This window comes from Mesoplodon bidens (genome assembly GCF_964165515.1).
Source record: "Mesoplodon bidens genome assembly, chromosome: 19".
NCBI classification, from domain to species: Eukaryota; Metazoa; Chordata; class Mammalia; order Artiodactyla; family Ziphiidae; genus Mesoplodon; species Mesoplodon bidens.
The window spans coordinates 51936620-52008708 of NC_138179.1; the positions used below are offsets into that span (position 1 = coordinate 51936620).

A 72089-nucleotide genomic window follows, 5' to 3' on the forward strand; every position below is an offset into this window, starting at 1 on the left:
CTGGAAGATGGCAAAGCCAGTGAGGACCGTGGTTAAAAGTGGAACTGCAGCAAAATGGCACAGATGAGGGATACCCAGCTCTTGACCTGACCAAGCCTGTTTAGAGCCAGATTCACAGAGCTTTTAAAATACAGACTCGTTCAGACTAAATCAAGTCCCCCTTTAATTTGGATGAAGCCATCGCAAGGCACCGTGTTGGGGCTTTATAGACATGGTCACACAGGGTCCCACAAAAACCCTGCAAAGAGGGAGCGGCTGTTACTATTTTCAGCTGGTAGCTGAATCAAGGTTGAACCCCAGTTTCTTTGAAGTAGATCCAAAGCCCGTACTTTGAAGGGGCAAAAAATTAAACATGAGAAGGTTTAGAGTGGTTGTTCTAAAAGTGTGGTCCTCCATCCAGTAGTACCAGCATCCCCTGGGAACATGTTGGAAATGCAAATTCTTGGGCCCCACCCCAGACTTTCTTAATAAGCAGTCTGTTTCATTGAGGCTTCCAGGTGATTCCATGAACACTCAAGTTTAAGAATCACCGTGTAAGGGGGGTTTATTTGTGAAGTAAGATCCCGACTGGCCAGACCCACTGCAGAAGGGATGGGCCTTACTCTCCTGATCTCAAGGGTGAGGAACTCTTGATCCCATTGAGATAGCGTTGAACATGTTAAATGATGGTAATTGCTGAGCCGGTGACACCATCAGTCTAGAAAAGGCCAATCAAACTCACCCACCCAAAGCTCCCCCCCAGGCTCCACTGGCAAGTCCTTCTGGCAGCTGCCCAGCTTGGAACCTGCAGTCAATAGCCACATGAACCAGAAGTTCCATATTTAGGCAGCCATGGATGAGAACAGCATGTCTTCAGAAACCAGCATTAGAGCTAACCAAGCAGTAAGTTCCCCATCACTGGAGGCATTCAAGGAGGGCCTTTATAACCACCCGGTGGGGACGTTGAGAAGGTCGCTCAGGCAGCTGATGGAGCTGGATAAGGTGGCTGTAGGGGTCTTCTAGCCTCCAAATTTGATGACTCCCTTCTTTCTAGGTCTTATTAATCAGTGAAGCTATAAGTGGAGCTAACACACTGACTCCACAGCTCGTTCTTGTCTGCCTTCTCTACTCCGTGAACTCTCTGAATCAGAGTAGCTTGCTGAGAAATTTACAGAGTCCAGCTGATGGTTGTTGAGTCCAGCCCGTCCTGATGCGGGAGCGACAACAGTCCCAAGTCCCAGGGGTGGAGAGAGCCTAAGCCAGGCCTTGGTTGCTGTACCTCCAACTGCTCTCAAGCCCAGAATCCCACCTGTTGGCCACCGTCTGTGTAGACAGAACTGATTTGCTTGATGAAGAGCCATCAAGACTTCCATCGTAGGAAGCTCTGGAAGGTCAGAGGCTGTCTACCCTTTCCTCCCTTCCCTTCCACTGCGCTTCTGCTCTTTTTCCCAAGCGTAAAGGTGTCTGGGTACAGGTGATGCATCCCTAAGGTACTTACCCAAGAGTAGGTCTCAATAAGAAAGAGCAATCTTGATCAGTGTTAATTTAGCACCTGGCCCAAACACCTTCCCCTCTTCCTTTGTACTTAAACAGCTCCTTTCATCCAACAAGTTCAAAGCTGTCTAACAAAATAAAGCCACTTATCCTTGCACCACCATGTTCTTCCCATGTAAGGAGAGGGAGAGAAGGTGAGTCATTCGGTGATGGAGGGATTCTTCTGGTGACATGAAGTGAGTCAGTGGGGCCCCAAGATGATTGACCTGTGTTTCTTAAGTTCATATCCAATGCCCTGACTGTCATCTATAATTAAAATATTAGCTTTGATGAGACATTGTTTGTGTGTGTGTGCGTGTATGTGTGAAGTGGTTTGGGTTCCGGGGAAGAAATGCTGGGTAAAGGGGATGATTATGCTTGGGGAGGTGTGAAGAGCTTCCCTAGAAACCAAACAATCCATCATCACCATCATCACTACCATCACCGCCACCACAATTATCCTTTTCATCATCACCACCATCATCGTCAACATCACCACCATCAGCATCATGTAGCTTCATCATCATTGTCATGGACGCTCACACTCATTGAGCTCTTACTATGAGCCAGGCACTGATCTAAGTTAGGGATAAGTTTATATACATATACTCATTTAATCTTTACAGCAATCCGATGAAGCCAATGTTATTGTTATCTCCATTTTGCAGATGAGGAATCAAGGCTCAGAAAAGTGAAGTAACGTGCCCCGTTCACACAGCTACTAGCTGGGGAAGCCAGGGTTCAGATCCAGGTAGTCTGCCTCTAGCACCTGTTCTTTCAACCATTGTGCTTTACAGAGGCCAAGTCTCAGACTGTGTCAGTAGCATGAGAGAACCCTAATCACCCCAACCTTTTGATTCTTTTTCCTTGCATGAAATAAGAGAGTGTTTATGCTAGAGAGTTCTTTCATGTCTGAGAACTTATGCCATAAAGGGTGGTGCAAAGGATGAATGTTCTATGGTATCTGAAAATAGCACGAGGACCCTGGCAATTAAAAAAAAATCTCAATAATATTATATTTTATTTATTTATTTTTAACACCTTTATTGGAGTATAATTGCTTTACAATGTTGTCTTAGTTTCTGCTGTATAACAAAGCGAATCAGCTATAAGCATACGTATATCCCCATATCCCCTCCCTCTTGAGCCTCCTTCCCACCCTCCTTATCCCACCCCTCTAGGTGGTCACAAAGCACTGAGCTGATCTCCCTGTGCTATGTGGCTGCTTCCCACTAGCTATCTATTTTACGTTTGGTAGTGTATATATGTCAATGGGGCCTGGCAATTTTAATGGTGGGGAATCACCAAAGAAGGCCAGTCCACCCTCTGTCATTACTATGACCACTTTGTCCATTGAGGAAGAGAAGAAGAGAAATAGTCAGAACCCCTTATGTGTGTTCATCATTTCACCATTTACAAAGCCCTTTCATACGTGTTATCCAGTTTGAGCCCCTCACTCCCAAACCCTGAGAGAGACAGAACAGACTTCACAATCCCCATTTTGCAGCGGAAAAAGTTCAAGCTTAGGGAGGTGAAATGAACACCGCCCCCCCCACCCCGCCCAGTCTCACAGCTGGTCTCACTCAAGCCCAGGTCTTCTCATTCCAGCCTGTTGTCCTTTACTTGCACCAAACTGCTAAGGACTTTGCTGGATAAAACTTCCCATTCAGACCCGCTCTCCAAGGCTGGCGTGAGGTCGTTGAGACGGATTTTGCAGGGCCCGGGAATCTCCCCGAGGATAATCTTTCTGGTGTTTCCTCCCACCCTGCGATGTCCTCCCCACCCAACCACATTGCAGGCTGAGCTTCTGGCCTTTGGTTATCTCCTGGCCTTCCTCAGCGGAGGCACCCCCTTTAGGCTAGTTTTGGTACCCAAATCTCCCTTATCTCCCTGACCCCTTCTCCCACCCCTGGTTTTCGGACATCCTAAACATGTGCCTTGGTCATTCACATTGGCTCCAAGGCCCTCCACCAAGATCCCTCTACCCCCATTAGCTCTCTCTGATCCTGAGGGTGGAGGACTGTGTCACCTCACCAGCAGGGTCACGTGTCACCTCCATTTCTCTCCACTAGTCTCATTCCCTTTTCTAGAAAGAGGAAACTCTTTCACTTGCTTGACTTAGCATTACCTCTTTTCTTTCTGCTGCCCCACACCCCAACCCTGGAAGCCTCCTTCACCTGCTTTGAAACGCATCTTAACGACCACAGATCCTATGGGGATGCTGCAGGGTCACCACCCTGTGGACTCCAAAGTAGCAAGAACCAGTATCAAAAGAGCTCATTACCAGGTTTGGTTGAAGAAAAGATTCTTAGAGGGATTAGGATTCTAATGAGATCAGTTGTTTGAATCCTACCTCTGAGTCACCTAGAGAGTGGAATCATGAATAAATCTCCTTTGGGGGACAGGGAGATAATCTGAAATGGCCTCATCCCTCACCTCCTGGCTGAGAATCATGAACTGGGTTGAAATGGCCTGACTGGAGTTTGGGGCAGGGATGGGTGTGGGAAAAGTGGGAGGGGGGAAGGAAGGAATTATTTTTCTTCAGAGGGGAGGTGAAGGGCTCAGTTATATTACTTTGCGTTAGAGTTGGTCCACAAGGCTCTCTGCTCAGCAAGACTGAGAGCATGTCATCTTCCTCTTCCCTACCAGCATCCCCCTCTCTCCCATTCCCCATCCCCCATCCTGCTGTCCTGGAACTATGCCAGGTGCTTGGTAGAAATTCAACAAATGGTTGCTGCCCTTAATGTCATATGTACAGTTTTCTAATTACATTAAATACAAACATATTTCCAAACGTCCATCTCACACTTTTAAATATCTCACTTCCTTATCTTCTTGTTATTTCTCATATATTTTGGAGACCCATTTTAGCCTGAGTTGTTCATAAACATATAATCTACTAAGGAAGAAGCTGTGATTCTTCTGTTTCAATTTTGTCCCATGCCCAGCATCGAGGAGTTGCTCATTAGATGTATTTTGAAAAAACTGAACTAAATAAAAAAGTGGATTTGATAGTCCCTTGTCTGCTCAGTTTCTCTCTGACTCAAATTTGCAAATTTCAACTAAGGAATCAAGAGAGTACATGAAGTCTACTCTTAATATGTGTGAGGCCATGGAGACCTTATAACCCCATGGTCCCATCTTCCCCACTAATTCAAGAAGCAAATTGACTCAAGCCTATTGATAGTTTGAAAACATTGCAAGAAAGAAGCTAGATTTACAGGGGATGGTAGCATTATGTTTACTTACCAGCCATTTCATCTGCTGTCTTGCTCCTGAATTCTTGGGCCATTCACCTTCTGCAGGGAAAAAAGGAATCTCCAGGAGAAGCCGGCAGGTGACATGTGTAACCTGTTCTTTGCTGCGTCTTCTCTGTGGTTGCCGATTGGCTGTGACCTGAAGCCATGCTGGCCAGACTACCCCTGTTCCTTTCTTCCTTTCTCCTCCCCACAGTCTTATCATTCAGGAGCAGGTAGCAGTGCCCCTTTTTGACATTTTGCAGCCTCGGTGTAGACAGCAGTGCATTTCTCAGCCACGAACAAATCTCAGACTGGATTGTGGAGGTAATGCTCTGGTCTGGACATCTTGGAACAAGGTCATTTCTGCCTGAGGCCTCAGAAGCTGTGGTCCCTTGTCTGTAGATCTTTTCTGAGTCTTCATTTACATCTTGCAGGACAATCAGCAGGGTGAACCACTCTTCTGTGCATCTATTCAGGTTGTCTTGACTACTTCTCAGCTTTCCACCCTGCAGGTTCCCTCACTCGAAGATGGGCTAGCTTTGTCTGATCAGCATGGCCTGGCGTGGTTCTGAGGATTCCTTCCAGGTTTCTTCCTTGCCTCTTCTTTGTATTCTTATCTCTCTTATTAAACACACCTCTCCCTGTTTCCATCTCTCCCCATTTCTCTGCTCTCTCTGCATTGTATGCAAAGTCCCTTTTTGCTTTTTTGTCGATCCAATCCTTGAATCTTCTCATACTTAGAACCTAAACATTCTCCTTTGCTTAAAGCCTCCATGTTGCTACACTGGCCAATCAGTAGATAAGACCGAAGAGCTTGGAGGACACTGCTGGTATTTAGTCTGTGCTCCCTGGGTGGGGAGGAAGGCAGGACTGCGGAAACAGCGACTTGCTGGAAAGCCAGTGCTTTGGAGCAGGCCGACAAGAGTTGGGAAGTAGGAGGCCTGTGCTGTTCCCTAGGAGCGAATGTCCATCAGTCTGATTCACAGGGTTTTCCATTTGTCCCAAGCCCGGATGAGTGAGACAGGAGCTCCTAGCCTCGCGTCCTTTTTCCCGGAAGTCTCAGTGATGCCTGCCCACCTATTTCTCCCCCTTTAATTGCCTTGGAGGAAAACAAAGAGATTTTGATTTTATTATAAGTCTGGAGCTTTTGGTCTGAATGGCGTTATAATAAGCAGCAATAATGGTGTTGGAGAGGGTGGATGAGGGACCTTTCATCCAAGACTTAAACAGAGCACCACGTGAATACTATCATGAAACTTGATGGGGAGAAGGACTCCAATAAGTTGTCAATAAAACTGCCTATGGCAGGCAGCCAAAGCCACAGTGGAGTTTGGGGTGCGGCTCCCCAGGGTACAGGTGGTACCTGGTGGTGCCTATAATTATGCAACTTCTGTATGTTCAGAACTTTGGTCACCCCTTCCTCAGACCTTCTGGTGCCTTCCTTCACTTCCCAAATCAACCCTAAATGACTCCAAGCTTGCCTTGCAAAATCCCCTGCCTTAAGCCATGTCTCCTCATTTTCTCTCCAGGGTGCCCAGGTCCTTGGATTCAATGACATGACCCCCACCCCGCCCCACCCCTTGGTATTTTTCAACCTTTGGTTCTTAAACCAGATTGCATGTCACACAGTAAGGCTGATGGTGGGAGCCTAGGAGAGGATACGGGGCATCTTCCTGGTGTGTCGATTATACTGGGAGGATTGGGCAAAACGTTATAAAGTCTAACTGGGAATTTTAAAACATTTAATGTTAAAGCCAACACGATGTTTTCATGCTTGAGGAGGCTCCTTTGGGCTATATCCTGACTTTTCCAGTTACTGCTCACTTTGTTCTAATGCTGTGGATACCTCATTGGAAAAGTTTGGCAAGCACTGCCTTATTCCGTTCTCACACCTGCCTCCAGATACTTTCCTTAGATAGTTTCAATGCATTTGTCTGGATCTCTCAGCTTGCATTTTTTCACCCTTCTTTCTAAATGATCTCTTCTTTCAGAATCTTCCTTGTTCTCAAACTAATTATCAAAGCCTCTATCTTTAAAATTCCTCTACAGTCCTTTTTAAACATTTTTATTTATTTATTTTTTTGCGGTACGCGGGCCTCTCATCGCTGTGGCCTCTCCCGTTGAGGAGCACAGGCTCCGGACGCGCAGGCTCAGCAGCCATGGCTCACGGGCCCAGCCGCTCCGCGGCATGTGGGATCCTCCCGGACCGGAGCACGAACCCGTGTCCCCTGCATCGGCAGGCGGGCTCTCAACCACTGCACCACCAGGGAAGCCCTTTATTTATTTTTAAAATTAGTTTTTATTGGAGTATAGTTGATATACAATGTTGTGTTAGTTTCTGCTCTACATCAAAGTGACTCATACATATTCATACACATATATGTTATACATACACATATATCCACTCTTTTTTTTACATTCTTTTCCATTACAGTCCTTGTAAGTGATAGGCAGGTAACATTACACAAACAGCTGTCCATCCTTCTTGGCCATGGCCCAAATCAACCTTGATCCAGCTCAAGTCTTCAAGGCTTGGGGTGCTAACTCATTGGAGGATTCTTCTCTCAAAGCAGATGGAAAGGGAGTCTCCTGCTGCCTCTTAGTGCAACTTGTTCCTTGATTCAATCTTAGTCCCTCCCTGGAAATGCCAGGTGTGTCAGGAGATGAGTCTGATTATGGTTTTACCAGGTCACGAGACACAAAACAATGTCATTAGATGGACTAACTCCCAATTAACAAGGGCAGATACTTGGGCTAGACCGTGTGGCCTCTTTGAAGGTCTACTGCAGGACTCTGAATTTCAGGCGTGCCTAGCCTGAAGAGGAGTCCTGACTTAACAAGAAGCCAAGTAAAAACATTTATGGGACAAGGGACTCTTCTGAAGAAGGCCAATAACAGGCTGAAGGGAAGGGCATTTGAAAAGCAGTGAAGAAGTAAAAAGAAAAAAGACATTACATACTGTGTCCACACCCTCTGGGGTTGGGGTATAAATGCTCCCCAGACGCAGGAGACTCCAAAGCTCCTTGGAGAACTTGGACTCTGTCTTCAGCCGGTCACCTCACTCCTTCCATCACCATGCCTTACAGCTGCTCCCTGACCAGCCTGAGCTGCAGCTCCAGCTGCTTCTCTCGGCCCTGTGTGCCCCTCAGCTGCCACAGCTCCACCCTGCCTGGGTCCTGCAACATCCCCGCCAACGTGGGCAACAGTGGCTGCTTCTACGAGGGCTCCTTCGACAGCAACGAGAAGGAGACCATGCAGTTCCTGAATGGCCGGCTGGCCAGCTACCTGGAGAAGGTGCGCCAGCTGGAGCGGGACAACGCAGAGCTGGAGAGCCGCATCCGGGAGCGGAGCCAGCAGCAAGACCTCCTTGTGTGCCCCGACCACCAGTCCTACTTCCAGACCATCGAGGAGCTCCAGCAGAAGGTGAGGGGCCTTGTTGTCATCTCTAAGCAGGGGACGTTTGCTAGGATTCTCAATCTGTGGGAGAGAACTGTGTTTCTTGCATCTATGCCATCGTGATTCTTTCTTCCTCCTTTTACCTTCAAAATGGCTTTTTAAGCAAGTTTAAAGAAGTCGATGGTTTCATCTTTATTTTCAATGCTCACTTAGCAACCTCTCATTCCCCAGATCCTTTGCAGCAAGGCAGAGAACACTAGGCTGGTGGTGCAGATTGACAATGCCAAGCTGGCCGCAGATGGCTTCAAGACCAAGTGAGTTGTTCAGAATGTACACGGGTCTGCTCCTTTTGTTCAACCTCTAGTGAAAGAAAAGGGATTTCCATAGCTTACCAAACAGCGGTTCAATCCATCAGTTGTGAGGGATTCTGCAGAGGATTGGGGGGAACCAAGAAAGCAGTCACAAAAGTGGATGAGGACTCACATCAATTTTTGAATCAATATTGGGTCTTGACTGAGCCTCCAGAACCTTCTCTCACTTGGGTCTACTCATTGCCGAAAGAGGGAAGGAGAGGTGAATGGGTTTATCCAAGATCATTCTTGTCAGTCTTCAAGGTCTACCAGTTACTGCTCTGACGCTGTCCTTGTGCAGGTATGAGATGGAGCTGGGCTTGCGGCAGCTGGTGGAGTCGGACATAAATGGCCAGCGTAGGATCCTGGATGAGCTAACCCTGTGCAAGTCCGACCTGGAGGTCCAGGTGGAGTCCTTGAAGGAGGAGCTGATCTGCCTCAAGAGGAACCATGAGGAGGTGAGACCGGAAATGAGAAATGAAGCAACCTGACTCAGCTTTAGGCTGAGGGTGGCTTTAGTGATTTGGGGTGGCAGAATCAGGAATAAGAATCTTTTAAATTTCCTTCAAGAACACCAAAACTTCAGGATAAAAGAAAACATTGAAAGATGAAACCTATCCATGTTCCCAGATAAGCTGTCTTTCACTCAGAACTTGTGCCTCGCTTGAGTTTCCCAGGGCACCTCCATGGGCTTGTGATTGGTTACTGAGTTGTAGGAGGAGTCCCAGCATTGCTCTGATCATGCCGTGCAAAGCCATTTCTCTTTCCCCTCAAAGCCAAAATATCAATCCTGGTGAACTGGAGTCTCCATTTTTTCAAAGTCTTGATGACGAATGATCTGGGGTTCCTTCTCTCTCCTGGGAGGGATCATGACAAGATCTTACTTGATGGCAAAAATGCTGTGATATACAATCTGAAATTATACAGCCAATTCTTTTTCTTATGAGGTCATCTGCAGCCAGTCTGCAAACTGGGAAAGTTGGGCATTCATCCATCCTTGAGTGGCCCCCAAGCAAATCCTTGGGAATTTTGTTTTGAATCCAAGTGCCATGACACAGTCATGGTGGGAAGGAGCTGAACACATGGAACGCAGACCACCTTGCCTTCTGTTGTCATAGCCGCTCCACTAAAAATGTCTTTTCCGAGGAAATAGACAAACAGGACTTTGACAAGCAGTGCCATTTCTTTGGGTCCACTTTTTATTGAGGATAGTCACTCTTGCATTTTCTACAACCACAGGAAGCCAACTCCCTGAGGAGACAGCTTGGAGACCGCCTCAGCGTGGAGGTGGATGCCGTCCCCACCGTGGACCTGAACAATGTGCTCAACGAGACCAGGTCTCAGTACGAGGCCCTGATAGAGTGCAACCGCAGGGACGTGCAGGAATGGTTCACCAGGCAGGTGGGCCTCTCAGCACGTGGCCGCTCAGGCCCCTCAGCCCCTCAGGGCCCTTCAGACAGGGTCTGATTCTGCCTTCTCCCCTTTGGTGTTTCAGACTGAGGAGCTGAACGGGCAGGTGGTGTCCAGCTTGGAGCAGCTGCAGTCCTACCAGGCGGAGATCACTGAGCTGAGACGCACGTTCCATGCCCTGGAGGTGGAGCTGCAGGCCCAGCACAACCTGGTGGGTATTGTTCAAATTCCTGGTGAGAAGGGGAGGTCGGGGAGTCAGAGGCACCGGGCTGGCCTTTGGGCCATCCTTTCCTTAACTCCTGGAGCTTATGACTTCTTTGGATGCTGTGGAGAAAAGCCCTTTCAGGAGCAGCTCTGTGACCTTCCTTACCTTCCCCACGACAGAGAGACTCTCTGGAGAACACCCTGATGGAGACGGAGGGCCGCTACAGTACCCAGCTGGGCCAGGTGCAGTGCCTGATCGGCAACGTGGAGTCCCAGCTGGAGGAGATCAGGAGGGACCTGGAGCGGCAGAACCAGGAGTACAAGGTGCTGCTGGATGTCCGGGCCCGGCTGGAGTGTGAGATCAACACGTACCGGGGGCTGCTGGAGAGCGAGGACTGCAAGTGAGTACTCAGCTGCCGGTGTTTGGCGAAGCTATGCACATATAGGTGTACTTCTCAGTTGGACTCCAGGCAAAGATTGAATACCTTGGAGAGGAAATTATGCCTTCACACCAGACATGCTCAGACAGAACTCAGAAAACAATGTGGCTATCATTAAAACATAAAGTGGCAGGAATTGTGTGATGTACAAACTGAAGTTGCACAGTCAACTCTTCGCATTCTACTCTGATGACACTGATTTGTGATCAGTGATATTTCTTACATCTTAACAGTACCGTAATGTGTAGAAGTTACATTTCCACATGTTACCTTATCTGCCCTGTTACCATCAGGCAGGCAGGATCAGTATTCTCCTCATTCTATAGGTGAAGGGACTGGGGCCTGGAGAAGGTAAGCGACTTATCTAAGGTCACCAGCTAGGAATGGACGTTGCTGGGAGCTGAGACTGGAGTTTCTGAGCCTCCATCCAGCACTTTTGACATGATATGACTGGGACACCATTAGCGTTGATAGTGAGCTTTGCAGCAGGTGAGGCTGTGACCTTCTCTGTTACAGGTCAGGCCACGTCCCAGAGAGCAGTCCACTCTTGGGGTGTCTCTGGTGTCTATGACAAGCCGCCCTCAATTCGCTTTTTTCTATATCATTTTTTTCTCCAGGCTGCCCTGCACCACGACCAATGCATGTGGCAAGACCATCACGCCCTGCGTCTCCAGTGCCTGCACCCCCTCCGCTGTTGCTACCCGCTTCTCGCCCTGTGTCCCCCGCCCCAACTGCGGGCCCTGCAACTCCTACATGTGCTAGAGTCCAGTGGTTGCCAGAGGAGCAAGGAGACAGGGCCCAGGGTTCCAGAGCTTTGACCTGGCCCTGGTTCACTCCACCAAATGGGGAAGAAAACACAACTGCATGGCTGGAGCTGCCCCAGGGAGGTGGTCAAGAAACTCACCCAACCTACTCCAGATAATTCCCTGCCTACCCTTTCCTTCGTTGGAGACCGTTTCTTCTTAGCTAGCCCAGAGAACCTTCCCACGTCCCAGCAGCCTTCCCTTGTAACCTCCTAATAAACTTGATTTCCTTGGCAAAGCAGATGCCTTTCTCACTGGTATTCATTTGTCTCACCATGACCACCACTTGAGCACTTTATAAAAGGGCCACTTGAAAGCAGAGCCCTATAATAGCCTCACTCTTGGATATGAGAGCCTGGCAGGCAGATGGCTGGCCTGGCATCCTGACCCCACAGGTAAAGCAGGGTGGCAGGAGAGAGGGTAGGGCAGTTGCTGGGTTGCTCCATCTCCCTTTGGCCATTCCTGGATTTTCTTCCTCACCCCTCTTGACCAGGACATCTCCTAGAGCCGATTTTATCCGAATCTAAAGTGAGGAGGCATGAGCTGGGGGCTGGAAAGAGGCTCTGGAAAGCTCATCTTTTCTCAGCAGGAAGTTTTATGTCCAGCACTGTATTATCTGGGTTACTGGTCGTTCAGGCAGCCTCAGGACCACGCAGCAAAGGGACCATCTGACTTGCGTACTGTGTCCAGGACTTCCTCCTTCCTTCTGCTCTCCTTCCTGGGGATCGTTATCAGCCTGGGCTACAGCTGCTCACTTCCCCTCCCCGGATCTGGGGCTCAGAGAACCCACCAACTCTTCCTTTAATACTTCCGCCTTCCTCTATTCAATCCAACCAGTGTCTGTTGGATACCTGCTCTGTGCAGACCCTCGATGGTGGGGAGGGGAGAGGCACATAATGAAAGACACAGTCCTGGCTGCAAGTTACTTATAATTTCTTAAAAGGGATAAAACTAGTCCCCAAGTAGGGCTATTATAAGCCTAGTCCCTGGCACTGTGAACACTCAGGCTGGTGCTGCAGGAAATCTCAGAGTACTGAAAGTGATATCAGTGCTCATCAAGAATGGGTATCTTTCTTTAACTCTAATGAAGAGTTTCCAGAAAGGAACACAGTCTTGCCAACACCCTGATTTTTAAAAAGTTGAGTAAAGTATATATAACATAAATTTACCATTTTATCCATTTTTAGTGTACAATTCCATAGCATGAAGTATATTCACATTGTGGTGCCACCATCGCCTCTACCCATCTCTAGAACTTTTTCATCATCTCAAACGGAAACTCTGGACTCATTAAACAATAACTCCCCAACCCCCCCTGCCCTGAGCCCCTGGTGGCCTCTATTCTATTTTCTGTCTACATGAATTTGACTATTCTTGGTACCTTGTATAAAGAAATGGAATTGTATATTATTTGTCCTTTAGGGTCTGGCTTTTTTCACTGTATAATGTTTTCCAGGTTAATCCATGTTGTAGCATGTATCAGAATTTAGTTCTTTTAAAGATTTAATAATATTCCATTGTAGGTATATATAATGCATTGTTTGTTCACTCATCATTGATGGATATTTTGGGTTGTTTCCACCTTTTGGTTATTGTGACATGCTGCTATCAACATTGGTGTACATACATCTTCTGGTCAAATCCCTGCTTTCAATTTTTGTGTGTGTGTGTGTGTGTGTGTGTGTGTGTGTGTGTGTTTATGTACCTAGATGTGGAATTACTGAATCATATGGTAATTCTATGTTTAATTTTTTGAGTAACCTCTATACTGTTTTCCACTGTGGCTGAACCATTTAACATTCCCACAAGCAATGTACAAGGATTGCAATCTCTCCCCAATACTCATTTTCTGTGTTTTTTCTTTTTTTAAGTTCTAGGAGTTCTTTATAAATTCTGGATATTAATCCCTTATTAGATATATGATTTGAAAATATTCTCCCATTCTGTGGGTTGCCTTTTCACTCTTTTCCTTCTCTTGAGATTAAAGTTTTTAATTTTTGTAAAGTTCATTTTACCTATTTTTCCTTTTGTTATCTGTGCTTTTGGTGTCATCACCAAGAAATCAGTGCCAAATCCAATGTCACGAAGATTTTCCCCTATATTTTCTTCTAAGAGTTTTATCATTTTAGCTCTGGTGTTTAGGTCTATAATCCATTTTGCAAAAAACGTCACTGAGATTTTTATAGAGATTGCATTGAATCTGTAGATTGCTTTGAGCAATATTGTTATCATAACAACATTAAATCTTCCAATCCATAAACATGGGATGTCTTTCCATTCACATATGTCTTCCTTAGTTTCTTTTGGCAATGTTTTGCAGTTTTTCAGTGTACAAGTCTTTTGCCTCCTTGGTTATGTTTATTCCTAAGTTTTTTATTCCTTTTGATGCTGTTGGAAATATAATTTTCCTTCTAATTTCTTTTTCAGATTGCTCATTGCTTGTGCATAGAAATGCAACTCCATACCTTGATTTTAACCCAGTGAGAGTAAATCCTTGATCTTAGACCTGTCAGACTTCTGACTTATAGACTTCTGACTTATAGAACTTTACAATAATACATTTTTGTTTTACGCCACTAAATTTGAGGTCATTTGTGACAGCAGGAATGGGAAACTAATATAGCTCACATCTACTGAACTCAACTATGGGTTAAGCAAAATACTAGGAGCTTATCTTAATTAATCTTCCTAACAATGCTGCAAATTAAATCCATTTTACAAATGAGTAAACTGAGCCTTAGAAACATGCTTGAAATCATAGTTGGTTATTAGCAGTTATGGGATTTGAACCATGTTCTCCCTATAGTTATACATAAGATATCACTATAAAGTATGGAGAATAATTTAAAAAATTGGAGCAGAATGATACAATGACATGCTTCAAAGTTGTCTTCTACACACAGATTCCAGCTAATTTTTGGCAAATCTCTTTAGGACTTGGTTTTCCAGTCAATTATGAGTTGCAGTCATATAGAAGTGTTTTCTTGTTTGTTTGTTTGTTTAACATCTTTATTGGAGTATAATTGCTTTACAATGGTGTGTTAGCTTCTGCTTTATAACAAAGTGAATCAGCTATACATATACATATGTGCCCATATCTCCTCCCTCTTGCATCTCCCTCCCTCCCACCCTCCCCATCCCACCCCTCCAGGCAGTCACAAAGCACCGAGCCGATCTTTGTGTATTAATTTTGTATTCTGCAGCTTTACTGAATTCATTTATTCTAAATTTTTTTGTGGCAACTATAGGGTTTTCTATATATAGTATCATGTCATATGCAAACCATGACAGTTTTCTTTCTTTCTTTCCAATTTGGATTTGTTTTCTTTTCTTTTTGTCTTGTCTGATTGCTGTGACTAAGACTTCCAATAATATGTTGAATCCAAGTGGCAAGAGTAGGCATCCTTGTCTTGTTTCTGATTTTAGAGGAAATGTTTTCAGCTTTTCACCATTGAGTATGAGGTTAACTGTGGGTTTGTCATATATGGACTTTATTCTGTTGAGATATTTTCCCTCTATGCCCACTTTGTTGAGAGTTTGTATCATAAATAGATGTTGAATTTTGTCAAAAGTTATTTCTGCATCTGTGGAGGTGATATATGATTTTTATTCTTCCTTTTGTTAATGTGGTGTAACACATTGATTGATTTGCGGATACTGAAACATCCCTGCATCCCTGGGATAAATCCCACTTAATTATGGTGCATGTTCCTTTTAATGTATTGTTAAATTAGGTCTGCTAATATTTTGTTGAGGATTTTTGTTGAGGAGTTTTGCACCTTTGATCATCAAGGTTACTGGCCTGTGATTAAATTTTTTTGTAGTGTCTTTGTCTGATTTTGTTGTCAGGGTAATTCTGGCCTAGTAGAATGAGTTTAGAAGCATTCCTTCCTCTTCAATATTTTGGAATAGTTTCGGAAGCAGGTACTAAGTTTCTTTAAATGCTTGGTAGAATTGACCTGTGAAGACATTTGGTCTTGGACCAAATGTATTGAGAAATTAAAGATGAGTCATCCATAGCCTGGGCCTTTAACCTTCTTTACAATTAAGTGCTGGGATAATGAGGCAGGTGCTTGATGTACAGCATGTGCAGCAAACTTGTCTTTCACTTTTTATGTGATTCAAATTGCTCAGAAATATACTAATACCGACTAGGACATGGATAGGTACTTACTGACTTAGATTTCTGTCAATACAGATCTTATTTAATTGAAATCTGCTTTCTCTTTCTTTACTCTGATATCTTCTCTTCTTCAAATTTCCTAATACTTCTCTTAAGGCCCCCAATATTATTCATTTGTGGTCACTTACAAGGCTCTGTTCACCTCTGCTTCCTTATCTAATTCTCTCCTGCTTTTAAAAATCAAATTAAGGAGGGTATATTTAAACTAGATAACCAACAAGGACCTACTGTATAGCACAGGGAACTCTGTTCAATACTCTGTAATAACCTAAATGGGAAAAGAATTTGAAAAAGAACAGATACATGTATATGTATAACTGAATCAGTTTGCTGTACGCCTGAAACTAACACATTGTTAATCAGCTATACTCCAATATAAAATAAAAATTAAAAAAAGAAGGGTTTCCAACATAGTTGTCTCATTACCTACCATTTGAGAAAATTTCCTTCTATGATCTTAAAACTCTTTTTGCCTGTGTTTTTTAATTATTTTTCCTGGTTTGTCAGTCAATATAGACATATATTTGGAAGAACTTTAAGTTGGCTTGCCTTCCCCTCCTAGTCTGAAATACCACATTGAATACTTCTTAATTTAAACCTTCTAGCTGTCAGCACCTTTTTCCAGGAAAAATCAAAATACAAGAAAATTTTATTTTTATTTGGCCACAGTTTGATAAATTTAGGCACTTACAGAATGTCTGCCCTGGCGTCACTGCAGAAGCTGTGTGTTATTTCTATAAATGTCTAACCTTTCTATGCAACCCTCTAAATCATAGCGTAACGACATAACAATTTTGCCTGAAGATCTACTACTCATCTGTTCTGAAATGTCATGCATAGTAAAAATCTATTTGGGGATTGTTTTGACCACTCTTCTCTCACTATAAAGAAGAGGGTGACTATGGAATGCTTCATTGATGAACAGCTGTCTTTGAAAGGCACAAACACATTGTGCTTCCAGTTAATGACAGCTAACTCTTGACAGGGCTCTCTTCTGATCCCTGATACACCCACGTGCAACCCCACTCATCCACTTACCACCCACCTCTCCTGCAAAATACCCATTCCCTTTTAATGACGACATCTCAGGTTATCAGAAAGATGAATCTAATGTGAAAATTACAAATCTTTTACCTGGAAAGTCATGCAAAGAAGAATAATTTAAATGTTGAACAATTTGAACTCCACAGAAATACCATCCCCCCAAAATTCATGAAACCCTATCACAGGTGAAATGCTTAGTGACCAAAAGGATGGACATCTATTGAGAGTGCAATTGAGCCTTTATCCCTTGAGTTCTTTAAAAATTGTTTAAAAATAAGCTCAGCAATTTGCAGTCAACCTACCTAAAAGCAGAGAACTACACCAAATGACTGGTTGTTGGCCCTCTTCCCAGTTCTGTGATTCCACAATGACCCACTGGCACTTAGGTGTCATTTTACTCTCCTTAAAAATTATAAAATTAAAAGAATAGGATGAAAGTTTTTAAATCCTATAGAAAATCTGTAACTATAGTGAATTCATTTTAGTTTCTTATTTGTCAACTAAAATTCTTAAATTAACCTAATTCTTCTAAAATAGAAATAAACTGTATGAGGTCATTTTTCTAAAACTATTCTAGCTGTTCATAATGTCTACCAATATATACAGATGGAGAGTATCTGAAATAATGTTCACCAAATTTTACCAGTGGCTGTCTGTGTGGTGAAATTAGAAAGTTTTAAAAAATCTTTTTTCTTGTACTTTTATATATTACTTGAATTTTTTAATAATAAGCACATGTCATTTTTACAAACAAACAAAACCCCACTATTTCTTCTAAAGTCCATTGGAACTCCACGCACTGGGAGTTAAAGGAAAATCATTGTATTATGCTCCTAGAAGAGATGACTTCTCCCAAGTCCTCTCAAAACGCACCGCCAGTTTTTTCCTTTCCCTGGTCCTGCTCCAATGCTAGAAATATTTCACTCATATTTCACTCTTATAAACCAAACTCCTACGTACTGATGTAAAATGGCTCATGGGCAAAATTTAAGGATCTAAGAAGTCACTGCCACTCAGACACACCTGAAATGAGCAGGGAACGATCAATTTCATCGCAGATGTTTGTGAGGGAGTTTAGGGAAATGGAGCGCAGCCTGGGCCTTCCATGTCCTAAAGATGAATGTGAACCTGAGCCGACCTTAACCTTGACTCAAACAAACGATCGGAAACCATCCGCGTCCATCAGAACATGGCCACCTCACATCTAAACAAGTCTCATTCCCTCATTTGCTCTATGTTCTTCATGTCTCCCTTCTGTCTTTCACATTGAGAGATGTAAGTGGCTGTAGAACACTTGAAAACGTCACTCCCTCTAAGTCTTGACTAAATTTTTCCATCTTTCACACAGTGAGATGAGGAAAGTCCAGAGGACTTCTGCAAGGTTTTGTTGCTAGGGCGGACAAGCAGAGCCGGTGTGCTTTAGTTGATTTTATTTGTAATTAGGAATGATTTTGCCTTTGTGGCTGGCTGGTTCCCCCTTGGAGAGGCTTTTTCCTACTCTCTGGTTTTACAATTCACACTCCTAAAAGAGGCAGGGGGTGATGGCATCAGAGGCCTGAGTTAAAATCCTGACTCTAGGGCTTCCCTGGTGGCGCAGTGGTTGAGAGTCTGCCTGCTAATGCAGGGGACACGGGTTCGAGCCCTGGTCTGGGAGGATCCCACATACCGCGGAGCAACTAGGCCCGTGTGCCACAACTACTGAGCCTGTGCATCTGGAGCCTGTGCTCTGCAACAAGACAGGCCGCAATAGTGAGAGGCCCGCGCACCGCGATGAAGAGTGGCCCCCGCTTGCCACGGCTAGAGAAAGCCCTCGCACAGAAACGAGGACCCAACACAGCAAAAATAAATAAATAAATTAATAAAAAACTCCTACCCCCAACATCTTCTAAAAAAAAAAAATCCTGACTCTAAAAAAGTTCGTTATTGAGTTAATACGCACGTTTATTAAATGCCTATGAGAAGCCAGACTTCGGTGCTTTAAAGATAGAAGACATTATCCTTGTTTTCAAGAAGCCTGCAGTCCCCAAGGAGTGTAACAAATGCAGTATATGTAGTGAGTGAAAGAATGGCAGTGGACTTAGCTCCCAGAGGTGGCTGGACCTCGCTGGGGGACTCCCAGCTTCCACTGTGGGGCTCCCAAGCTTCTGCTCTGGGGTGGGGATACTGTCTGCCCCCTGGAGCATCTTGGGATCTAGAAAAGGCAGTTTCCTCAAAGAAGGGGCACCCAACTCATGCAAGAAGATTCAGAAAACGATTGTTGAAGTCAGTCACCCTTGAACTGCGTCTGGAAGGCAGGGGAGCAGGCCTAGGCCGCACAAGCAGTGGCTTTCCAAGCAGTGGAAACAGCACAGACCAAGTCCGTAACGACTGCAAATTCCCTTGTTGATTTACAGTACACATGCACATCAGCTCCCCACCATTCACCTCCATGAGCCCCGATCCGTAAAATGGGAAAAATAACTCTTGCCTGGCTACACCAAGAGTGGTTGTGTGGATTAAATAAAGAATATCAAAGGGCTATGTAAACTGGGAAGTCCCATTATCACCATTATGAAAGAGAAGTGTGGTACAGGATTCCATCAAGATTCGACTCAACGATTACAGTGCTGTGTGGCAGAAAGAGCCCTGCCCTGGCTTTGCCACTAACCCACCATCTGTCCACCCTCCCCGTCCCACAGGCCTCAGTTTTCCTCATCTGTAAAATTAGTGGCTTGGACCAAGGAACACGAAAGTCCCTTCAAGATGCTGCCATTTTATTCCTAAGTTCCCATTAAATCTAGTTGCCAGTAAGCAGCACGTGGCTCCCTGCCCCCCAGACTATTTCTTTACTCATTCCTAACCTTTACCTTGGCATCCAAAGCATAACATTCATCAAGCATGTTAGACAACCCACAGCACATTTCCTGCTTTCCTCTGTTCCCTCTGCAGGCCACAGACACACAGAACCCAGCCTTTCCAGGACTCAGCCAGGACAGGGCTGCCGGCCGCTTAACGAAGGCTGCATGCCTCCCAGGGGCTGAGGAAAGTCCTGGGCACAGGCTGGGGTTGTTTGCTGGGACGAAAGGCACCCTGGAAGTGGAAGGCTCAGTCATTCATTAATTAATTATAATTGCGGGTTTGTTCTCAAGAATGATTCCTTTGAAATTTCTTTTCATCTAACACTGACTGCGACAGAGGCATCGGATATCCAGAACGGTCTCCAGTTCCTCCGCGCGAGTATTTTTATTCCAGGACCTGAGATTCTGTTCTGATCTGTCTCTTCCCTTGTGAGTCCCTTCTACCCTCGCTTCAGAGGTGGGGTGTGTTTATTTGGGGGTTGGGGTGGGAGGGTGTGTGTCTGTGTGTTTAACGTCTACTTTTTGGAAGGAAATCTATGCTACCCCAAATATAAGCTTTCTGTGGACTTTAATCAGACTTTTTCAGATAAATGGACAATGGAAAAAATCCACAGAAAGATTAGAAAGACGCCTGAGACTAATACCCACCTAAGGTCGTGGGCCACACCTGCGGCTTACAGCTGGAAGGGAGAAGCAAGCTGGTATATCGATGCAGCTCTAAACAACAATACCGTGTGTGAAGACCCAGGGGTGCTTCGGGATTGACCAAGAGGAAACACTTGTTGCACAATGATAGGATCTTGTTGGTACAGTTGTCAGAGAAGGGAACTCCCACTGCAAAGGACATAAAACCACCCGGGGCAGTCTGCGGGCGGCTCGGTTTTGCAGTGCCAGGGAGGGGACCAGAGCCCAGCCCTGCCCCAGGCACAGATGGGACCATGAACTCCAGCCACAGCTTCAGCCAGACCCCCTCAGGCTCCCTCTATGGCACAGGAAGCAGCTGAGGCCGGCCAGGGAGCTTTCCCCGGGCTCCCAGCGTCCACGGTGGCACAGGGGGTGTCTGCATCTCGCTTTCCTTCTCCTCGCCCAGATGTCCACCTCCTGGGGGGTCTTGGGGGTCTGGAAGGGCAGCTCCGTCCTAGGCAGAAATGGGAAGGCGGTGATGCAGAACCTCAGTGACCACCTGGCCTCCTACCTGGACAAGGTGTGCACCCTGGAGGAGGCCAATGTGAAACTCGAAAGTTGCATCCTGAAGTGGCATCAGCAGAGAGATCCGGGCAGTAAGCAAGATTACTCCCACTATGAGGAAAACGTCAGCTGCCTGCAGGAGCAGCTAAGATCCTGGGTGACCCTGGAACTCGAGAGGGGGCTGCATTTCCAGGGGACCAGGGGAGGAGAAATCAGTAGAAAAGACAATTCCAGGAAAATGGCAAAAGAGCTGCAAGTTATCCTGAACAAAGGTATTCAAGGATATTTTCTTATCATACCTTAAATCTGGACTTGGGAAAGTCTGTTTTGTATATTTAATCTTCTGTACATGAACTATATAGAAAAATGGAAAGCAACCAGGTGCTATCCAGTATCACTGAAGATCCGACGATGTAATCATAGCGGTCAGGGCTGGTCCTCATTCCTCATGCTCAGTGCACAAGGCACAAGAGAGCATTTACTTTCTCATTACATCAGTTCTGCTCCACCTGAAAGTCCTGGCGGCCGTGTGATTGTCCATCAAAGAAAGGCTGACTCGTACTATTTTGGAGATCACACCTAAAAGCTCTCACTCTGCTAGCAGATACATCTTTGTGATATCCCTGGATATTTCCTCTTGGGGACTGCCAGAAGTTCTGAATTCTAGCCGCTCACAGTTCTGAAAATGGCATATTGCTAGCAAAAAAATAATAAAAGTGAGCATGATTTTTAGAATCTCAGAGTTAGGATGGATTATGAAGACTTCTTCAAAAAATAAATAACTTTTCAACCAAACATTTAAAAGCTAACCTTATACCTTCTGGGATGTCTCATAATATCAGCTAGAAGTAGAGGGAATCCAGCCATCTCCTAGGTTATATTTTAAAGCTATATAAATTCCCTCTTATGTAAAGCGATCCCAGAAAATTTCCTGTAAGATCATGATTTAACCTATCCTAGAAAGAGCATCACAGGTTTCCAATATTTCTACAGTATTATTTCTCAACACTCTGTGGTCCCTGCTTGAATCAAGATAATAGAAATCGGTCCTCATAATGAACCTTAATTATTGAATAATCAACCTAATAACTGACTGTGTAATTGCCTTACCTGTATAGTACCTGGTTTTTTTACCAATAAAACAAGGTGACTCAACAAACCTCTCCATATTGTTTTGATTAATAAAGTTGCTTTGGTTTTAGAATGGAGAGAATAGATTTTTGCAAATGGGCAGCTGAGAACATAACTCCCTAAAGAAATGTGAGGTTAGACCTGGTCAAATAAAGTATTAGCTGACATCAGGGAGAAGGAGGGAAAGGGAGGGAAACATTTATTGAGCACTTATTGTATGCCAGGCATCATGTGTACTTAATACACTTATCAGCACAGTCCAAGAGCTTTCTGCAATGATGGAAAAGTTCTATATCATCTGATTTAATTTTAACCACACCCCTGGAAAGAAATTGAAGCTCAGAGAAGTGATGTAGCCATCCAAAGCCACCAGCAAGAGGCAAAGCTGGGATTCTAACCCAGGTCTGTTTCCAATGGCCTCTTAATTTCCATATAGCATGGTGCTGACCAGTCTCTCTCATACAAAAATTATGCTGTTTGTTAATAAAGATAATGCATTAGATTTGCACTGCTAATCATACAACACATATTTCACACCCATTATCTCATTCCATGAAGCAGGTGTTTTTATCCCCACTTTATACATGAGGAGACTGAGACCAAGTGGTTGCCTAAATTCTTTGGAACAGAACTGAGAAAAGCAAGTGGGGACAATTACGATGAGGGGTGCCTGGCCCACTCTCCAGGTGGCCCCAGATTCTCAGTTCTGACACTAAAGAGGAAGCTTCTTCAGCTTCGAATTCCACTCATTTCTGGATTGCTTACTTTGGCTGTTTTTCTCTGTGTTTGAAGAAAACCACTCTTTGAAGTTCAGGTTGTCTGTGTATCCGACCTCCCCCATTTGCAGGTGAGAAAACAGAGGCCCAAAGAGGTCCCACAATGCCCGGGGTTGACCCCTTCCTGGGCCTTTCATGACTCATGAAATGTTCTGCATAGATACAGCACTCTCCTGCGCCCACTTTAGGGATGTTAAGTGTTACTCCAAAAGTCTATATGAAAATGATTTCGGGAATTCCCTGGCGGTCCAGTGGTTAGGACTTGGCCCTTTCACTACCCAGGGCCCAGGTTCAATTCCTGGCTGGGGAACTAAGATCCTGCAAGCTGCGCAGCTTGGCCAAAAATAAAACAAAGAAAATGATTTCAAAAATTAATCTATTCCTTTTGAAACACGGAGTTGGACATAGTCATGCAAATATTAGGATATAGAATGGCTCTCAATAGTACTAGATTTGGCTTGTTGGTTTATGGTCAAAAGTTCTATTTTCCTCTCCCTGGTAGGAGATTATGCACCCTGGAGCAATGATGCTGCACTAATACACCAACTAGATTCTTTTAAAAGAATGAACTCAGGGCCTTGGGGAGAATCCTGCTTAATAATTACAACATACAGTGCAAAACCTATGCCTCATATGTTATTTCTCAAGCCATCCTTATTCACTAATTACAGAAATAGTGATTGTGTCATAATATTGTATCAGGTAACCCAACAAGTAGGAAATACTTTCAGTTTTTAAATGTGTTCTATATCAACTCGTGTACTATGAGAATGCTACTTGGGGGAATCAGACTCTTGATGTGGGTTTTGCCATGGATAAATTATCTTTTTAAAAATATTTATTTATTCATTCACTCATTTTGGCTGCACCCGGTCTTAGCTGCAGCACGAGGGATCTTCATTCCGGCATGCGGACTCTTAGTTGCGGCCTGCATAGGGGATCTAGTTCCCCAACCAAGGATAGAATCCAGGCCCCCTGCATTGGGAGTGTGAAGTCTTACCCACTGGACCACCAGGGAAGTCCCACACACTGCTTTGCACCTTTATTATTTTTTTAAATAAACTTTTCATGTGGAGTAATTTTAGATATACATGGTACAGAAACTTTCCATAAATCTCTCACCCAGTTCCCCTCATCATTAAAATCTTCCATCACCATGGCACGTTTGTCACAACTAAGGAAGCAACATTGGTACATTTCTGTGAACTAAATTCACCTTTGTCTCAAACTTAATATATCTTGGAGATTTTCCTGTATCAGTACATAGGAACTGATGTTCTTTTTTAAAATTGAAATATAGTTGATTTACAATGTTGTGTTATTTCTGCTGTACAGCAAAATAAAGCAGTTAAACATATATATACATTCTTTTTTTATATTCTTCTCCATTATGGTTCATCACAGAATATTGGATACAGTTCCCTGTGCTATACAGTAGGACCTTGTTATTTATCCCTTCTATACGGAAATGATGTCCTTAATGATTAGTCCATGGTCTTCCAGTTAGAAGTCTATTATACATAAGGTACTTAATTGGTCCCTTGTTACTGGAAAACTATGGTGTTTCCAACACAGGTGGTATTTTTTATTTTCTGATTCTATGGTTTGTACAGTGCATCACTTCTCTGGATGTCAAGCAAAACCTCGGTACATAACTGAAGCTAACTGCAGGGGTCGCCAGGCCATTTTGGATGGAGCTAGTTTTCATCTCCCATGAGCTTAGATCATGCAAAGACTATAGAGCCTGGAGGGAAAAGCATTGGTAAGAAATCCCTAAGCAGCACTGTAGAGGGAAGACAAGGAAATACCTACAGAATCCCTTTTTAGAGCAAAGGAAGTAGTCATAATACCATTTGGAATGCACCAAGGGGAGCAAGAAGGTGGGCAGGGGCAGCCAGCTTGGCTATCTTCCACCAAGAACAGCAACATGTGGAGGGTGCATCTCAACGTATAAAACCTAGGATTTATCCAATGCAGACATTGGCTCTAATCATAAAACATTTTAAAAAGAAAATTAAATATTTTACAATTTTCTGAACTAATTTAGTTTCAACTGATTTTTCAGAGAATCTACAGTGTGCCCAGAAATGATAAGTATTTTACAACAGTATTTTATTTAATCTCTTTGAATCTAATTCTCATAACTCTTTGGTGAAGTGGCTAATGTTATCATTGCCATTTTATGGATGAAGAAACTGAGAATGGGCCAAGCTCACCCAGAGGGTGGGTGCCAGAGAATGACCCCAGGCTCTGCTCTGGGAGTTCCAGACCCAGTGTCCTGAACACCTCTAAATCCTGCTGTTGTGTATTCATGACACCAAATTCCTAGTAATCAGTGGAGCTTTGAACAGGACCAGATTTTTAAAAGGCGTCTTTATGTTGAGGTATAACTTTGTCTTAAGAAAATCCTTTCTGGGCTTCCCTGGTGGTGCAGTGGTTGAGAGTTCACTTGCCGATGCAGGGGATGTAGGTTCGTGCCCCGGTCCGGGAAGATCCCACATGCTGCAGAGCGGCTGGGCCCGTGAGCCATGGCCGCTGAGCCTGCGCGTCTGGAGCCTGTGCTCCGCAACGAGAGAGGCCACAACAGTGAGGGGCCCGCGTACCGCAAAAAAAAAAAAAAAAAAATTCACAATAGGAAGTCAGAACCTAACCTTCTTTTAACACCTTCAGACGTGGATGAGCTTAAGCAAAACATCAACGAGTGCATCGTACTAGAAAGTTAAAAAGCATTTTCCACAATTACTCTCCTTCCCCGCCTATATCATTCTTTGAGCAGCTGCATCGATCCTGTCAAAAGTCAGAGTAAAAAAAGACAGCGGGGGCTTCTCTGGTGGCGCAGTGGTTGAGAGTCCGCCTGCCAATACAGGGAACACGGGTTCGGGCCCTGGGCCGGGAAGATCCCACATGCCGCGGAGCGGCTGGGCCCGTGAGCCATGGCCGCTGAGCCTGCGCGTCCGGGGCCTGTGCTCCGCAACGGGAGAGGCCGCAACAGTGAGAGGCCCGCGTACCGCAAAAAAAAAAAAAAAAAAAAAAGACAGTGAATGTGACTGCAGACCATATCCTTACTATAAAATCATTCGTGTGTTTTCCTCAGTAAATATTTATTGATTTGACGACTCATTATTCCACTGCTAGAAAAAGAGGTCATCTCTGCTGACAAGTCAGATTCCCAGGAACCGGGCATAAACGCAGCTCTCCTGTGTGCTTGTATACAACTGAAATGACTCTTGGTGTGTGTTTTACAGATAGTAGATGGCTAGATGACCAAGGCTCAGAGAATCCTTCTCATTGGCAATGCCAGGATAGCAGTGGATGACTTCAGCCTTAAGTAAGTTCCTTCTTCACAGTGCTGCGGGGCAGGAGGGTTGTTTGGTGTTTTTTTGCTTTGTTTATGGAATTGCTCTTGTTTTTGTTTCTGTTTTGCAGAAGGAAAACTTATCTCACCATTACCCACATGTAACATCTTAGTAAATTATAATGAAAAGGCATAATGAGAACAAATACCTGACCAGACCCTAGTTTTAAAAAAACCTGGATAAAAAATATACTTTTGGTATGGGGAAATTTGAATACAAACCCTTAGATAATATTTAAAAGTTATTGATTTTTTTAGGTGTGATAATGTTATTATGCTTATTTAGAAAACTGTCTTTTTGTTAAAAGATACATTCTGAAGTATTTAGGGGTGAAATGTCATAATGTCTATAATTTACTTTAAAATACAAAATAGAATATAGATGAAGCAAATATGGCAAAATGTTAATAGTTGCTAAATCTAAGTGACAAGCATATGGCTGCTTATTATTCCATTTTCTTTAATAAAAAAAATAATGTTGAGTCACCATCATAGAAAATCCTTCATGAAACAGACATACGAATGATGCACAGCATGTATCCATTTGCTCTTATTAAATGTAAAAAGTAAGATATTCACCTCTAAACTAAGGTGAATCCTTCCAACAGCAAGTGTACTCTTCTCTTCCTTCTAACCAAAGGTATGAAAATGAACACTCCTTCAAGAAAAACTTGGAAATTGAAGTTGAGAGTCTCCGAAATAACTTGGATGATCTGACCATTGTCACAACAGACTTGGAACAGGAGGTTGAGGGGATGAGGAAAGAGCTCATCCTCATGAAGAAGCATCATGAGCAGGTAGGATTCCCAGGGACTTCCAGGTAACTAGCATAGCTCTTAATCTGCACATTTCAGGCGACTCAATAGCTACAGAAGAAACCACCATCAGAATGCCAGCCCTATTGTCTTCAACCTAAATAATCATAAGCAACCATCTCAATGTCTAATTTTTCCAAGTTCAGGGTTATCTACCCAGATGTCAAATACAACAGCCAAAATACAATCGCAATTAACGATGACATAGGGCAACAGTTTTGTTAATGTACAATGTTTATCTAGACCTGTTTGTAAATATACCAGAAAAATAAATGTGTGGGATCTATCTTTCATTAACCCAATGTGCAGCAAATTGGGGACAAGAGAATAAAGAGAATCTGCCACTGATCCAGGTAAATATAACTAGTGGCAAAAACTGAGTCCTAATTTCCAGAAACATTTAACTCACTTTCAAAAAGTTACCATCCATCTAAAGTCCCTGAGGCTCTGATGAAAGGATAGAAAAACAATCCCCATTTTAGGCAAACAAAATTCCTTATAAACGTCAAAGAGCCTCAGCTTCTGCACAGCTGGTTAGACAGTGATTGTTAATGAAACATATCCTGTGGTTTCTTGGTTTTATGATACCCTACGGGCGTCAGCCCTACAGAGTCATAATTCACTGACAAGATTTTGAAAGTCTCTACACCTTTTGGCTTTGGGTTATGGAACTGCTTCCCCAAAGTTTGGCCTATAACCTGAAATGTTCAACTGTTTCATTGTGTCATCACTTCATGTATGAACATTTGCCGAAGAGTACTTTACACGCTATGTAAGCATAATGCTTTGCAAAACGTTTTCAACCAGGGACTAAGTCAGTAATCACAGAGGCCTTTTTTTTTTTTTTTTTTTTTTGCGGTACACGGGCCTCTCACTGCTGTGGCCTCTCCTGTTGCGGAGCACAGACTCCAGACGTGCAGGCTCAGCGGCCATGGCTCACGGGCCCAGCCGCTCCGCGGCATGTGGGATCTTCCCGGACCAGGGCACGAACCCATGTCCCCTGCATCAGCAGGCGGACTCTCAACCACTGCACCACCAGGGAAGCCCACAGAGGCCATTTGATTGCCCTGTCTGGTGCTATTCTTTACTTTATAAAATTATAAGAGAAAAAACATATTGTTTTGTCATCAACAAATGAGAAACCAAATCAAACCAGTGAAAGACTGGCAACCACATAAGCTGAGTTTTTTTTTAATTTAATGTGTATTTTATTTTATTTTTGGCCACGCCATGCAGCATGTGGGATCTTAGTTCCCCAACCAGGGATCGAACACATGACCCCTGCAGTGGAAGCACAGAGTCTCAACCACTGGACTGCCAGGGAAGTTCCAGCTGAGTTTTTTAAAGATCTGTGAACTGCTGCCCATTAACACACTTCCAGCCTTCTGATGTCACAGCTGATTCATTTTCTCTCTCTGTTATTAAACAGGAAATGGAAGAACATCATGTGCCAAATGACTTCAAGGTCAATGTGAAGGTGGATACAACCCCAGGAGAAGATCTGATTAAGGTCCTGGAGGACATGAGGCAGGAATATGAGTTTATAATAAAGAAGCATCAAGACTTGGACAGCTGGTATAAAGAGCAGGTAAAAGAAAGATGCTCAAACTTCCCAAAGGTTCCATTTCCAAGTGGTCCCAATGCCAATGCCTCTGCCCTTTGCTTGGTCTCACAGTTAGCAGCCATGACCCAGGAGGTGACCCATCCAACAGCTGTGCAGAGCAGCCAAAGTGATATATCCATGAGCTGAAGTGCACTTTCCAGGCCCTGGAGACTGACCTGCAGGCGCAGTGCAACCAGGTGAGTTTGAGCTGGGAAAATCCTGGGTCAGGTACCTCCTTCTCCACAAAGCCTTCCTTGACCTCTCCCCCAGGCCCATCTCCCCAACCCCCTTGGGACATTTCTCCATCCAAATCCCCACTTTCCATCCAAATTGTCCATGATGAGGATAATAAGAGCTATCATTTACTGAAGTGTCCGTGTTGTGCCATATTCATTACATTAAATATCATCGGGGCTTCCCTGGTGGTGCAGTGGTTGAGAGTCCTCCTGCCGATGCAGGGGACACGGGTTCGTGCCCCGGTCCGGGAAGATCCCACATGCCGCGGAGCAGCTGGGCCCATGAGCCATGGTCGCTGGGCCTGCGCGTCCGGAGCCTGTGCTCCACAACGGTAGATGCCACAACAGTGAGAGGCCCGCGTACCGCAAAAAAAAAAAAAAAAAAAAAAAGATAAATACTAAAAAACATTTCACGAAATTTTGCAAACTTACTTCCACCTAAGTTTAGTGAGGTATCTTTCAGGTGCCTAGTCAAATATTTTCCCAAAGCGTTAAGCTCCTATAATGAGTTTCTATGACAAAAAATTGTCATGTTACTTTAGCCTCTTCATTTTTTACCTCTTAGAATTTTTTCACAGCAAAGTAAAATATTAACATAGGCAGATAAGAGGCTCCTTAGGGAAAACATCTCTAAGCCAAGCAACTAAAAGATTTAATATCAGAAACACCTAAGTAAATTTTTCCTTAATGAAATATCAGATTGTTTTAGTATTTCCCAAATGCACATTTTATATTTCTCTAATAGTTAATTAGGCATCATGCATAAGTTCAAATCAAAAAATAGTAGCATTAGAAGAAAACATAGCAAGCAACTGATTGAATCCACTTGCTTAAGAGATGAGGAAGGTAAAGTCTAGAAAGGTTAGTCAAGCCCTCCTAGGACTCAAATCTCATTCCTACCTACATATAGCACCTCTGACATATGGAAACATCAGAACTGAAGAAAGCATCACATAATTTTTAAAATTCATAGCAAATGCATGAATTATGGAAAAGCCAAAATAATTTAAGGTATTAGCTCTTATGCTGGAACCTATTTGTCAAAATGCCAATAACTGCAAGAAAAAAGTAAGCCCAAGATAGGTATTAGAGGTTGAATTTTTTTGATTTCTTTACAGATAGTCTTAAATAAATTATTTAACACAGACTACTTGTAGCATGGAGTTTTTTTAAGCTTATATTGTGTTATATGATATACCATACCATTTCTCTGGGAAAAAAATAACATAATTCCCAAATTACCTTTTATGGACAATAAGCAATCTTGTACTATAGTTACATATACACCTATCTAGTCTTTCACCTTAGAAAATGGATACTAAATAATGGTATTATTTTCTGAGTATGCAATAGATATTGGTGGCCCCAATGAATCCAAACCCCCTAGGACTCATGCCTTTCTGTAGTTTCTCCCATATTTACTTTGTCCTGGGCCATGTGACTTGATTTGGTCAATGGAACGTCAGCAAGCATGACGAAGCAGAGGTTTGCTATGATTACACAGCAAGCTCGCCCTACTGGACTGCTCCCTCTAGGAAGCCAGCTACCACAGAAGAAGTCCATTTACCCTGAGACTACCACGCTGTGAATAAGTCTAAGCTAGCCTCCTGAGAGGACAAATGAAGGAAAACTGAGGAACCAAACAAACAGCCATAACTGAAGCTCCAGACGTACAACTCAGATCAAGCCTTTCCAGCTAGTTCCCAGCCATTCAAGCCAACCCAGCTGAGGGCCCAGATATCATGGAGCAGAGATAAGCCATTCCATTATCCTAAGTCTGAAATTCTGACCCATGGAATTATGAACAGATAAAATGGCTGTTGCCACTTACCCCAGTTAAGTGTTAGGATAGTTTTTCGTGCAGCAGTGGATAAGCAAAACAAAGTATTGATATTTAAAATAGAAGAGTCTATTATTTGCTCAGTGACAATAGCTGATTTAAAGCTAGTCCATTAGCATTCCACTCAACTTTCCACCAAGATTTTTAGTCATTTTAACATTGAAATGGATCGCTGCAAAAGTGCTGGTCCAATAACCATAGGTGAAGCACCAAAGCTTCCAAGAAAAAAAGCCAAGATTCCCCTCCTCAGAGATGGCAGAGAGTAAAGCCACTGCTCATGTATGTTCACAGCTCCCCTCTGTGTCTCTTCACAAATGGGGACCAAGCACTATAAGTCCAACCCAGAGAAGAGGGCATCCCCTGCTCTTCACTAGAGCATGTTGGGATGCCCAAGTAAATTCTCCTTCTTACCTTTAGGGTTTCTATTCCTTTTGACTCTCTGTTTACATTCCTCATTCCAGGGACATTAACAACTTCTCTATAAATACTTATGCTTACGATAAGTATGGAACAGATCAAGAGTTTCACTGAAAGGTGATCTGTTTTCAGTGTAGGTAAGCAAAGTCCTCCTTCACCAAGAAACTATAAGGCCTGTACAGATTAAGATGATCATGATTATCAGGCAGTTATAATGTTTAAGTTTTTAAGTCATCAAGACCCTTGAATATTGTCCATTCATTCTAGGCATGTTTTTTCACAATACTGTATATTAAATACTATACTCTCATATGGCCTTTAATCAATAAATACTTGTAAGATTTTTGGTAGCTAGCTAGCTAGCTAGCTAGATAGATAGATATAGACAGACACATATATACCTTGAAGTGTTTTGTTGGTTATTTGTGTACCATAACAACATTGGTTCTCCGACTTACTAGAGGCCTGAGATCATTCCCGTGTGTGACTCATTCCCCATCTCATTTATTCTATTACAACAGCTACATGTCACCCTATTTCTGAAGAGGATTAGAGAGTTTCTAAAATATATTTGCAGTGAGGTCATGCATAAAGGAAAAGAAGAAAATGCCTCTGACATACTTCATGAGCTGATGACCTAACCATACTTAGGAGTTTTACTAAAGAACTTTGTGTGTTTGTATTTGTGTGTGTGTGTACGTACGTGTTAGTCATACCAGTACATGGACTGTCCTACTCACCAAAACTTCTCTTTGAAATTTAAATTAGGAGCCGTCTAAAAAATTGAGTCATCTAATAAAAACTACTAATTTTTAAAGTATGCATACACAGCACTCACGTATGTAACATACACACACACATATACTAAAAGAAATTTTAACAATAACAACTCTCCTTGACTGAGTTTTGCACCCATAATCTCATTTTACACTTATCACAACCCAGCAAGGTATTATTACCTTTATTTTAGAGTTGAGGAAACCGGGGCTCAAATGGAGTGAATTAATTGGTCATATAGCTAAAAATGATGGAACCATCATTTGTACCCAGTGTTCTTTCTACTGTGTCACACAAAGTCAAAAATGCTTGCTAAAGAGTTATGTAAAACTGAAACACAGGCAACATGCTTTGATGAACTCTTGCTGCTGGTTTTTGTCTAAGGTGAAAGTCCAGGGATGAGAAATCTGGATGGGCAATGGTACTAAAGTAATATACAGGAGTCAGAAATATACACCCAGGACTAGGGGGGGGACAAAGTTTTATGACCATTACCCACACCTTGAAGCATCCAATCCTCTGTGCACAGAGGTGTTCTCTTAACTTGCCTAAAACTCTACCACTCAACACTGGAGAGGAGCTTAGCAAGTTCCAAAACCAGAGGACCTCACCCCTTAGTCTGACCTTATACTCACCTCCTACTTTCGATCAAAAGTATCTCTCCCCGTACTTTCCGAAAACAAGAAAAGAAGGATGAAGAGAAGATGGGCCACAGTTACACAGAATATGTTCAAGAGTCATCAGTTGGAAATATTTCATCCAGAGTCTCATTGCAAAAACATATTGTGAAGATTTCCATTTATCATTTCCAACACTCTAGGAAGCAGTAGTTTGGACATCTAATCCAAAGTTATATATATACACACATACATATATAACATATATATAAAACATACATATATAACAACGATATATATAATATATATATATATATATCAGTGCTTCTCAAACCCTAATGTTCATACATATAACATGGGGATCTTGTTACGAATGCAGATTCTGGGTTCTCAGTGGGCCTGGGTTGGAAGCCCAAGATTCTGCCTTTTTAACAAGCTCCCAGATGATGCTGAGGTTGCTGATTTATGGACCACACCTTAAGATGCAAGATTACAGACGTATACAATCCATTCGATATAGCCCCTAGACTGAAAGTCTTACCTATAAGCCGTCTCAATAGATTTAACTTAGATTGAACTGGGTAAAAAATACAGCAGGAAAGATGGCACCATTAGGACCCCATTAGCAACGTCTTTCACAAAGCGAGTGAAGCTTGCAGGAGCACCGACTAAGTGAGGCCTTGAAAGAAGGTGTTTCTTGGTTCTGGTTAAGAGTGGAAAACAGAATAAAGTCTGGAAACTAAGGAGATCAATCACTTTGTCCCGAATTATTCCTGGCCTCACTGCATTAGCACAAGACCTGAAAAGTTCACCACTAACCAGACTCATTGGAGAGGATGCAAAATGCCTCGTCCAGCATTGACCACTGCATTAGCGAACACAGCACTAAAAGTATGCCACTACTTACATATGAATATCCACTTAAACAATTCTTCCTAAATTATCTTCAAGGACCATTTCTTTATTCAGAGAACTAAACAATGTCTGAAGTTTTAAGGAAAACAACAATAACTCTGTGAAATTATGCCCTATTCCACACTAAACTAACCCAGCTTGGCCTGGTTGCTTTTATTATTGTTACTGATATTATCTCTGTTTTCAAGAAATTCACATATGAGTTGGAATTAAGGACCAGTCAAGAAGTATTGATGATGCTCCTAGCATACGTCTACTATGGAGTCCGTCACGATGAGGAAGACAAAACAAGGAGGTTCATGAAGTCAGAACTTCAGAGAAGGAAATTAAAATATACAAAACAGGGCTTCCCTGGTGGCGCAGTGGTTGAGAGTCCGCCTGCCGATGCAGGGGACACGGGTTCGTGCCCCGGTCCGGGAAGATCCCACATGCCGCAGAGCGGCTGGGCCCGTGAGCCATGGCCGCTGAGCCTGCGCGTCCGGAGCCTGTGCTCCGCAACGGGAGAGGCCACAACAGTGAGCGGCCCGCGTACCGCAAAAACAAAAACAAAACAAACAAACAAACAAAAAAACCAGTCTCTTTGCCCCACTGCAATTCCTGGCACCCATAATCATGGTAGGTAGTCATGATAATTATTACCTTTGCTGGCGTCATGATAAGGAAATTAATTTGAGCTGAGAGACAAAAAAGAAGGCATGTCTCTTCAGTAAAGCTCCTTCCACCCTCTTGAAATTTTCTCCTACACTCAACAGAAACTTCATAAAGCCATCCCTGACCCTTCTGCCCAGTTCCACCAAGTCAAGTCCTACAGCTGGCCTCACACCCTTCCCAAGCATCCAGGCGTTACCACATGGACTCCCCCCATGAAGCCCCAGCCTGTTTTTCCAGAGGGTGGCAGTCATTACCTGAGTGGCAGGTTTGCGAGGCAAGCTGCCTTAATGTGGGGCTTTGTAGACATCACGCCTGGGTTGTCATTAGTGTCCTCCGAAAACTATCATCAGCTGGCAAACCAAATAAGGGCATTCCAAGAAAACATTAATCCAAGTGTTTGGGGAAGCCATGGAAAATCTAAATTTATTTAACTTTTGGTTCTCAAAGGAAGGTCTAACATACACACAAAGACAATAGTCACTTAAAAGTTTATGAACAACATTTGCTACAGTGCTAAGAGTGGGGAGAGGTAACGCACCTATGGCTGGGCAGCTCTGGGGAAGGAGCCAGCATCTTTCATCTTTCCTGCATATACAAGGGGCTGGACCACTGGTAAGAGACCTCTTTGTGGGGACATGAGTGATTCCATTTCTCACCCTGTCCTTTCTTCTTCCCTCTACAATGCTAGGTGGTTGGAAGGTTCTGGAAGAGGCCTCTCTACAGGAGACAGGGCATCCTCTGTCTTCCTCCTCTGCCCCCACCTCTCGTGTGGATGCCCCTGAGGCCAATATGGCCCAAGGGAGGCTGTGATGGCACTCAAGTCCCCTCTCTTCCACTCCAGCCACACTGTCCCTGGGCCAACCCGAGGTCAGAGTGACCAGGACCAGGTTCTGTGTCAGACCACACTAGTGCTGCCTTCAAATAGCAGGTGTCCAGAGTCGGTTCCCTCCCCCATCACAGGAAGCAGAAGGAAGAAAAAAGCCCAGCTGTGACAAGTACAGGTCCGCCAACTATTTGTACAGCAGGCACAGGGTTAAAACCACAGCCTGAGACCCTTCTAGGGGCCCAGACACTGGGAAGCTGGTGAGAGGGACACACAGACACCCGAAGTGGGGGAACAGTGGAGTCTGGGGCTGGGAGTTCAAGGCTTTGATAAGAAATACACTCTTCCAGGATCTTCCTGGGATTGCTTGGAATCAGATCTGCCTCACTTACCCCCGACCAGGAATGTGTAAGGGGGAGAATTCAGAGCCTTCTCCCACAACCCTTTAGAAATACAACTTTCTATGTGGTCTCTGCTATGCTTACAGGATCCAAATGATGTCTGGAAGGCACCCCTGTGCTTGTTTGAGTCCCAGAGCAGGGGAGGCTTGGGGCTTGCAGATATTTGCTTCCTGCTCTCCCCACCACCAGCCTTGTTTTGGTGCCTCCAAGTAACCTCTGACATTTACATATTTACATAAAATCATCTCAATATAAAAGCACCTCCAGAGGTTCTCCTTCTCTTGGTCACTTCTCATTTCCTGTCCTCTGTGGTCAGCTCCAGCTAAATGTTTCTTTGAGGGCAGGGACAGGAGCATGTAACCTTCTGTTTATCAGAAGCGGAGTGTGGGAGGGGAAGTTAGGAGGAACCAGAGAGGAATTAAGCTGCAGGCAGCAATTGTGTAACCTCGATTTCCCCTAAACCCACTCAGGCTTGCAAGAGACAAAATCCGTTTACAGAACAAGTACAAAAATGGGCTTGAGGTCAGGCAGCAGAAAAAAAAGTTCCAGTTCCTGCCTTTACAATTATCCATGCTCTAAGTGCTGGTTCCCTTTGCAAGACAACTTGTCAGAAAGTATTTCCATACTGGCATCTATGTCTTCAAGGCATCCAAGTAGCTTGTGTATCTTTTAACACATCAAAAGGCAGAAAGAAAAATGTTCTTGGATCAACACCCAGAAAAATCTTAAACCAGATTCTCCTGGGATATTTCAGGCCAGTCAGCACCTGTTGCTTTACACTGTGGCATCTTTCTTTTAACATATGGATTAAATGTGATGAATGAAAAGATTAAAAGGTCACAATTCCAGCAGCACTGGTTTCTAAACTGCTGTGTTATCTACTTCAAAACTTCCACGGACTTCTATCATCCTCTCAGCTCTTTGGGGCCACTGCTTTGCTTACAGGGAAAACGGAAAGCCTGAGCTTTGCAAGCAGAGGGCAATGACGCTTGTCGGGAATGTCATAAGGGGGACCAGGCTTCGATTCCAAATAGGAATGGAACAAGATGGACATTCCGATCTGACTATTTTCTTGTTAACTATAAAAGAGTTTGAGTTTATAAGAAACATAAAATAACAGATATGTAAGTAAGATATTAACTGGCTTTTTAATATTTTAGATGTCTACAGGTTGGTCAAATTATAAATAAAGTTTCCTTAGAACACAGCCACGCCCACTCGCTTACATGTTGTCTGCAACTTTGGGCAACAGCAGGAGAACTGAGTAGTTACAGCAGAGTCTCTCTGGCCCACAAGTCCTAAAATAATTACCATTTGGCCTTTGCAAAAAAAAAAAAAAAAAAAGTGCCAACCCCGTCTATAGGTATTACAGTAGGGGAAAATGAGTTGAAATTACAGCAGGAAAGGTCTGGCTCATCAATGCCAACATCTCTGCCAGGAAAAGGGACAGACCATGAAAACTTTCCTACAGCTGAGAGGGCCTTTGACTCTTTGGCACACAACCAAACACAAACGCGGCTAATTTAAAGAACACCTGGATAGTTTAGGCTGGTGTAATCAACTAAAAGACAGAAAAGAATCTGCTTTTCCTGTGGGTCCTTCACGCTTATGGCAAAAAAATAAAAATAAGATAAAGGATATATTTTGCTTTTTACTTTTAAAATTGTCTAGTTTGCCAAATGCTTTTCGAGATGACTGGCCAACTGTTGCTCACCGAGAAGTAATGCTGCTCTTTGCAAAGTGCCAACTGAACCGAGCAGGAAGGGCGGTAATGGTGACTCACAAACGCGTTTCCCTAGATGCGCTGGAGTGGTTGCTTTAGCCGTGATGAGATATGATGGGCAAGTGCTCCCCCTGCTGCTCAGAGAGGCAATGTACGCCTGAACTCAACATTCTTTTTCCTGATCAGGGCTCTCGGGTTGAACTGAAATCAATATCCACACAGCCTCTTGAGGGAGTAAAAGAATACCAAACCTTCACAGTTCACGCCCAAGGCACGGTAGCAACTTGAAATCTCAGTAATTTGTGTGACAGGTACGGTAGCAAAAAGAACGACCATCAAAATGGAATCACCAGGTTTTCACTTCTCTCCCGTAAGACTCTCTTCCCACTAAAAATAAAAATTAAACTGCAGCCTTCTACAACAGCTCATTGACACAAATTACCTTAACAATGAGCAAAAGAACTTATTTCCTCATTTGAAATAGAATACTGACCAAGGGTTTTGTTCAAAATAGGTCGAACCAAGGACTTCCCTGGTTGCACAGTGGTTAAGACTCCGCACTCCCAATGCAGGGGGCCTGGGTTCCATCCTTGGTCAGGGAACTAGATCCCACGTGCGGCAACTAAAAGGTACCGCATGCCGGCAACTAAACATCCCGCATGCTGCAAAGACCGGTCGCAGCTTAATTAATTCATTAAACAACAAGCAAAATAGGTCGAACCCTATGAAATTGCCGATATTCCAGTTGTTTGACCCACAAACAGCCTGAATATAATGACTTCATTGACAGTTGACAAAGATACACAGGACAGCCTGACGGTATGGAGCTGGCAGGCTTCCCTTCTTGACTGGAGGCTGGGGATGCAGGACATAAACCCTGTGGCCTCACAATTTTCCCCAGGGCAGCCTCTGAATTCCTCTGACCAATGAAAGTAGAGGCTAGAATTTTAAAGTATTTTTGCTCATTTAGGCAACTCTTCTCCACGTGATACATAAACATTTTTTAATTAGGTTTTTTGTTCTTTTTAATGCAAACATCCTAATAAAGGAGCTTCAGGGAAAAGGAGATTTTTGACATCATGATCTCACATTGCCTCATTCTCTGTTTGCTAAGAGGTGAAGTAAAACCCCTATTGACTGTCACTGACTGCAGTGGGGGGCCACGCTATGGAGACCAGGGGTGGTTGAGGTTTGCAGAGATGCAGACAAGTGCCACAGACCAAGTATTACGAGGGCAGGGACTTCTGCTTTGAAATGGGAGAATCTGGGAAGCTAAAACATTTTAAAAATCTGAATACTAAGCAAATTAACATGTAGACTTGCCATCTGAGTTTTGCAATAAAATCAATGTGAATATGGATTTCATGACCACAATGTGGGCTCCTTTTTCAGGAGTGTCAGTTACAAGAGTCACAAAAACCGCAAGAGTTATAGGAAGACTGAAGTAAAATAACAATGAAAGTAGAAGGGTAGGACAGCAACTCTGTCACACAACAGTCTTAGAACTTAGCAGGACCTTGAAAGCAAATTCCAAGTAGACTTATTTGAAGGATCAAGTCAGGAGAAAGTAGGGGTGCCCATGCCCTGAGCTGGTCCAATACTTTGATACATTCCTTGAAGTGTCCATGATGGCTTAAGGCAATGGTCCCCAGGTTAAAAACACAAAGAACCATGGCTTCTGAGTACTTGGCTTTGAAGAAACTGTGGCCAAATGCCATCCTCCAGGCCAGGAACACTGAACACAGTAAAAGCCTGAATATATCCTTAGCCTATAACATCAAGCCCCCAGGGGATTCCAAGGTGCATCTGAAGGAAGGGAACTACTGGGTCAAAGGGTTTCTCTTGAGTCTAATTATAAGTCATTATAAGCTTGGGGATTTATAACTACAAAAAGAGAAAAAGTCCTACAGCTACACAGTATATTTATTGTAAGAGCAAAGCAGAAAGCCAATCATCCAGCAGAGTGAGCAAGAGGTCAATAAATATGGTACTTCTTTCAAAGCCATAAAATGGGATCTTAAGACTTAAGAGCCCAAATGATTCATTTTATCTGCAAGGATATTATTTCCTGAAAGATAAAGAAACTTGGTCACAGTAACACGGAGAATAAAACCCTGCGAATCTTGACTCCTCGTCCTGTGTTCTTTCCCAGGACAAAGCTGACGTGAAATGATTCTTTCATGCTCATTTACCTACAGAAACATGCAATCAAATTCCTTGTGTAGCAAAAGGAACATAGTAAAATACATTTTAATTGTCAGTAGACACCATAAAAACAGGAAGGATTTTTAAGAAAAATACAAAGAAATTTCTTCCTCTTTAAGACAGATAAACTGGACCCCTCATACTCATTCATTCACTTATTAACCATCACCCGTGTACTTGCTGTGTTAGACACTGTATCCAGACGTCACCTAAGATCCCTCCATAGCCCTGTACTGAAGTTGGGGATATTTTAGCCCCTTCTTAAGATAGCTCATTTCATGGGACCCAATACTGGGTATTATTGTGCTGTGTTTCCTTATGTGGCTGTCAGTGTTACACAGTTGTGGCTGTAGGTGTACCCTTGTATTTACAGCAGATATGAAGGAGATAATATTTCTGGATGAGCTTTCCAGAGTCATTGCACTTCCTAGGCTTACTCATTCAACACATTTGTTGGCAAAGTCCTCAAACTTCAAGGTTCAGAAATTTGACTTTATCAGTCTGCTAAAGGTTGATAGGAGTTAAGGGAATGGAGTCATATAAACCCCATTAACAAGAGATCCTGTAACCAAGCAGGACCCTACGGGGCCTTCCTGGGACAGATTCCCCCATGTCCTCCACCTACCTCTTGTTTGTAGAAAAACGTTAGCCTCCTAGGCTTTTCCCAAGTTCCAGAGAATAAATTTAACCATAGAGTGAGAAAAAACAGAAACAAAGGAAAGCAAGCAAGACAAAATAATACTTAAGCCATTAAAGTCAAGGACCTTTAGTTCCTCCTCAGGGGCTATAGATAATAGTTTGAGCCATATCCTTGATCTGTTTTGCAGATACTGAAACCCTTACGGGGGGGAAGAAGTTAACTCCATGTTGACCACAAAAAACAGATCCCAGACCGGTTGGAACCAGAAGGTTGATGACGTTGATTCCTGTGTACCTCACCACCAACCAGTCAGAAGAATGGCCATGAGATGATCACTCACCCCACAACCCTCTCCCTCACCCTGTCTTTAAAAACCTTTCCCTGAAAGCCATCAGGGAATTCAGGTCTTTTGAGCACTAGCTGCCTAGACTCCCTGCTTGGCCCCTGCACTTTCCTTCACCACAACCCAGTGTCAACAGACTGGCTTTACTGCCCATGGGCAAACGGACCCAAGTTTAGTTCAGTAACAATTCCTATGCATTTTCTTTCTTTTTCTTTATTTTTTAAGAATTTATTTTTTTATACAGCAGGTTCTTATTACTTATCCATTTATACTATTAGTGTATATATAGCAATCCCAATCTCCAAATTCATCACACCACCAGCACCCCCCACGCCGCCACGTTCCCCCCTTGGTGTCCATATGTTTGCTCTCTACATCTGTGTCTCTGTTTCTGCCCTGCAAACCGGTTCATCTGTACCATTTTTCTAGGTTCCACATATATGCATTAATATACGATATTTGTTTTTCTCTTTCTGACTTACTTCACTCTGTATGACAGTCTCTAGATCCATCCACATCTCTACACATGACTCAATTTTGTTCCTTTTTATGGCTGAGTAATATTCCATTGTATATATGTGCCACATCTTCTTTATCCATTCATCTGTCGATGGGCATTTAGGTTGCTTCCATGACCTGGCTATTGTAAAGAGTGCTGCAATGAACATTCTGGTACGTGTCTCTTTTTGAATTATGGTTTTCTCAGGGTTATATGCCCAGTAGTGGGATTGCTGGGTCATGTGGTAATTCTATTTTTGGTTTTTTAAGGAACCTCCATACTGTTCTCCATAGTGGCTGTATCCATTTACATTTCCACCAACAGTGCAAGAGGGTTCCCTATTCTTCACACCCTCTCCAGCATTTGTTGTTTGTAGAGTTTCTGATGATACCCATTCTAACTGGTGTGAGGTAATACCTCATTATAGTTTTGATTTGCATTTCTCTAATAACTAGTGATGTAGAGCAGCTTTTCATGTGCTTCTTGGCCACCTGTATGTCTTCTTTGGAGAAATGTCTATTTAGGTCTTCTGCCCATTTTTGGATTGGGTTGTTTGTTTTTTTAATATGGAGCTGCATGAGCTGATTATATATTTTGGAGATTAATCCTTTGTCCATTGATTCGTTTGCAAATATTTTCTCCCATTCTGAGGGTTGTCTTTTCACCTTGTTTATGGTTTCCTTTGCAGTGCAAAAGCTTTTAAGTTTCATTAGGTCCCATTTGTTTATTTTTGGTTTTATTTCCATTACTCTAGGAGGTGGGTCAAAAAGGATCTTGCTGTGATTTATGTCAAAGAGTGTTCTTCCTATGTTTTCCTCTAAGAGTTTTATAGTGTCCAGTCTTACATTTAGGTCTCTAATCCATTTTGAGCTTATTTCTGTGTATGGTGTTAGGAAGTGTTCTACTTTAATTCTTTTACATGTAGCTGTTTCAGTTTTCCCAGCACCACTTATTGAAGAGGCTGCATTTTCTCCATTTATATCCTTTCCTCCTTTGTCATAGATTAGTTGACCATAGGTACATGGGTTTATCTCTGGGCTTTCTATCCTGTTCCATTAATGTATATTTCTGTTTTTCTGCCAGTACCATATTGTCTTGATTACTGTAGCTTTGTAGTATAGTCTGAATTCAGAAAGTCTTATTCCTCCAGCTCCGTTTTATTCCCTCAAGACCACTTTGGCTGTTTGGGGCCTTTTGTGTCTCCATACAAATTTTAAGATTTTTTCTTCTAGTTCTGTAAAAAATGCCATTGGTAATTTGATAGGGATTGCACTGAATTTGTAGATTGCTTTCAGTAGTATAGTCATTTTCACAATGTTGATTCTTCCAATCCAAGAACATGGTATATCTCTCCATCTGTTTGTATCAACTTTAATTTCTTTCATAAGTGTCTTATAGTTTTCTGCATACAGGTCTTCTGCCTCCTTAGGTAGGCTTATTCCTAGGTATTTTATTCTTTTTGTTGCAGTGGTAAATGGGAGTGTTACCTTAATTTCTCTTTCTGATTTTTCACCATTAGTGTATAGGAATACAAGAGATTTCTGTGCATTAATTTTGTATCCTGCAACTTTACCAGATTCATTAATTAGCTCTAGTAGTTTCCTGGTGGATCTTTAGGATTCTCTATGTATAGTATCATGTCATCTGCAAACAGTGACAGTTTTACCTCTTCTTTCCCAATTTGTATTCCTTTTATTTCTTTTGCTTCTCTGATTGCCATGGCTAGGACTTCCAAAACTATGTTGAATAATAGTGGCGAGAGTGGACATCTTTGTCTTGTTCCTGATTTTAGAGGAAATGCTTTCAGTTTTTCATCATTGAGAATGAAGTTTGCTGTGGGTTTGTCATATGTGGCCTTTATTACGTTGAGGTAGGTTCCCTGTATGCCCACTTTCTGGAGAGTTTTTATCACAAATGGGTATTGAATTTTGTCAAAAGCTTTTTCTGCATCTATTGAGATGATCATAACGTTTTTATTCTTCAATTTGTTAATATGGTGTATCACATTGATTGATTTGCATATATAGAAGAATCCTTGCATTCCTGGGATAAATCCCACTTGATCATGATGCATGACCCTTTTAATGTGTTGTTAGATTCTGTTGCTAGTATTTTGTTAAGGATTTTTGCATCTATATTCATCAGTGATATTGGTCTGTAATTTTCTGTTTTTGTAGTATCTTTGTCTGGTCTTGGTATCAGGGTGATGGTGGCCTCATAGAATGAGCTTAGGAGTGGTCCTTCCTCTGCAATTTTTGGGAAGAGTTTGAGAAAGACGGGTGTTAGCTCTTCTCTAAATGTTTGATAGAATTCACCTGTGAAGCCATCTGGTCCTGGACTTTTGTTTTTTGGAAGATTTTAAATCACAGTTTCAATTTCACTACTTGTGATTGGTCTGTTCATATTTTCTATTTCTTCCTGGTTCAGTCTTGAAAAGTTATACCTTTCTAAGAATTTGTCCATGTCTTCCTAGTTGTCCATTTTATTGGCATAGAGTTGCTTGTAGTAGTCTCTTAGGTTGCTTTGTATTTCTGCGGTGTCTGTTGTAACTTCTCCTTTTTCACTTCTAATTTTATTGATTCGAGTCCTTTTTCTCGATGAGTCTGGCTAATGGTTTATCAATTTTGTTTATCTTCTCAAAGAACCAGCTTTTAGTTTTATTGATCTTTGCTATTGTTTTCTTTGTTTCTATTTCATTTATTTCCTCTCTGATCTTCATGATTTCTTTCCTTCTACTAACTTTGGGTTTTGTTTGTTCTTCTTTCTCTAGTTCCTTTAGGTGTAAGGTTAGACTATTTATTTGAGATTTTTCTTGTTTCTTGAGGTAGGCTTGTATTGCTATAAATTTCCCTCTTAAAACTGCTTTTGCTGCATCCCATACGTTTTGGACCATCGTGTTTTTGTTGTCATTTGTCTCTAGGTATTTTTTGATTTCCTCTTTGATTTCTTCAGTGATCTCTTTGTTATTTAGTAATGTTGTCTTTAGCTTCCATGTGTTTGTGTTTTTTACGTTTTTTTCTCCTGTAATTGATTTCTAATCTCATAGCATTGTGGTCAGAAAAGATGCTTGATATGACTTCAATTTTCTTAAATTTACTGAGGCTTGATTTGTGACCCAAGATGTGATCTATCCTGGAGAATGTTCCGTGCACACTTGAGAAGAAAGTGTAATCTGCTGTTTTTGGATGGAATGTGCTATAAATATCAATTAAATCTATCTGCTCTATTGTGTCATTTAAAGCTTGTGTCTCCTTATTAATTTTCTCTTTGGATGATCTGTCCCTTGGTGTAAGTGAGGTGTTAAAACCCCCCACTATTATTGTGTTACTGTCAATTTCCTCTTTTATAGATGTTAACTGTTGCCTTATATATTGAGGTGTTCCTATGTTGGGTGCACATATATTTATAATTTTTATTTCTTCTTCTTGGATTGATCCCTTGATCATTATGTAGTGTCCTTCCTTGTCTCTTGTAATATTCTTTATTTTAAAGTTTATTTTATCTGATATGAGTATTGCTACTCCAGCTTTCTTTTGATTTCCATTTGCACGGGAAATCTTTTTCCATTTCCTCACTTTCAGTCTGTATGTGTCCCTAGGTCTGAAGTGGGTCTCTTTTAGACAGCATATACATGGGTCTTGTTTTCATATCCATTCAGCGAGGCTGTGCCTTTTGGTTGGAGCATTTAATCCATTCACGTTTAAGGTAATTATTGATATGTATGTTCCTATTACCATTTTCTTAATTGTTATGGGTTTGTTTTTGTAGGTCCTTTTCTTCTCTTGTGTTTCCCACTTAGAGAAGTTCCTTTAGCATTTGTTGTAGCACTGGTTTGGTGGTGCTGAATTCTCTTAGCTTTTGCTTGTCTGCAAAGCTTTTGATTTCTCCATCAAATCTGAACTTATTCATTTTCAGTGGAAGTGGTGTTGGTGTTGGTGCTTTCCCATTATCTGTTTCACCTTTGTCTCATGATCAATGTGCCAACAAACTAAACTAGATATCAGAAAATTGTTTGGTGATCATGGAATAAAGGCAAAGGCTGTGAATAGCCTCAAAAGGCATTTTTCTAGGGAGTGTGAAAGTTGCTCCAGTACCAAGTACCACTCTGTTGTGATGAGAATACCATCTCTGCCAGATGGCATCTGTTGCACAATATACTGTTGTGTGTTCCATGCCCCACCTATTTTCCACTCTCGCCAGGTGCTTCCATATACATCCACCTGCAAGCCCTAAGCTAGCCTCTCTGCCTAGGCTGTGAATCCTCGAGGGGAGAAGAGGCTTACTCATATTTGTACCTGGATGACACTAAGTATCGTAATTTCTAGTGACCAGAGGGGCAGATGGAAGGCTAGATGGACTGGGTGGATGCATGAATGAAAAGAAATTCCAGTTGCTCAGGCTCTGCCTGGGTTTCCAGAGTCTAAGCTCCTGACCCCATTTGGGAGATGTTAAGGGTCTCACTCTGAATCATTACTAATTTGTTCTTTAGCTTTTATTTAATTTCTTTGAATTCAAAACTGTGTGTGTCTGTTACCACTGATACTACTTTCCTCCTCTCAAATAATGATTATAATGAAAAGTATACATTTGAAAAAGTAGTATATTTTCTATTCTGTTAATTTAAAGTCAGTATTTATCAAGGGGAAGATGGTTGGGGGAGGGATGGAGTGGGAGGTTGGGGTTAGCAGATGTAAGCTATTACATACAGAATGGATAAACAACAAGATCCTACTGCATAGCACAGGGAACTGTATTCAATATCCTATGATAAACCATAATGGAAAAAAATATTAAAAAAAGAATGTATAACTGAATCACTTTGCTGTACAGCAGAAATTAACACAACGTCGTAAATCAAATATCATTCAATTAAAAAAAGAATTGGGAAAAAAATAAAATCAGTATTTATAATGTGTAGTCTATAAATCTCTTTTTAACTATATAGGGGATCACCCTACAAAGTTCAATGGCTTCCCATATTACACAGAGTAAAAGCCAGAGTCTTTGCAAGACAAAGCCGTCTGCACTGCATCGCCATTTACCTCTGACTTCCTTTCCTACCACTCTCCCTTCCATCCTTCAGCACCAGCTCTGGGTCACCCGCTGCTCCACCCACTCTCACACCTCTGGACCTTTGCCCTTGGAAGGTCCCTCACCCCATTCAACTATCATTTCCAGGAAGCCAGTCTTAATTACTCTATACACAAATGCACCGTCCCCAACACCAACCCTAAATCCAGGCCCCTTCATTTGTCTCCATAGCATGGATCATCCTCTGACATGCTCTCTTCACCTCCGGCACCCTCCTCTGAATTTAATTTCCATGAGGGCAGAAACTTAGGGGTTTTTTTTTCTGTTTTTTTGGGGGGGTGCTTACTGCTGTATCCCCAGTGCCTACAACAAGGTCTGGCACACACTTAAAGTATTTATAAATATTGTGACTAAATGAATGAATGAATGAGTGAGTGAATGAATGAATTAATGTGTAGAACATCAAATATCCTACAAGACTCATACTAAACAATAGCAGTCCCTGGTCTCCCCACTCCTGAATCTTCCTCTCCAAAATCTTTTAACTGTTTCTGGTATTAACCTGTACATTTCTAAAGAACATGCTTGTACTGCTATTTCTTGATTATGCAACTTAAGATATTAAAGACCCAAATTCCTATTGTGGAAGATGATATAGGATTCTTATACAACCTGAGACCCCCAGTCCCCACTTCTTCACCTTCCTAGTAGAATTATATCACATTATCTTATAATTTACGTATATGGCTCTTGTCTATATCCCTCTAGATGCACTGATACAATTGGATGTATCAATACAATTGATTGATACAATACAATCCCTCTAGATACAATTCTAGCTAGAATGAAGCTCCATAAACAGAAATTTGTGTCTGTTTTGCTCGCTGAAGTATCCTTATGACTTAGAACAATGTCACACTCATAGTAGGCACTGAATAAATATTTGTGGAATAAATGAATTAATTCTCAGCTTTATAGTATGTGACTTGCCCACAAGTCACTCATTACTGCATTCTCAGGATGCACTGGCTGTCCCCCACGTCCCTTCGGGTTGCCTGGCTGGTTGGGCACTGCACTGGCATGTGGCCACCACCAGGTAACATCTAATAATTCCCTTTCACCCAGTTGTACTTGGGAATCTCTCCTCTATATCCTGAACTTTTCATTAACACTTACACTGACTGATTTACAATTACTGACATTAATCAGCTTCTCCAACTAGGCTACAGCCTCCTTGGCATCATGGAGTGTCTTGGCCATCTCTGAGCCCCATTGTCTTTCACAGCATCAGACCTATTGTAATAGATTCTCAAGAAGTTCTGAATGAAGGACACACAGCCCTGCTTGCCACTTTCAAGCAAGAGAGAAACAACTTCCTGTCCCAGGGGAGCCCTTATGACAAGACACTCTCATTATTTACAGAAATAAAGTGAGAATCAACTGATTTTCCTCTCACTATACACTTCCCAGGGCTAACTAATGCCAGGTCATTTCATTCACTTCATTTTTCAACCATTTCGCTTCTTGCTATTCCTTTTTCTTGCTCAAGTCTCCATCAAAAATAAAAATAAAATTTGGGCTTCCCTGGTGGTGCAGTGGTTAAGAATCCACCTGCCAATGCAGGGGACACGCGTTCAAGCCCTGGTCCGGGAAGATCCCACATGCCACGGAGCAACTAAGTCCGTGCGCCGCAACTACTGAGCCTGCACTCTAGAACCCGCGAGCCACAACTACTGAAGCCCGCATGCCTAGAGCCCATGCTCCACAACAGGAGAAACCACCACAATGAAAAGCTGGCACACTGCGACAAAGGGTAGCCCCCGCTCGCCACAACTAGAGAAAGCCCACACGCAGCAACAAGGACCCAACGCAGCCATAAAAAAATAAATAACTAAAAGTTAAAAAATAAAAATAAATTTCAACTAAGAGTTAAATCAGTCAGAGCATCATGGCTTCCTTCAAAGTTAGAAATGTTGCCTTTATGAAATGTCTGATTCAACATTAAGCTCTTTAGGCATGGCAGCGTTGGCGGATTTGGACCTGTGGGAGGGTTCCGACCTGAAGGCGCTGCACTGGCTCGTGGAGAATGCCACTCACCTGGGCTATTCAGTTGTCACCATCAATCATGTTGTTGAATTTAAGGAAAAGAAACAGGAAATTGAAAAACCAGTAGCTGTTTCTGAACTCTTTACAACTTTGCCAATTGTACAGGGAAAATCAAAACCAATTAAGATTTTAACTAGACTGACAATTATTGTTTCAGATCCATCTCACTGCAATGTTTTGAGAGCAACTTCTTCAAGAGTCCGGCTGTATGATATCGTTGCAGTTTTTTGAAGACAGAAAAACTTTTTCATATTGTTTGTAAACATTTAGATGTGGATTTAGTCTGCATAAGTGTGACAGAGAAGTTACCATTTTACTTCAAAAGACCCCCTATGAAAGTGGCAATTGAGTGAGGTGTGGGCTTTGAACTTGTCTATAGCCTCCCTGTCAAAGACTCCACAGTGAGAAGGTACACAATTTCCAACGCCCTCAATTTGATGAAGGTCTGCAAAGGAAAGAATGTAATTCTATCTAGTGCTGCTGAAAGGCCTTTAGAAATAAGAGGCCCATACGATGTGGCAAACTTACAGTTGCTGTTTGGGCTGTTGGAAAGTGACACCAAGGCTGCAGTGTCCACCAACTGCCAAGCGGTGCTTCTGCATGGAGGGAGAAACTAGAAAAACTGCTTTTGGAATTATTTTCACGGTGAAGAAATCTTGGACATCAGAAGTAGATGATGATTCTCTTCCAGCCTGCAAGAAAGCCAAGTGTGAGGGCTGAAACGAGTCCCCCTTCTCTGTCAACACTCTCTTCTGCCATTTGAGAATCCATCAGCCACAACAGAATTGGAACCTCCTTATGATTCACTATTTTCACTTGGAGCTACATATCAGTAGTCTGTAAAAGCAGTCTTATAGGGCTTCCCTGGTGGCGCAGTGGTTGAGAGTCCGCCTGCCAATGCAGGGGACATGGGTCCGTGCCCCAATCCGGGAAGATCCCACATGCCGCGGAGCGGCTGGGCCCGTGAGCCATGGCTGCTGAGCCTGCGCGTCCGGAGCCTGTGCTCTGCAACGGGAGAGGCCACAACAGTGAGAGGCCCCCGTACCGCAAAAAAAAAAAAAAAAAAAAAAAGCAGTCTTATATTCAAGCCATTAAAATAACAAAACCTGAGAGATTAAGATGGCGAAGTAGAAGGATGTGCTCTCACTCCATCTTGCGAGAACACCGGAATCACAACTAACTGCTGAGTAGTCATCCACAGGAAGACACTGGAACTCACCAAGGAGGATACCCCACATCCAGAGACAAAGGAGAAGCCACAATGAGATGGTAGGAGGGGCACAATCACAGTAAAATCAAATCCCATAACTGCTGGGTGGGTGACTCACAAACTGGAGAACGCTTATACCACAGAAGTCCACCCACTGGAGTGAAGGCTCTGAGCTCCACATCAGGCTTCCCAACCCAGGGGTACAGCAGTGGGAGGAGGAATTCCTAGAGAATCAGACTTTGAAGGCTAGTGGGATTTGACTGCAGGACTTCAACAGGACTGGGGGAAACAGAGACTCCACTCTTGGAGGGCACACACAAAGTAGTGTGTGCGTCGGGACCCGGCGGAAGGAGCAATGACCCCATAGGACTGAACCAGGGCTACCTGCTGGTGTTGGAGGGTCTCCCGCAGAGGCGGGGTGTGGCTGTGTCTCACCAAGAGGACAAGGACACTGGCAGCAGAAGTTCTGGGAAGTACTCCTTGGCGTGAGCCCTCCCAGAGTCTGCCATTATCCCCACCAAAGAGCCCGGGTAGGCTCCAGTGTTCAGTCACCTTAGGTCAAACAACCAACAGGGAGGGAACCCAGCCCCACCCATCCGCAGACATGGGGATTAAAGTTTTACTGAGCTCTGCTAACCAGAGCAAAAGCCAGCTCTACCTACCACCAGTCCCTCCCATCAGGAAACTTGCACAAGCCTCTTAGATAGCCTCATCCACCAGAGGGCAGACAGCAGAAGCAAGAAGAACTACAATCCTGCAGCCTGTGGAACAAAAACCACATTGACAGAAAGACAGACAAGATGAAAAGGCAGAGGGCTATGTACCAGATGAAGGAACAAGATAAACCCCCCAAAAAACAACTAAAGTGGAGATAGGTAACCTTCCAGAAAAAGAACTCAGAATAATGATAGTGAAGATGATCCAGGACCTTGGAAAAAGAATGGAGGCAAAGATAGAGAAGATGCAAGAAATGTTTAACAAAGACCTAGAAGAATTAAAGAACAAACAGAGATGGACAAAACAATAACTGAAATGAAAACTACACTAGAAGAATCAATAGCAGAATAACTGAGGCAGAAGAACGGATAAGCGACCTGGAAGAAAGAATGGTGGAATTCACTGCTGTGGAACAGAATAAAGAAAAAAGAATGAAAAGAAATGAAGACAGCCTAAGAGACCTCTGGGACAACATTAAACACTATAACATTTGCATTATAGGGGTCCCAGAAGGAGAAGAGAGAGAGAAAGGACCCAAGAAAATATTTGAAGAGATTATAGTCGAAAACATCCCTATCATGGGAAAGGAAATAGCCACCCAAGTCCAGGAAGCACAGAGAGTCCCATACAGGATAAACCCAAGGAGAAACACGCCGAGACACATAGTAATCAAATTGGCAAAAATTAAAGACAAAAATTATTGAAAGCAACAAGGGGAAAATGGCAAATAATATACAAGGGAACTCCCATAAGGTTAACAGCTGATTTCTCAGCAGAAACTCTACGAGCCAGAAGGGGGTGGCACAGTATATTTAAAGAGATGAAAGGGAAGAACCTACAGCCAAGATTACTCCACCCGGGAAGAATCTCATTCAGATTCGATGGAGAAATCAAAAGCTTTACAGAGAAGCAAAAGCTAAGAGAATTCAGCACCATCAAACCAGCTCTACAACAAATGCTAAAGGAACTTCTCTAAGTGGGAAACACAGGAGAAGAAAAGGACATATGAAAAAAAACCCATAACAATTAAGAAAATGGTAATAGGAACATACATATCAATAATTACCTTAAACGGGAATGGATTAAATGCTCCAAACAAAAGACACAGGCTCACTGAATGGATACAAAAACAAGACCCATATATATGCTGTCTAAAAGAGACCCACTTCAGGGCTTCCCTGGTGGTGCAGTGGTTGAGAGTCCGCCTGCCGATGCAGGGGACAGGGGTTCATGCCCCAGTCCGGGAAGATCCCACATGCCGCGGAGCGGCTGGGCCCATGAGCCATGGCCGCTGAGCCTGCGCGTCCAGAGCCTGTGCTCCGCAACGGGAGAGGCCACAACAGTGAGAAGCCCGCGTACAGCCAAAAAAAAAAAAAAAAAAAAGCACAGCATAAAAGTCAGTAACTCAATATTCTCTCATTCAGTCACAGGATCTTAAAATGTTATTCAAAGCAAAAAAGAAAGGTATCATCTACCAAGCAATCAGTAAATTGCACAGAGTGGAAGGTTTTTTTGTTTTTTGGTTTTTTGCTGCACCTGGCAGCTTGCAGGATCTTAGTTCCCCAACCAGGGATCGAACCTGGCCCCAGCAGTGAAAGCGCCAAGTCCTAACCACTGGACTGCCAGGGAATTCCAATGAAAGGTCCGTGTTTAAGAGAAAGAACTCCAGAGGAAAATCCTACAAACAAAGACCAGGAAACTAACCAATCTGACATGAGAAGATGAGCACATGTTTTACTTAATAAAAATCTAGAGATTTACAAATGCCATATAAGTAATAATCCTCATTTTGAATGTTCTCTAAACTCTACAAAAATGGAAGATGTAATTCTTTTGAACAGTCACCCAAGTAGTAGTCATATTCCTCTGTGCCTCAACTTATGTAATCATTTTGCCAACAAGCCCATTTTATACATTCCCACCTTCCTGTATTTTTATAGCTGTCAAAGGAAGTTACTTTCACTTCTAAACACTCTAAAATAGAGGCTTAATTATTTAGCTTAGCCTTCCCTCCCCCCACAAAAAGAAGCCACTGAAGAAGAGATATTTCTCTTTTCAACTTCTGAAGTTGCTCCCCATTCATAATTGGATTCAGAATAAATCTTGGTCAAAGCATACCAGTAAATTAGAGCAAAGTCACTTTCAAATGACATGAATTTTAAGTGACACATTCAAATACATTAAGGATTAAGTTCTTTCAAGTGAAATAACTCTAAGTGTGCAAGAATGAAGTTTAGCCAAATACTAGGCTAAGACTCAGGATAAAAAATGAAGTAGACATAGCCCTTGTCTGAGAAGCTTGCAGTCTAGGATAATATATATGTATAGAAACACAAAGGTATAATGTGTAAATATCATGTGTAGATATTGAACCAGATTATTTAAAATGTACATATAAGCATTAGAGTTGGAAAGTATACAGTTCAGCACTAAATTGATTCCAAGTTCAAAAATTCAAGTTAATCATATTCCCATATTATGTGATATCATGAAGTTACAATTCTGCATTTGGCACACTCCTTCTGACTCTGTAAGCAAGTAATAGTCTGTTTTCATTTCTAGGGCAATAAAATGGATTCACTCTGTCTCAGGGGGTTGCTACTTGTGAGTGACTAATAATTTACAGCCATAAGGCCAAGTTGCTGGGTGGGAAGTGCAAGTTTAACTAGTACTTCATAAGATCTCTGGAGATGTGGTTACATGTCAAAAGGTATAACTAAAAACACATTTGCCTATAGGTTCCCAAGATTTCATTTGTGATGCCATTTCTGATAAACCATGAAGAGTACATCACTGGGTCTCAGGCTGTACACTGAGAAATGAAATTCAAAGAGAAAGCTTTTTTGAAAAGGAAAGAGCTAAAACTCCTGGTTGATGTGCAAGGCAGAGACCCAGTGTCATGATCTGGGGGTCAGAGCGACCCTCTGTCCTTTTTGTTTTCACGGTAAGCAGCAGGGTTGTGTTGTCTATAGAAGGCACTGCAGACCCAGATCCTATCTTGGCCATCTCCTGGCTGTGTGGCCTTGAATAAGTCACTTAGCATCCTCACCCTCAGATTGCTCTTCTGTAAAATGGGATAAAAAGATCCACTTTAAGAGGTTGCCACAAAGGTTAAAAATAATGTCTGTAGTTCAATTGCCCAATGTCCAGAACATATTAAGTACACAATAACTACTAATGATTCAAACAAGAAGAGCAGAAAAAAACGCTTGTAACGCTGGTAATAGTTTAAAGGAATCCTTGGTAAAAATCTCCGTATAATGCTGGGGCCCCTGGCATTTCCACTTAACAAGTTTCCATTCTCTCAAGAAATGGGACAAATAGATGGATTATGGCCCCTCTCTTCAAGCTGAGTCTGCATTGGATTGCTGCTTCCTTTCTATATCTATTGTGAATGAGAATATGTAAATTCTGCAAATTTCTTGCTTAAAAACCCCTTTATTTAGACATCCCACTTGCTTGCTCTTTGTGAAGTGTATAAGTTAGGAGAAAATATGTCCCTTGGCATATCTCCCTTCTATAAAAAGGTAAAAGGAAGTTGTAGTTGGATTTCACTCTGAGTTCATCATTCCTGTTCCTAGGAAAGCGATTTAAAAAAAAAAGGGTCACAAGATCCTTCCATTTGCCAGAACTGATACTCTAGAGGTCTGACATGGGCTTCAAGTGGAACCTCTCTGCATTTGCCCCCAAATCACCAGTGGGCACAGCTGACTCTAGCTGTTCACAGGACTATGCACAGAATTTAAGAACCTCACCTTCAGGGAGGCTGGAGTCAGAGCAGATAATATCTGGATATTTGGGGGTTAAGGGGTTGAGGATACGAGCACTGATACAATTTCAATAAACAAAAAGATCAATTGTTTTCTGATACACTAGCAAAGTTGGCGGTAGAGTAATGAACTATCAGACAAGGCTCCTGATTTCATGGAGTTTACTAGGAAGGTCAAACTTCATGTAAAGGAAGGCCTGCTGGAAATACTATCATATTCTACTCAAAAATAGCATTTTTCAATATTTAAGAGGTCTTCTTTCTGAATCAGAAAAAGAGAAACCATGCAACAACCTAATGACAAGACTTTCAAATCTCTTAAAATTTAAATTCCAGTATCAATCTGGAAAATGCGTTTGTTCCCCACCTTCCACCAGTGCGTTTCACAACAGTTTCTGAAATGATGTTCTGCTAGAAGATACACTACCTCATGATCAGATGGTTTATATTGAGTTTTCTAAAGGAAACAGGTAGGAAATATGAGTGAACTTTAAGAAGCTTAAGACTTAGGAAGAAATATTCATTAGTTTATGCATTATTTTATCCATTCAGGAGTCACTCTTTGCTTTCCTACTGTGCATAAGACACTGGGCAGTGCTGAGAATACAAGCAATAGAATAATTTGGAGATGAAAAATGCCTTATGACAACTTATCTGTACTCCACCCAGATTTCTTCTTTCTATCACAAATATGTAATGGGAACAATTATTCAATTAGTTCTATACCAATGAATTGTCAATGTGCATAAACCATTTTCTTGTTGAGCTGGCCAAAAAAGGTTGGGGTGAGGGGAGACCTATTTTGAATGGGGTGAGTGAACTTTTCAACAGCAACACCCATTCAGTGACCTATAAAAGGTTAGCCTTCCTGTCTTGCTGACACTGCACCATCCCTGGCTGTGGGTCTCTTGAACAGCACCATGTCACTCTCCGTGCGCACCTCTGGGCTGCCCCAGTGGCTGTCCTCCCAAAGTGGGAGAGCCAAGGGCATTTCTGCCTCAAGCATCGGAAGCAGCTACGGGGGAAGTGCCTTTGGCTTTGGAGGCAGCTGTGGGGGAGGCTTTTCAGCTGCTTCCATGTTTGCTTCTAGTTCTGGCTTTGGTGGTGGCTCTGGAAGTTTCTTTGCAGGAGGACTGGGTGCTGGTTACGGAGGAGGCAGGGGAGGTGGCTTTGGGAGCCTGGGGATTGGATTTGGGGGAAGCCCAGGAGGGGGCTCTCTAGGGATTCTCTCTGGCAACGATGGAGGCCTTCTTTCTGGATCAGAAAAGGAAACGATGCAAAATCTTAATGACAGACTGGCTTCCTACCTGGATAAGGTTCGAGCTCTAGAAGAGGCTAACGCTGACCTAGAAAACAAAATTCGAGAATGGTACGAAACACAAGGATCTGGGACTGGAGACCCCGGGTCACAGAATGATCATAGTAAATATCATCTGTTGATTGAAGACCTCAGGAATAAGGTAACAAAATGGCTTTTTAGAGGGGCTTTGGGAATTATTTTTTACTTTTCTTTTCTGCTATTTCAATATTTTACAGTCATAAATCACCTAAAGCTTAGGTATCTTTCCGTTCAACTGTATTTGGAATCATTTCTCATCTTAAGATATTTAGTTTCATTTTATCATTGACCATAGAGTGATTGTTTTTTACACTACCTTTTCTGGGGGAAATGTATGTTTCTTAATTTTTAAATAATATTCTCTATACATATTTTCTTTTAAAAGTTAACTGCCTTAAACCCTTAATAAAATAGCATTATCACATCACCTAAACTTTTCCTGTCAAAGATATACTTGCGAGACACTCTCTTTTACGACCTCACTTTGTGTGTCTTCCCCTGTTTGGCCAGATCATTTCCAACAGCACTGCAAATGCCCAGCTGCTCTTGCAGATCGACAATGCAAGGCTGGCTGCCGAGGACTTCAGAACGAAGTGAGTAGAACAAAAGAAAGACTAATGATGATTGACATGCCCCCGTATCTCTTCTTTTTCTCTACTTTCCTGCCTGCATTGATGGCAAATATTTCCAACCTTCTGCAGTTCACATGCTCCATACATTTGTTTTGGTAAATTCACATTGGGCATTCTATTAGAAAGTAACTAGATTCAAACACAATTCACATTACATGTCCTTGGTTATAAAGTACTTAAACCCAGGGCCATGGGTTGCCATATTCGACATCTGTTATTGACTCATGTTGCGACATGATAATTCCACCCGTGTCCTAAACCTCAATCTTTCATGCATCAAAATGAATTACTAATGTTTTTGCCTGGGCGTTAAATGAAGTGACCTTTTTCCCGATGACACATACAACTAAAATATTAACCAGGCATTAATTTTTATATTGCCTCCTCCTTTCCCATACACCACCCTCAGACATAAGGAGAAAATACTAACATCATTTTTGCTCTGCAAAATTTCCTCACAGGATGTTGCAGTGGTGATGATCCTGAGCCTTAGTACGAGTTACTAAAGAAGTATCGCTGTTTTAAATTAAACCATGAATAAAGGTTAAGCAAGATGACTAATTATTATCTAATTTTCAACCGCTTTTAGGATTCCATCAGAAACTCCACCTGGAGAGGGGCTGCTACTTACTGTTCATAGCCAAGGCAGCCAGCCAGAGGGGAAGAGGTAGCCTGGGATGCGGTGCTATTGCGGTTCATCGCTGGTAGAAAAGTATCACTTCCTAACTTTTTCCCTTCTCTCCCACTGAGTAGCAACCTATCATTTAAAAAAAGGAAAAGAAAAAGTTAGAAAAGCAAAAACAGTCTCATGCATTACAATGCTGCTAAATTTATATGTAAAACAGCCCTGAAGATCGCAGGGGGCTTATTCAAATGGGTGTGTTGATTCCCTGGACTGTTTTGCACTTGGTTTTCAGATACGAAAATGAGCTGGCCCTGTGCCAGAACGTGGAGGCCGACATCAACGGCCTGCGCAAGGTGCTGGATGAGATGACCCTGGCCAGAGCCGACCTGGAGATGCAGATCGAGATCCTGAATGAGGAGCTGGCCTACCGGAAGAAGAATCACGAGGAGGTGAGCCAGAAAGCACAGTTCTCTAAGCTGCTTTTTTCTACCAGACTCAAAAATTACAATTTCAAATTTACAAATCTGGAGTTAGAAGAGATATGCGTGATACACTATCCCCCTGTTAAGATGACCAGTTGTTTTGAAGTTGTGGTGGTGGTTTCTGTTTAACACGTTAGAGGCACTTTTTGATTTTGTCATTTTTATCATTTGGTAAGGACAATCAGAATTTTAATTGTCCTGATTTAGTGATTTCTTAAAATATAGTATTTTTATTTATTAGCTAGAAAAAAACGGTAAAAGGCTGACCTTGCACTATCTAGTCAAAAAAATTCTGGAAGGATTGAAGAATTAATCCTTTTTGTCATAGAAAATAAAAGGAGATACTTATCAAGAAAAAGATATAGTATTTTTAGAGTTCAAAAATAAAAGTCTACCAATAATACATACTGTTATACATGTTAGAGAAACGAATTATAGCCCGTGTAATACACACACGGAACTCTGATATTCCGCAATGTATATAAGCAATCACACATGACCCTGGCACTAGGCTCCTGAAGAGCTTTCCACTGTAAAGCAATGACTATGGTACAAACAGTGGGCAAGCCCAGGGACCGTCTGCAGCCCACCATTTGGCAGCTGTAGTTGAAAACCCCGGGTACCTTTCCACCAGGCCTTCCCTTCTTGTAAAGGTTGTGGAGCCCCAAGAAGCGGGGCCAACTCATCCATCAGGCATGGTAGGCACAGCACCCAGGACCCGCGGTGAGTTTAGGGGCCCGTGAAAGTGTCTTAAGTTCTTTCAAAATCAGAATAAAAATACGAATTTAAGGTTAAAAATGTTTGAATATATTGTATTGATAGGTTTGTCTTTATACCAAATATGTTTTGTGGAGGAAGAGGCCCACGAAAGTCACAATGGGCCCCCGCGCCCCTCTCTCTCACTCGCTGTCCCCAGGAGCTCCAAAGCTTCCGGGCCGGCGGCCCAGGCCAGGTCAGCGTAGAAATGGACGCTGCCCCCGGAGTGGACCTCACGAGCCTCCTTAACGACGTGCGGGGGCAGTACGAAGCCATAGCCCAGCAGAATCGGGAGGACGTGGAAGCCTGGTTCATTGAAAAGGTACCACTCACAAAGACAAAAGGCGTTGATACGCTTGCGTTAAAGACCGGGGAGAGGGGCAGGGCTGGCTCACGTGCCCTCCCCCCTCTTTGCTGTGGCAGAGCGCCGAGCTCAGGGAGGAGATCAGCAGCAACACCGAGGAGCTTCAGTCCAGCAAGAGCGTGGTCACCGACCTGCGGCGAGCGCTTCAAACCCTGGAGATCGAGCTCCAGTCCCAGCTCGCCACGGTACGGCGCGCGCCAAAAGACGCGGCTTCCTTTCGCCTTGCAAAGGAAATGTTGCATCCAAATTAGTAAGGCCATTGGCTGCCTTCCGCATTTCGGTCCCCTCCATTGTTACGTCTGTGCCATTTCCCTCCCCCGTGCAGAAGAAATCCCTGGAGGGCTCGCTGGCCGAAACCGAGGGCGACTACTACGGCCAGCTGTCCCAGGTGCGGCAGCTCATCGGCAGCCTGGAGGAGCAGCTGCTGCAAGTGCGCGCCGACGCCGAGCGCCAGAGCGCCGACTACCAGTTGCTGCTGAACATCAAGGCCCACCTGGAGCTGGAGATCGAGACCTACCGCCGCCTGCTGGACGGAGAAGCCCAAGGGTGAATAGATAACTGAGGCTGAAAATAACCTCAATGGCTGACGGACCGTGGACACTGATGCAGTTTGGGGGCAATAGAAGTGGGAAGGGTTCTTTAGTTGACAGAAAATAACACATCTAGTAAAGACATGCCTTAGATTTGTTAAATGCTCTACATGTTGCAAAGTGTTGTCACCCGTTATCTTCCCTGATAAAAGTTAATAAAATGCTGGGATGAACAATGGTATGACAGACAGAGACATACTGCAGGTGAGTATTAGAAAAATCAACCGCCCGAGTTCTGATGTCAATGCCCGATGCTGAGAATGACACCAAATCACAGCCACGCAATCACCTCAGACCTACTGTAGCCAACTTTCCAAAAGTAATAACAGCCTGGACTAGTGGGACTAGTAAATCAGGAAACCAGATCTTCCATTAATTGCCAGTTTGCTTCACTTTAAGAGCCCATTTTAGGCAGGGTTTGAAAGCAGAGGTGCACTGCACCAGCTGATTACTCTCAGGGTGCATCATTCAATCATTCTTAATCAAGAAATGTATAATACTTTCTCCAGCTGGCCATTTTTTAAGCTCAGAGAGCAAATTCCTTATTCCCTCTCATTCCAGAAAGCATCATGTGATATCAACTCCCTTGTTTTCTTTACAGTGACTGTTTGGATGAAAGTTCCCATGTGACAGCCTCCAACTCTCAAGCACCGTCAACTGATTCCTCCAAAGGTATGCAGATTCCCTAAGAAGTACTTAGAATAAGTCAGAATCACAACTATTAATGACTAAAACTGTAAGATCTCATTGAATATTGCAGTGTTATTACTAATTTAAATTTAAAGTATATTTGTATTCAGAGCAAAAGAAAAATATTTATGCATTCCTGCAGAAAAATGAGTAGTCTGTTCTGTGTTAAAACTTTTGGCAAGCTCAGGAAGGAAAAAAAAATCTACAAAGTATTATGAGAATCATAAACACTTTTTAAATTTTAAAAAGAAAAATATTTTAATATGTGCACAACACTGAATACATTTTATTAAATAAAATGCATTTCATTTAGAATGCAAAAGTCACTTTCGAAAGTTTAAATTTGATGGACTGTATCAGTCAATACCTAATTTAGAAACTTAAGTTAAACAACCAATTTTAGATGAATATTTGAAACACTAACTTTTGCCCTCTTTGTTCCATTTTTATCTTTAGACCCTACCAGAGCCCGAAAAATCAAGACAATTGTGCAGGAAGTGGTGAATGGTGAGGTGGTCTCCTCCCAAGTTCAGGAAATTGAAGAACTAATATAAAATTTCACAAGATCTGCCCCATGATTGGGTCCTTAGGAACAAGAAATGTACAAGTAGAAATTATTCCTTTTAGAGTAAGATGATACATTAGTTCAATCTCGATTTCTGTTTGTTTCATTTTCTTTGGATTCCCTATTCACTTTGAGCCTTTTTTGGCCTTCTGAAACAAAATTTAATTACAAATAATTGTGGAAATGTTGGTCTTTATAACAAATCAAAATTGCCTTACATCTTTCTGGACCTAGAGTAGTCTTTTAATAAACTTTCTTCTAGCGACCTGGAACATATTTTTAATCACCGGACTTTGATCAAGTAGCATTGTTTTTAAAAAGTTAATCTTAATAAAAGATGAATGGTAATAATGTGAAGTGTGTACCTCCTTGACTCCAACAATAGTGTCAAGGGCGTAGAGACACGTTTGTGAAATACTAATTATTAGTAGTAGATAAACGCTGAGATAAAGATGTTGAAGTGGGAGATTAAGTTAAGAAGGTCCTTTCAGAAGTTCTTTCCTTTTTACATCAGCCCATCAAGGTTACAAAAAAAATTGTATCGTTCACTACAGGGGATAACATTTGTCCTGTTCTTTTTCTAACACTTTCTTTCATTCAATCAAGAAACACTTATGAACTCCCATAGTGTGCCCAACTCAAGCCTCGAAGGTGAATAAAGATATGGTCCTTGCCTGGAGGAGTTCCCAATTGAGGGCAGAGATAGACATCTACTGGGAACAGTGGTACAGTGAGATAGGGCGGATAGAAGTTCAAAGCATGCTTGGAGGAAGAAAAATTTGTGAGGAGGCAACCAAATGCTTCATACAGAAACCAACCAGGCAGAGAAGGGAGAAAGGGAACACAGGAAGCACATAAGAAAGGACACAGGGGCGTAAACAAACACTGCTTTGATGGCCTTTCTCCTATTGGGCACCAGCAAAGCCCAGGGTGGGGTTTCTCTGGGGTGGAGCAGACCCACAAGTCAATAACAGATGTCATGTTCTGGGTTGAGGCAGAAGGTGGCCAAAGTCTAAGCCTGCGTAGACTGTGGTTCAATCTGGGTTGCCAAATTCAAAACCCTAAAAGGAAAACGAGAGCACGATGTAACAATTAAGAGCCTGATCTCTGAAGCCAGACTGGGCTCAAATTCTGACCCTAATACTTAATAGCAAGTAACTCCACACCTCTTGCCTGCTTCTGTTTCCTGATCTTTAAAGTGGGGTGAGTTTGTGAAGATTAAATGAGGTAACATACATAAAACAGGAGGAACAGTCCCTGGCACTTAGAAGTGCTCAATATTTGTGTCCTACTATTATTTACTGTGTGTAACCAAAATGTTATGGAGAAATGAGGGGAACTGATGAGCAAGGATCGTCAAAGGAGCGGAAAGGAGAGGAGAGAGTCAGGCAAGCCTAGAGGCACTCCAGCACTGGGGGTGCTAAAGCCCACAGAAGATTATTATGTCATTTTCAGCTGACTTGCTTCTGTACGCAGCTTTCTGAAGTCACACTTCTTTTTAAATTTGCTAGTGACCTCAGATGCTCCATTCATCTTACTTTATTATGCATGGCAATTCAGCTCTCTGTCTAGACCTCACCTTCCAGAACGAATGCTAGGAGAACCTTACCTTTCAGACCTAAAGAGATTATCAAGGTCTTTTCCTGCACAAGCTCCATAGCCCCCAAGTAATAAATGATGCCACTTCCTGGTACTCAAAAGTGGCTGCAAATAGTTACTGCTTTAAACAGCATCTGTTTTCCTTACAACTACATCTGAATTGTGTGAAACTCCAAGGAGAAAGGGATTTTGCACATGTATAAATTCGGTGGTCATTTCTTAGCTAGTATCCTAGTTTCTCAGCCTTCCCTTCTTTTGGGAATATTTTCTCTCCTGGGCTCCCAAAGGCATCACCTCACTGGAAGCTTTTTCTCAGACTCTTCTTTGTGACTTCTGAATGTTGACTTAATCCTATTGTCTCCTCTCTCTACACTCACTCCCTAGGCAGCCTCAACTAATCCCATGGCTTTAAAGTAACCATCTATGGATGGATGTTACCTAGACTCATTGTGGTGACCACTTCCCAATGTATACAAATATTAAATCATGGGCTCCCCTGGTGGCGCAGTGGTTGAGAGTCCGTCTGCCGATGCAGGGGACACGGGTTCGTGCCCTGGTCCGGGAAGATCCCACATGCCGCGGAGCGGCTGGGCCCGTGAGCCATGGCCGCTGAGCCTGCGCATCCGGGGCCTGTGCCCCGCAACGGGAGAGGACACTGCAGTGAGAGGCCCGCGTACCGCAAAAAATAAATAAATAAATAAATAAAAAATAAATAAATCATTATGTTGTATACCCAACACTATTAATATAATGTTATATGTCAATTAGACCTCAATGAAATAAATAGATAAAGTAACCACTCCTTGTGGTAACCTCCAGATGGTCCCAATGAGCCTCACCTCCTGGTACTCATGCCCCTGAGCATTGTTCCCTCCAACAATGAGTAAAGCAGACTTATTGAAGGAGTGACAGTGTGTGAGTTCCAAGGTTAGGTCACAAAAGCATTTCTGTCTGGCTTGGTCTCTTGGATTGCTCATTCTGGGGGAAATTGGCTGCCCTTAAGTTATACTGTGGGAGAAAAATCTATTTTTAAAAAATCAGTGATTTCACAAAATTTCCCACGGAAGAACCAATAGCTAGCATCTCCTGGAATAGCCAGCAAGTTAAAAATCACAATCCTATTCTGATAAAATCTTAGAATATTCTACAGTCTTCAGTTGGCAAAGGAAGCATTAGATTTCTTATTATCTAAGTTATCTTTACCCTACTCTCACTGCCAAGAAATGCAGTTAGCGTAGAATCCTTATCATGAAAGTCTAGGCCTCATTCACTACACCGCAAGCCCTAATTCAACACAGATGTGAAAGGTCCTTTCAGACTCATCAATGAATGAATTGCAGAAATGAGAGGTCTGTCTTAAAGAAAAATAACTCATAAGAAAAAACCCAGGTACAGGATCAGAAAACAAAGACAAGTATATGATTATGATTATTTTAAAATCTAAAATTTTATTAATTTATATTTTACTTTTATATGCATTTATTGTACGGGTAGGCTAGAGAAAGTTCTGGAAAATATTGTATATACTAAATTGTTAGAGTGGTTATCTCTTGGAAATTAATCAAGGTGTTTGAAGAATTTTTTTTATTCGTTTCTGCTTTATAACAAAGTAAATCAATTATACATATACATCTGTTCCCATATTCCTTCCCTCTTGCGTCTCCCTCCCTCCCACCCTCCCTATCCCACCCCTCCAGTGGGTCACAAAGCACTGAGCTGATCTCCCTGTGCTCTGCGGCTGCTTCCCACTATCTATCTACCTTACGTTTGGTACTGTATATATGTCCATGCCTCTCTCTCGCTTTGTCACAGCTTACCCTTCCCCCTCCCCATATCCTCAAGTCCATTCTCAAGTAGGTCTGTAGAAGGGTAACTGAGGACATGGGAAGAGACATGATCCAAGAATCGGCTCACCTAGCAAGCTGGGTGCGTGCAAATGTTTCAGGACTGCAAGCAGTACTGATTGCTCTGGGCACTGACCCACGCATGTCCTCGGTATAATCGGGAACATAAGGAAATAAGGAGGTGCACTGATTAGATGTTCAAGGCCGACACAGCCTGCGCTAAATAGAACCCTTTGTATTAGATAAAGTTATAAGTAAAGTACATCCAGCTCCTGAAATGTGCTTTTAATTACAAAAAGTATAATAGAGGTAAGATAAAGCCTAAATAAATACGCCATAGTGGACTGAGGGCTTTGCTGTTTTGCCTGAGCGAGCAACAGCCCTCTACCACTGTGCTTTAACACATACATCTCGTGTGTTGGACTCATTTTCGTCTCTGACTGAACTGCAACAAGGTCTGTGTCTTTATTTCTGTTTTACCCCTAGGTTCTTCATGACATTTTTTTCTTAAGTTCCATATATATGTGTTAGCTTACAGTATTTGTCTTTCTCTTTCTGACTTACTTCACTCTGTATGACAGACCCTAGGTCTATCCACCTCATTACAAATAGCTCAGTTTCGTTTCTTTTTATGGCTGAGTAATATTCCATTGTATATATGTGCCACATCTTCTTTATCCATTCATCCGATGATGGACACTTAGGTTGTTTCCATCTCCCGGCTATTGTAAATAGAGCTGCAATGAACATTTTGGTACATGACTCTTTTTGAATTATGGTTTGCTCAGGGTATATGCCCAGCAGTGGGATTGCTGGGTCATATGGTAGTTCTATTTGTAGTTTTTTAAGGAACCTCCATACTGTTCTCCATAGTGGCTGTACCAATTCACATTCCCACCAGCAGTGCAAGAGTGTTCCCTTTTCTCCACAGCCGCTCCAGCATTTATTGTTTCTAGATTTTTGATGATGGTCATTCTGACTGGTGTGAGATGATATCTCACTGTAGTTTTGATTTGCATTTCTCTAATGATTAATGGTGTTGAGCATTCTTTCATGTGTTTGTTGGCAGTCTGTATATCTTCTTTGGAGAAATGTCTATTTAGGTCTTCTGCCCATTTTTGGATTGGGTTGTTTGTTTTTTTGTTATTGAGCTGCATGAGCTGCTTATAAATTTTGGAGATTAATCCTTTGTCAGTTGCTTCATTTGAAAATATTTTCTCCCATTCTGAGGGTTGTCTTTTGGTCTTGTTTATGGTTTCCTTTGCTGTGCAAAAGCTTTGAAGTTTCATTAGCTCCCATTTGTTTATTTTTGTTTTTATTTCCATTTCTCTAGGAGGTGGGTCAAAAAGGATCTTGCTGTGATTTATGTCATAGAGTGTTCTGCCTATGTTTTCCTCTAAGAGTTTGATAGTTTCTGGCCTTACATTTAGGTATTTAATCCATTTTGAGCTTATTTTTGTGTATGGTGTTAGGGAGTGATCTAATCTCATACTTTTACATGTACCTGTCCAGTTTTCCCAGCACCACTTATTTTTTCTTTTGTACATTTTTTAAATGCTTAACAAACAGTATATGCAACTCTGACAATTAGAGGGAAAATGAATTTTAGTTATCCAGAACAAATGGGTTTGCAAGTATACTGGTCACAGTAAAAAGGGAACCATCTAGAAAACAATCACGCATTGCCAAAGCAGTCAAATCTTCAGGCTTTGTAAGAGTGCCACCTACTGGAATCTCAGGATATGAACCTTAAAAAAATTAATCCTGCTTTTTAAGCCACTTGAGATATGCTGGATACTACAAAATGGGTTTGGGATTTGTTTGTTTGTTTGTTTGTTTTAAGAAAGAGAGAAAGAAAAGAGAAGAAAAAAGCAAACCTGTTTAAAAGTATCAACTTAATAAATTAACACTTTCTTATTTAAATAAGTGGTATTAGTTTCCAGAAAGTCCACCAGTAAAGAGGCAAGTTCTATAAGGCATAAAGTAAAAAAGAAAGCTAGTAGTTATTTACAGTGTAGAGAACCAGACAGCCAGTCTGAACTACCTAGGCTTTTAAAAATATACTCAAACATCAAATGAAAAAAATGTATTCATATACCTAAGTAAATGGCTTTTTAATGGGGTAGTAAATGTTTCTTAAATCTTGGTACTGGATCTAAGATTAAAATGTCATTGTTTAATATTAGTATCATAAACTCAATATCAAACTAAAAACCATTAGTATCCTAATTAAATGTATCCTCTCCATCACTACAACTTTTTAATAAAAGCTATGGCTGCAACATTCAGCAACATATTTATAAAAGGACTTTTTATGACCAGAATTCACAGTTGAAAAATAATCACCTGGTGAATGGATAAATTATGGTACATCCATACGATAGAATACAACCTACCCATAAATAAGGATGTACACAAAAAGAACATGGATGAATTTCAAGACCATTATGCTGAACAAAAGAAGCTAGACACAAAAGAATATATACTGTATGATTCCATTTATAGGAAACTCTGGGGGGGGGAAATCTAATCCACAGTGACATAAAACAGATCAGTGGGGACTTCCCTGGTGGTCCAGTGGTTAAGAATCCGCCTTCTAATGAAGGGGACTGGGGTTCGATCCCTGGTGGGGGAGCTAAGATCCCACATGCCAGGGGGCAACTAAGCCTGTGAGCTCTGGAGCCCCTGCGCCATAACTAGAGAGAAGCCCGCCCACGCGCTCTGAAGCCAGTGCACCACAGCTAGAGAGGAGCCTGCAGGTCGCAATGAAAGATTCCGCATGCCACAGCGAAGTTCCGCGTGCCACAACTAAGACCTGACCAGCCAAATTAAAAAATAAATTAAAAAAATAAAAAACAGATCAGTGGTGGTGGTCCAGTGGTAAAGGCTCCACACTTCCAATGCAGGGGGGAAGGTTTTGATCCCTGGTCCGGGAACTAAGATCCTGCATGTCGTGTGGCCAAAACAAACAAACAAACAAACAAAAAAACCGAAAAAACAGATCAGTGGTTGCCTAGTCTGAAATGGTTGGTGAAGTGGGAGTTAACTGGTTAACTAGGAAGGGTCACAAGAAAATATTTAAGATGAATGGAAATGTTCTGTATCTTGATTATGGTGATGGTATATCCATTAGTCAAAATTCTTCAAACTGTACAATTAAAATGTGTACCTTTTATTGTATGTAAATCATAGTTCAAAGTTGATTTTTAAATAATAATAGTAATTTAATAGTCTGTCTTCATGACGATGCTGTGTTGAAAGCATGAAGAGGCCATGTAGGATAATCAATCATGTGCTAGGGCAGGCTTGCACCTGCTCTTAAGTGCTGATTGATAAATATTCAGGAATTTCCCAAGCTGGCTATTAAATCATTGGTAACTTGAAACTGGCCATGATGGGAATATCTACACTATGGGACTTGGGCTCTACTTACGTATTCCCCTAGAGAGCTGGTTTAAACCAGCACACGACGGAGCACAGTAGTTAAAAACACAGATGCAGAGGCTGATGCCTGGGTTTGGGTTCCAGCTCTGTCATTTTCCACTGGTTTTATTTACCCCTCTGTTCTTCAGTTCTTTGGTCTGTAAAAACCAAGGCAATAATAGTACCGTGATTTTTACGAGGATTCAGTGAGTTAATTCACATTTCACAGAATAAGCACTAACTAAATGGTAGCTGTTATTATTATAGAGAGGAAAAACAAAGTTTCTCTACAGCTAAAGAAATTAATTTGCAGATTTCCTCTCAGACCCCTAGACTTATTTATTCTTTTCCTTCTCTTCATGCAAACTCCCAAACAATTTCAATTTCAAAAAAGAAATGTGCAATTTTCTTTTTCCCCTGAAATATATCTCCTTAGCTGACTGCTAAGAGGTCAAATTTTCTCACAGGACGTGTTGGTGTCATAATATTTATCCTCCCTACATCACAAGCTGTTGCGAGCTTCAAAAAGACCAGTTTCTGTGAAAGAGCTTTGTAAGCTGCAAATCATGTCAGAATTGTAAGATGCTAATGTTAACGTCACTGCTCAGATTGAAGGGGAGGGTTCTACAAGTAAACAGATGGCATAGAAAACAGGTTGAGGAAAATCTTAGGACTTCTGGGGATTATCATTCACAATTTTCAGGGTTTTTTTTTTTTTTTTTTTGCTTTAACATGCATGGTATAACTGTTAGCAAAATCCTGAGTAAGTGCAATGCTTTACACACATGCATTAGATTGCAAAATTCAGAGTAAATATTTAAACTCTATAGAATGCAAACACAGGGCCACCAGGCCTTTTAGAAACCACTCTTACACTCTGGTCTTCCTTCAGATTAAATTAACTGTGGATTTTTAGTTGCTAAAACATGCCATTGTTTATGTTTCACTATGCATATATTCTTAAAGAAATGCATTTTTTTTCAAAATCATAAAAGCAGACTTGTAAATAAAACAGTCCATGCAGAGGCAATGGGGTCTAACAGATAGAAACCAGATGGTATTTCAGGCTTCATTCAGTGAGTTATTATTTTACTCAAAACAAGTTACTCAACTTGAGATGATTTACCTTCACAAAAAGACAATAACAATATCACATATAATCACATTAGCCCAGCATTTTGTAATTCTCATGAAAAACACCATAAACACAGGGTATTATGAACTTGGCTGGTCAGAATATATTCATTTTAGTTACCAGCTTGGAACCCATTTCCTAAAATTATATATACATGAAGTTTCTGCTGAGGAAAGTGTATCCATTTTGAAATATTTATTTGAAAATATCCTGGGATTTTTAAAAATCACTTAAGCCTGCAGTTTCACACTTCAAATGAACATAGCTGCAAATACAACTTTTTTTAACCAGTTGAAGTGTAATTTTAATTTTTTTAAACAACGCCCAGTTTGTATACTTATGGATACATGTGGGGCATCCCATATTCATTTATTTGTGTATTCATTAATTCAACAAATATTTACTTAGCACCATTTATAGATAAGTCTTTACATAGTCCAGTGAAAATGACCACAGTTTCTATGAATTAAGGTAATGCATAATAAGGTTTCATACATTATTTTTCTTTGTTGCATTGGTGCAAATGGAATAAAGTCATCATCATTTTTAATTGGCAAAAGTGATACTGCTCCACACATGGTATATGCTGATTATTTAACAGGTGCGAGAGGCTTAGTCAATTCCTTCTGGAAGATAGGACACTTCCTCATTCATTTTTATAGGTTTGATAAGGGTCTTTTTAAAGATTTTTTGATGTGGACCATTTTTTATTGAATTTGTTACAGTACTGCTTCTGTTTTATGCTTTGGTTTTTTGGCCCCAAGGCATGTGGGATCTTAGCTCCTCAACCAGAGATCAAACCCGCACCCCCTGCGTTGGAAGGCGAAGTCTTAACCACTGGATCTCCAGGGAAGTCCCTGGGTTTGATAAGTTTTAAAAGGAGCAATCCATACTCTTAAACAAATACTTTGAGGGCATATTTTTAAAGTATGATCATCTTAAATATTTAATTACCTTTTATATTACGTTTCATTAAGTAAAAGTAACTCCAAGGTACTTGAAGGTGTTTTCACTCAACACTCATTTTAAACAGGCTTATGTGCTGGTTCTGGGTGACAGAGCAATTTTGATGTCACACTTCCCTCTCTTACCTTTTTTTTTTTTTTTTTCTTGTGGTACGCAGGCCTCCCACTGTTGTGGCCTCTCCCATTGCAGAGCACAGGCTCCGGACGCGCAGGCCCAGCGGCCATGGCTCACGGGCCCAGACGCTCCGCAGCATGTGGGATCTTCCCGGACCGGGGCACGAACCCGTGTCCCCTGCATCGGCAGGCGGACTCTCAACCATTGGGCCACCAGGGAAGCCCCCTCTCTTACCTAATAAGTGACTGAGTAGGCTGATAAAAAATAAGATAAATTTTCATCATTATTTAAAAAAAAAACAAACACATACAATCAGCATCTAATCAAAAGATAATCCTGGAGCAAACACTGCAGAATTAGATCCAGAATTTTATGTAATACAGAATTCATTGGACAGTGGTGTTAGAGATCAAGCAAAACAATGACATTTAGTTTTCCTGTCTCAGGAGGCAGAGGCTGAGGGTAAGGAAAAGTCCTCCAAGGGGTGATGTGAGGGTGGGAGAGTTTGACTCAATTCCCCACTGAAGCCTTCAGTGGAATCTCTCCCTCTCCTACATACTCTGGCAGATGTTTTTACAGCTTGTAGAGATGGGAAGTGCAAGGAGACCCGCATGTTAACCAGTGGGAAGATGAGAATCGCTCTAGGGGAAGGTAGGTCTCAGCAGGGAGGAGAACCCAGTGAACATTTCGTCATTATTGGCATTATCTGTCATCTCCAGGATACACAGCAAACAGAAGAGGTGATTTCTGAGGAGTTAAAGGACAATATAATATTGTAATTCCCATGATACAAAGCTAAAGCAGCAGGTTACACAATGGTTTGTTGATTGGCTGCATTTTCCAACATATTGGCACCCTGAAAACTTAATCATATAAAACTACATCCCAGAGGGCTTCCCTGGTGGCACAGTGGTTGAGAGTCCGCCTGCCGATGCAGGGGACACGGGTTCGTGCCCTGGTCCGGGAAGATCCCACATGCCCCAGAGCGGCTGGGCCCGTGAGCCATGGCTGCTGAGCCTGCGCGTCCGGAGCCTGTGCTCTGCAGCGGGAGAGGCCACAGCAGTGAGAGGCCCGCGTACCACACACACACACACACCAAAAAAAAAAAAAAACTACATCCCAAAAATGTGTAATGTGCATTATAAAACACTTGCTATATACATATATATCCAGACATCTTATATCATCATGATAACTTATCTCCGTTTAGGATGTTTTGGGTCATTTAAGTTATCTTTGATTTGGTGAGAAAAATCATGAAATAAGAAAGCACTATTTCAACAAACCTATGTATCTCAAACTGAACTTTAGCTAAACAATCCAAGTAAAGTTATTCCACCATCAGTGTTGGTCTAAAAATCCTTCAATTGTAGCTTTTCAACTAGGTCAAGCTCCATGTCTCCTAAATCCATCCATTTATTTATTCATTCATTCAACAAGTAAATATAGGGCATAGAAAACAGGTTGAGGAAAGCCTCAGGGCTCTTGGGGATTATCATTCATAATCTTAGGGTTTTTTTTCCTTTGACAAGCATAGTATAACTTATAGCAAAATCCTGAGTAAATGCAATGCTTTACACACATGCAATAGATTGCAAAATTCAGAGTAAATATATAAAACTTACAAAATGCAAACACACGGCCATCAATGCACAGAGGCTAAGCAGTTGCCATCACATAGGAGACATTAAGAGGATGCTCTGACTATATTTAATTTGAATCTATTCATTTTGGTTATTTTTTCAAATGTATGAGTCACATGGAAATGAACCTCACTTACTGAATTCTCCTTAAATATTAATAAAGGAATTATGCTGTCAGGGATTAAAACACCATTAAGAAGTTGTTTGTATTTTACTGAGAAATTCATTGGATTCTATTAATATTTTCAGAAAACTTTTAAGATACTTGACACTCAGCGGAGACAAGAATTTTTTATCTAAAATATATAACTCCTTTTTTAAAATAAAATAAACCAGCCCGCACAACTCTGTGAATATACTAAAAACTATTGAATTGTACACTTTAAATGGGTGAGTTTTATGGTATGTGAATTATATCTCAATAAAGTTATTAAAGTTTAAAAAATATATATACAACTCCTGACTTGGCAATTTCACAAGACATACTGATACAAATCGTATTGCTCAGTACACTATTGCTGATGACTCAGTAGAAAGTGATCTTCAGTTTCAATAAGCAGTCATTTAATACATGACTTTTTCTTAAGCAAATTAAACTGAGGACTTTTTCCCATCCATCTAAAGAGTACTAGGAGTTGTTTTCACAAAATAGAGTAACTTGATTTCTGTCAAGTCTTTATAAGGAAAAAAATGTGTCCGTTAATGTTTATTTGTAGAAGCAACCTCAGAATCCTTGTATTCATCATTAGAGTGTGGTTTGTGCACAGGCAATCAACTAACTATGGATACAAAGCAGTTCTCTTGAACGAACTGATAGAAGATTAGCTTTCCATGAAAAAAAAAATTAAGTCTAAAATCTTAATACTCCTGGCAATCTAGACCAAAATAGAACTTGTTCCCCCTTATTTAACCAAGGTGTTCTATCTAAAATAGACTTTTCTTTCAATCAAACTAATATTTAGTGGGCATTACGGAAGCAACAGTGAGCAAACATACACATATATGCAACTCAACTCACCTTGAGGTATAAAGAGACGTGCCTATGAGAGAAAGTGCAGAGGAGGGACCAGAGAAGGTTGGAAAAGGGAGAGAATACACAGGGCTGGGGCATGAGGACAAGGGCCACTCTTTTGGTGGAAGAAGCATTTGAGCAGAGCCTAGATGAGTACATAAAATCTCCACGTGTGGTGCTAAGTGGAAGTGGGTAGGCAGAAACAGGAGCAAAGGGCAACTCCCCCGGGATGCTTTCCCACAAGACTAAGAGGTCTTCTTCTGAGAACCCTATGCTCTTCGACCATGGTGGTCTGAACTTTATTTTTAGAGGAGTTGATGTGCCTGGTTCCTCTTCAAAGTCTGGACCATGTATTTTTGGCCAACCAGAAATAAATTCCCAGCACTAACGCAGGGCCTGGCAGAATGTAGGTATGCCAAATACATGTTGGTTGAAGTGCTGCTTAGAAACGTCACACTCAGTTTACACGTTGTCAAAATGATTGAAAATTGCGTGGGAAAGTCTTAGATAAAATCCAGTTAAAACAATTAATCAAGCCCATCATTGGGCGCAGTTTAAACTCAAAGCATACGTTGATTCGATATTTCATTGGCACCAGTCATGCTGCCATGTCAGTACGGTTCTCGTTCATGAGTCTCTTGAAAGTCTCTAAGCTGGAAATAACAATATAGTGTACTTTAATCTCTATATAATAGCAAGTGAGGACACAGGAAAGCAGAAAAAAGCAATACTGCCAAGTGCCCACTGATCGACCTTTATCAGGAGGAATGTCCTCCTCAGCACCTAACAATCCAGAAGGAAAAAGTATCTATTGTCAGGGAAAGTTGCTTAGAGGGAAATAAAGATCCAATGTGTATTATTCGATTTTGCAATAGCTCATGTTGTAATATAAAAACGTAATTTTAATTGAAGGAGGAAGATAATTATAGCTTAGGAACCAACCAGTTAATCAACCCCACAATCAAAAATATCTGAGGGACAAGCCTTTGGTCCCACGCCCAAGAAAAGAGGGTGAACCCAAAAAGTGAGTAAAACAAGTTTCTATTAAAATATGTTCAAGGCACCTGAGCCATTCTGAAAGCAAGCCCTGAAACCAAGAGAAGA

The 72089-nt window shown here is 42.0% G+C and overlaps 3 protein-coding genes and 1 pseudogene across 4 annotated transcripts; all 4 read left to right on the forward strand.

The window, feature by feature from the left end:
- Window positions 1-7826: 7826 nt before the first annotated feature.
- Window positions 7827-11370, forward strand: LOC308607851 (keratin, type I microfibrillar 48 kDa, component 8C-1-like; the record flags this gene model as incomplete). The annotated part of the gene is made up of 7 exons (XM_081220187.1): window positions 7827-8174; window positions 8379-8461; window positions 8799-8955; window positions 9737-9898; window positions 9993-10118; window positions 10292-10512; window positions 11169-11370. 7 exons carry the CDS (start codon window positions 7827-7829, stop codon window positions 11311-11313), a joined length of 1242 nt encoding a protein of 413 aa, XP_081076313.1. The 3' UTR covers window positions 11314-11370.
- An 8986-nt stretch (window positions 11371-20356) lies between these two features.
- On the forward strand, window positions 20357-36785 carry LOC308607074 (keratin, type I cytoskeletal 23-like; the record flags this gene model as incomplete). The annotated part of the gene is given in 10 exon segments (XM_081218664.1): window positions 20357-20419; window positions 20423-20537; window positions 20540-20763; window positions 25774-25841; window positions 26509-26665; window positions 28113-28271; window positions 28359-28418; window positions 28421-28483; window positions 33841-34013; window positions 36635-36785. Coding segments are annotated over 10 exon segments (1233 nt in total).
- Window positions 36786-46943: 10158 nt separating this feature from the next.
- Window positions 46944-48276, forward strand: LOC308607854 (ribonuclease P protein subunit p30-like; annotated as a pseudogene). The gene has a single exon. The product of its transcript is annotated as a ribonuclease P protein subunit p30-like (transcript).
- A 5850-nt stretch (window positions 48277-54126) lies between these two features.
- Window positions 54127-59238, forward strand: LOC308607845 (keratin, type I cytoskeletal 12-like; the record flags this gene model as incomplete). The annotated part of the gene is made up of 8 exons (XM_081220180.1): window positions 54127-54666; window positions 55056-55138; window positions 56095-56251; window positions 57201-57362; window positions 57464-57589; window positions 57730-57950; window positions 58596-58666; window positions 59141-59238. The coding sequence occupies 8 exons, from the start codon at window positions 54127-54129 to the stop codon at window positions 59236-59238; spliced, it is 1458 nt and encodes a 485-aa protein (XP_081076306.1).
- Window positions 59239-72089: the final 12851 nt, after the last annotated feature.